This window comes from Staurois parvus, unplaced genomic scaffold (assembly GCF_062004578.1).
Source record: "Staurois parvus isolate SC_StPar_1 unplaced genomic scaffold, SC_StPar_1.0 ptg003022l, whole genome shotgun sequence".
In the NCBI taxonomy this organism is placed as follows: domain Eukaryota; kingdom Metazoa; phylum Chordata; class Amphibia; order Anura; family Ranidae; genus Staurois; species Staurois parvus.
The window spans coordinates 1-62,480 of record NW_028320818.1 but is presented as its reverse complement, the minus strand read 5'-3'; the positions used below and the strand labels follow the sequence as shown (position 1 = coordinate 62,480).

Genomic DNA, 62,480 nt, shown 5'->3' with positions numbered 1-62,480 from the left:
TCCTCATCCAACATCAGTATCTGACCTTACAAATGGGCACAAATTCCCACAGACACCCTCCACAATCTTGAGGAAAGCCTCCCCAGAAAGAGCGATGGTTGTTATGGATACAAAGGGTTCATGGTTTTTGAGGTGTGATGGTCAGGTGCAGAAAGCCAGCTCCATAAAGACATGGATGACCAGTCTGGTGTGGAGGAACTTCAGTGTCCTGCACAGAGCCCCGGCCTCAAGCCTACTGAAGACATTTGGGATGAACTGGAACTCCGATGGTGAGCCAGGTCTTCTCATCCAACATCAGCACCCGACCTCACAAATTCCCAGAGACAACCTCCAAAATCTTGAGGAAATCCTTCCCAGAAAGAGTACCTGACCCCACAAATGGGCACAAATTCCAACAGACACTCTCTTGAGGAAAGCCTTCCTAGATGAGTGGTGGATATTCTTGCCACAAAGGGGGGCGAATCTATACTCATGGCCATGGGAGGGATGACTCCCTATTTATGGCCATGGGAGGGATGACTCCCTATTCATGGCCATGGGAGGGATGACTCCCTATTCATGGCCATGGGAGGGATGACTCCGTATTCATGGCCATGGGAGGGATGACTCCGTATTCATGGCCATGGGAAGGATGACTCCCTGTTCATGGCCAAGGGGAGGGATTACTCCCTATTCATGGCCATGGGAGGGATGACTCCATATTCATGGCCATGGGAGGGATGACTCCCTATTCATGGCCATGGGAGGGATGACTCCGTATTCATGGCCATGGGAGGGATGACTCCATATTCATGGCCATGGGAGGGATGACTCCATATTCATGGCCAAGGGGAGGGATGACTCCATATTCATGGCCAAGGGGAGGGATGACTCCATATTCATGGCCAAGGGGAGGGATGACTCCATATTCATGGCCAAGGGGAGGGATGACTCCATATTCATGGCCAAGGGGAGGGATGACTCCATATTCATGGCCAAGGGGAGGGATGACTCCATATTCATGGCCAAGGGGAGGGATGACTCCATATTCATGGCCAAGGGGAGGGATGACTCCATATTCATGGCCAAGGGGAGGGATGACTCCATATTCATGGCCATGGGAGGGATGACTCCATATTCATGGCCATGGGAAGGATGACTCCATAGTAATGGGCATGATTTTGGAATGGGATCTTCAACTAAGTCATATGGGTGTGATGGTCAGGTGTCCACCAGCTTCTAACCATATCACGTGCTAGCGCCTATATACGTTTGGTTCACTGTGATGGTGGTTCTCCACTTCCCGGGACCCCTGGATGATTCCCCGGGACCCCTGGATGAAGTCTTGTGCTGATTGGGACACTCGTTTTACTGACTGCTAGATGTGTCTCCTCTCTGAGCTTTCCCCTAGTGCTCTGCATCCCTTCTGTGCCATTCTGCTGACGTATCCTGCTAGACTTGATACCCCACCAATAAGTGTGCCCCGCTTTTCAGGGGGTATTCAGTATATCAGACTCCTGTGATATCCTCAATAAGTGCGCCCCGCTTTTCGGGGGTATTCAGTATATAAGACTCCTGTTACCCCCAATAAGTGCGCCCCGCTTTTCGGTTGTATTCAGTATATCAGACTCCTGTAATACCCCCAATAAGTGCGCCCCGCTTTTCGGGAGTATTCTGTATAACAGACTCTTGTGATACCCCAATAAGTATACTGAATACCCCCAAAAAGCGGGGAGCACTTATTGGGGGTATCACAGGAGTCTGATATACTGAATACCCCAGAAAAGCGGGGCGCACTCATCGAAGTTTAGATTCCCGGGTACAATTGGGCGGCGTCCATATGTGTCTATTGAATTGGCATTAACCCTTTTTTGTTTTTTTGAGGATTGAAAATGTGCAAAAACAGTTTTTCTTTTTTTAATACTGTAATTGTTTCTGACATTATTGGTAATGAACAAATGCACACTGCCCCCTTCAGGCCGCAGAGGTATCTGAAGGCCCTTTTGATCGCTAGCTGAACAGCTGATATAGGGATCATATTATTTGGAACCACTCTGATTCCCAACCATTGGTGGTACCTGAGCTGTCAGTGACACCTGGGGTTGAGAGCAGTCAGTGACAGCCAGGATTGAGACCTCCTTCCCCCAAGATGTGCATACCTCAGCAGTCAGTGACAGCCAGGATTGAGACCTCCTTCCCCCAAGACGTGCATACCTGAGCAGTCAGTGACAGCCAGGATTGAGACCTCCCTCCCCCAGCCGTGCATACCTGAACTGTCATTGACAGCCAGGATTGAGAGCCCCCAGCCTTGTGTGATGAACGCAGCGTCAGACCCCTGACCTCACCAAACTCATGACCGCAGGACTGGCCAATCTAAAACCGCAATGTCACTTTGCGTAACAATGCTACGCCCAGCTGCACCCTGCACAACGATTTTCCAGCTAATTGGACCACAATCGATGCACCGGCAGCCTGAGCGATTGTTACTGGGTCAGGTTAATTACGCAATTAACCCTCCACACTGCCACCACCTCCTTTTTGTACAGAGAAAGAGGAAACTCGGCAATATCAGCAATAACACTATGATGGTTGAGGTAATCGCCTGTATAACACGGTCACCACAGGCCGGTTATACAGAGGGTTAAACAAACACAGTAGCGTTTTTTTTAGAGGCAGAAATTCATAAATTGCAATACAGAGCTATAGAAACAGTTCAACGCTTTCAGAAGGAAAGATTTATTACTAAAAGGTCAAACGGGTGCAATAAAAATATTTACAGAAAAAGATGTAACTAAGATATATATATAAATATACAGAGACCAACAGCACAGCAAAGAGATAACAGAAAGAAGTTAGAGGGTTAAAGTACTTGCCAAAGTCCTGGGTTAGCAGATCCAAGTTTCAGAGCGAAAGGGCACGGGTCTTCCAAGTTGGTTCTGATGTTAAACAAGAGAATTCTTCAACTTACTCTTTTAGGCCTGACATCTCATTTTGTAGTTCCCCAGCAGGGGGTGTCTCTGACGTCAAGGACCAATACCCCGTTTAGGGCGGGAAGGTCTGGGCGTAGGCCTAAACTAGAGCCAAAATCTCTTATAGTTCATATTTTGGCCCATAACTTTCCATCTGCACAAGTGACATTCCACCCGCGGGTAGATTATTATGCAGACACGTCTGAGGATTGATTAGACATGAAATATGAAATTCTACACTGAATGGTTCACAAGATCTACTTTTCTGCTTTCCTATGTCTTCCGGCCAAGGAGAGTGACCTATCAAACTGTTCGTCTCCTCTTGGCCAATCAGACGACATGCCTGGTTTTTACGTAAGTCTCTCATATTCCAAGATATGAGACATAGGGAAAAAATGGATTTTAAAAGTGTTATCGGGGCTGTGCTTAGCTGGAATCTCTTTGAACTACTGGGAAGGCTTGCGTTAGCTTTTACGAGGTGCTGTATTTCACAGCTTCCTCAGACAACCAGGCGCTCGGCTCAAAAATGTTTTATAGCTCTGGGCTCCCTGCTGTGCCCCGCCCGGCCTTTGACCCTCCTAACACACAGGCCATATATCAATGTGTATGAACAGAGAGGGAAGGGGGGAGAATGAGGGACAACATGGAGATTTCTTAACAAAATGGAGGACTGCGTCAGTCTCTGGGTGTATGCTTGCGACACCTTGTATGCCTGAACTGTCAGTGACAGCTGGGATTGAGGGCCCCCCGCCGTGGGGGGTGAGGGGTTAAATACTAACGGGTGTCTGACACCCTTCATACCGATATTAATGCGCAGATAGGATGATATCACCTCTGAACATTTGACTCTTCAAAATTCTCTTTTTTTTTGGTCACAGGGCCCGCCTTTCTCTCCGCCCCCATCACATGATCCTTGTGCGTCCAGCATGATTGGACTCTCCTGATGTCACCTCCCTCCCTGCTGTTCCTCGAACTGGTCTGAGCTGTGCGGTACGAAGACTCATCCTGCAGAAAGGCGCGGGATTCGCCAGCCTCGCTCCTGTACCTGGCGCCGGATCCTCCGCAGCTCACCCACCCCCCCCCCCCCCCTGCCATAAACCGGACACATGGCGGCCAGGCGGCTTCAGAACTGTTACAGAAATGTCTATTTTTCTACAAGTCACTTTATGTACATAGAACGGACGTGTGATTGTGACAATCTGTACAGGTGTATAGGACTTCACCGGACGGGATAACAGGGTCTACCGATACAGAGACTCCATCTGACCGTGTATAGGACGTTCTGTGTTCCCGGATTTTGTCTTTTATAGTCCCGGATAAAACGTTTCTTATATTTGACACCCAACAGATTTGGTCATATCTGGGTACTGAAGGGCCAGTAAGTGCAGATCATAGGGCAGCCTATGCGGAGGAGGTATATGTGACGTTTCTCCTGCCGGGTTCCTCTCTCGTACTCCATGGAGGAACATCACCATCGTCATTTGTCTTCTTCTAGCTGATTGGAGAAGGTGGACTGGGCGGCGGTACTCCGGAGATGTTTATTAATCTGTATTTCTCTTTCAGTTCCTTGAAGGACACAGCCAGTCTTCATGACCAAGGTGTCAGTGTCCTGGTGGCTTCACTGTCCCGTTCTCCTGTCCAGGAAGTCCTTTCTTCCATTGAATTGGTTCAACGCGGCCAATCCGGGGCAAGCCGAATCATTGAAATGCCCTCCCACTCCATTCCCTACAAGGAGCTTCATAGGAGGGAAAGTTTGGATTAGGGAGAACCTGTCCCATGGAGCCACCAGAGCATCCAACGCATTGTCCAAGGAATCCCTAGTCCTGGCCAGAAACCTGGGAGCTTCATAGGAAGAAAAATGTAGACTAGGGAGAACCTGTCCTATGGAGCCACCAGAGCATCCAACGTATTGTCCAAGGGATCCCTAGTCCTGGCCAGAAACCTGGGAGCTTCATAGGAGGGCAAGTGTAGATTAGGGAGTACCTGTCCTATGGAGCCACCAGAGCATCCAACGTATTGTCCAAGGGATCCCTAGTCCTGGCCAGAAACCTGGGAGCTTCATAGGAGGGCAAGTGTAGATTAGGGAGTACCTGTCCTATGGAGCCACCAGAGCATCCAACGCATTGTCCAAGGGATCCCTACTCCTGGCCAGAAACCTGGGAGCTTCATAGGAGAGAAAGTGTAGATTTGGGAGTACCTGTCCTATGGAGCCACCACAGCATCCAACGCATTGTCCAAGGGATCCCTAGTCCTGGCCAGAAACCTGGGAGCTTCATAGGAGAGAAAGTGTAGATTAGGGAGAGCCTGTCCTATGGAGCCACCAGAGCATCCAACGCATTGTCCAAGGGATTCCTAGTCCTGGCCAGAAACCTGGGAGCTTCATAGGAAGAAAAATGTAGACTAGGGAGAACCTGTCCTATGGAGCCACCAGAGCATCCAACGCATTGTCCAAGGGATCCCTAGTCCTGGCCAGAAACCTGGGAGCTTCATAGGAGGGCAAGTGTAGATTAGGGAGTACCTGTCCTATGGAGCCACCAGAGCATCCAACGTATTGTCCAATGGATCCCTAGTCCTGGCCAAAAACCTGGGAGCTTCATAGGAAGAAAAATGTAGACTAGGGAGAACCTGTCCCTTGGAGCCACCAGAGCATCCAACGTATTGTCCAAGGGATCCCTACTCCTGGCCAGAAACCTGGAAGCTTCATAGGAGGGAAAGTGTAGACTAGGGAGAACCTGTCCTATGGAGCCACCAGAGCATCCAATGCATTGTCCAAGAGATCCCTAGTCCTGGCCAGAAACCTGGGAGCTTCATAGGAGGGAAAGTGTAGATTAAAGGAGTACCTGTCCCATGGAGCCACCAGCGCATCCAACGCATTGTCCAAGAGATCCCTAGTCCTGGCCAGAAACCTGGGAGCTTCATAGGAGGGAAAATGTAGACTGGGGAGAGCCTGTCCTATGGAGCCACCAGAGCATCCAACACATTGTCCAAGGGATCCCTATTCCTGACCAGAAACCTGGGAACATTCCAGGTGGATGTGAGAAGATCCATGTTCAGTGTTCCCCAAGCAGACAAATTTGTTGGAATATCTCCTGATGTAGAGATCGTTCCCACCGATCCACACTGACACCTCAAATAGTCTGCATGCCAGTTGTCTACTCTTGGAATGTGGGCTACTGATATGGCTGTGACATGAAGTTCCACCCAACTGAGAACCTGAGATGCCTCCAAGGCCTCAGCCGAGCTTCTGGTGTCACCTTGGTGATTGATGTAAGACCGCCGTGGCATTGTCCAGCTGTACCCTGAAGGGACAACCCTCCAGAAACACGAGGCATCCGTAGTGACGATCCACCAATTCCACGGGACAAAGGACTTTGTAGGGGAGAGTGAAGCCATGGGGACATTGAGGCCTTCATCGTGAAGATTGGCCGTGTCCTTCAATGAACTCAGAGAAAGGGATTTTTACCATTTTTTTGGTTTACTGGTCTTTTGATCGAGGGACCGCCAATTCTACCCCTCAGGATCTGAGGGCCGGGGAGGCACTGATTGGCCCCGCAGGGGGTCGGTTCACCTTACAGGGTCATTCTAGAAGCTGATTGTATCTGGAGAAATCTTTCACAAATAAACGCTTTCTACCTCAGAGACGGCTCCGGGCGTGTGAGGGTGTCAGAGTGTGGGGGTCTCCAGAGTCAGGTGGTCATTTTACCACCTGGAGTTCATCACAGGCACTGACCACATTGTGGTTCCAGGCTTTGGGGTCGTCCTTCTCATCCGTTGCCGACCACTTGGCCAGTCACTGATCCTCAATCTGGCATGAGTGAAGCATGAGCAGCACAAGCAACGGTCACTGAAGGGGGCTCTCCGTGGCCCCAAAACGTTGAACATTGCATCTACCGGGGCCAAACAAACACAAAACTCATATATTGCACCTTACCGGTGCTTGGATGTGGTGGCTGCATTACTTTTCCTTTTTCAGCAAGTACAGAAAAAGCCTGTTGATCCTGCCACAAATGCAGCGTCCTTGTCAGCTCCTGTGAGATGAGGAACCGCAAAGAACCTTTCATTGTGTAAACTACTCACCCCATCGATCCACCGTGCAATGGAGACAAAGGCAGATGGAGGTCCAGGCTGAGTGACACCCATGACTCCTTCCATACAATGGAGAAATGAGTGCAGACAGGAAGTGTTACTGGCAGGATCAGCAGCTGAAAAAAAGGAAACGCATACAGCCACCACATCCGAGGACTGCTAAACTATACTGTAGAATGTGAAAGGGGGCCCCAAACATCCCAAAGGTCCACTTTACTGTCTTTCAGACTTTGAGGGGGCTGGACTGTGGCCAGTGGGAGTATATAATGCACCATAATGGGTGTCAGTGGAAGGAATAGTCCCCCATCATTGGTGTCAGTGGGAGGAATAGTGCCCCATCACTGGTGTCAGTGGGGGGAATAGTGCCCCATCACTGGTGTCAGTGGGAGGAATAGTGCCCCATCACTGGTGTCAGTGGGAGGAATAGTGCCCCATCATTGGTGTCAGTGGGAGGAATAGTGCCCCATCACTGGTGTCAGTGGGAGGAATAGTGCCCCATCACTGGTGTCAGTGGGAGGAATAGTGCCCCATCACTGGTGTCAGTGGGAGGAATAGTGCCCCATCACTGGTGTCAGTGGGAGGAATAGTGCCCCATCACTGGTGTCAGTGGGAGGAATAGTGCCCCATCATTGGTGTCAGTGGGAGGAATAGTGCCCCATCACTGGTGTCAGTGGGAGGAATAGTGCCCCATCACTGGTATCAGTGGGAGGAATAGTGCCCCATCACTGGTGTCAGTGGGAGGAATAGTGCCCCGTCATTGGTGTCAGTGGGAGGAATAGTGTGCCATCATTGGTGTCAGTGGGAGGGATAGCTCCCCGTCATTGGTGTCAGTGGGAGGAATAGCGCCCCGTCATTGGTTTCAGTGGGAGGAATAGCGCCCCATCATTGGTATCAGTGGGAGGAAGGGGGCTGGACTGTGGCCAGTGGGAGTAAATAATGCACCATAATGGGTGTCAGTGGGAGGAATAGAACCCCATCATTGGTGTCAGTGGGAGGAATAGTGCCCCGTCATTGGTGTCAGTGGGAGGAATAGTGCCCCGTCATTGGTGTCAGTGGGAGGAATAGTGCCCCGTCATTGGTGTCAGTGGGAGGAATAGTGCCCCGTCAATGGTGTCAGTGGGAGGAATAGCGTGCCATCATTGGTGTCAGTGGGAGGAATAGTGCCCCGTCATTGGTTTCAGTGGGAGGAATAGCGCCCCGTCATTGGTGTCAGTGGGAGGAATAGTGCCCCATCATTGGTATCAGTGGGAGGAATGGTGCCCCGTCATTGGTATCAGTGGGAGGAATGGTGCCCCATCATTGGTGTCAGTGGGAGGAATAGTGCCTCTTCATTGGTGTCAGTGGTAGGAATAGTGCCCCATCATTGGTGTCAGTGGGAGGAATAGAGCCCCATGCAGGGGCGGACTGACCATTTAGAAACTTGGGCACTGGGTCAGTAGGGGGCCCCATGAGATGCCCCTGGTACCTTTTTCATAGACTTTTTTTGAGTTTGGGCAAGGACACCGGCCCCATGATTCCGGGGGCCCCATGAGTTGTCAGTCCGCCCCTGGCCCCATCATTGGTATCAGTGGGAGGAATAGTGCCTCTTCATTGGTGTCAGTGGTAAGAATAGTGCCCCGTCAGTGGGAGGAATAGTGCCCCATCATTGGTGTCAGTGGGAGGAATAGTGCCCCATCATTGGTGTCAGTAATGGGGCACTATTCATCTCACTGTTGGAGTGTCCTACCCTACTGAACACCTTTGGAATGTCGATTGTGAGCCAGGTCTTCTCATCCATCATCAGGACCTGACCTCACAAATGGACACAAATTCCCACAGACACCCTCCCAAATCTTGCAGAAAGTCTTCCCAGAGAGTGAAGGATGTTACAGAACCAAAGGGGTGGGGTAACTCCATCATAATGACCATGGTTTTGGAATGGATGTCCAACACCTCAACCTTGTGGTAGCAGTTTGGTGAAGATCCTTTTCTGTTCCACCATGACGGTGCCCTGTGCACAAAGCCAGCTACATCAAGACATGGTTTGACCAGTTTGGGGTGGAGGAACTTGAGGGTCCTGTACAGAGCCCCAACCTCAAACCTACAGCACACCTTTGGGATGGATTGGAACGCCGATAGTGAGCCAGATTTTCTCATCCATCAGTACCTGACCTCAGATTCAGACACCCTCCAAAATCTTGCAGTCTTCCCAGAAGTGTGGAGGATGTTAGAAGCCGGGGGGTGGAGTAACTACATATTAACGTCAATGGTTTTGAAATGGGGGGGGTTCCATATTGATGACCATGGTTTTGGAATAGGATGGCCAACAGATCAACCTTGTGGTAGCAGTTTGGTGGAGACCCTTTTCTGTTCCACCATGATGGTGCCCCTGTTTACAAGGCCAGCTTCATAAAGACATGGATGACCAGTTTGGGTTGGGGGAACTCGAGTGTCCTGTACAAAGCCCTGACCTCAACCCTACTGAACACCTTTGGAATGAATTGGAATGTCGATTGTAAGCCAGGTCTTCTCATTCAATATCAGTACCTGACCTCACAAATGGACAAAAATTCCCAGACACCCTCCAAAATCTTACATAAAGTCTTCCCAGAGAGTGAAGGATGTTCTAGAACCAAAGGGGTGGGGGCAACTCCATCATAATGATCATGGTTTTGGAATGTGAGCAACTCCATGTGAATAGTTTTGGAATGGTGTGGGAAATCCATATTAACGGCCATGGTTTTGGAACAGGATGTCCAATACCTCAACCTTGTGGTAACAGTTTGGTGAAGACCCTTTTCTGTTCCATGACGATGCCCGTGTGCAAAGCCAGCTACATCAAGACATAGTTTGACTTGTTAAGTGTAGAGGAACTTGAGTGTCCTGACCAGAGTCCTGACCTCAAACCTACTGAACACCTTTGGGATGCATTGGAATGTCGATTGTGAGCCAGGTCTTATCCAACATCAGTACCTGACCTCACAAATGGACACACATTCCCACAGACACCCTCCAAAATCTTGTAGTCTTCCCAGAAGTGTGGAGGATGTTAGAAGCCAGGGGGTGGAGTAACTCCATATTAACATCAATGGTTTTGAAATGGGGGGGGTTCCATATTTATGGCCATGGTTTTGGAACAGGGTGTCCAACCGCTCAACCTTGTGGTAAGTTTGGTGAAGACCCTTTTCTGTTCCACCATGACGGTGCCCCTGTGTACAAAGCCAGCTACATCAAGACATGGTTTGACCAGTTTGGGGTGGAGGAACTTAAGGGTCCTGTACAAAGCCCTGACCTCAACCCTACTGAACATCTTTGGAATTAATTGGAATGTCGATTATGAGCCAGGTCTTCTCATTCAACATCAGTACCTGACCTCACAAATGGACACAAATTCCCAGACACCCTCCAAAATCTTGCAGAAAGTCTTCCCCGAGAGTGAAGGATGTTATAGAACCAAAGGGGTGGGGCAACTCCATCATGATGATCATGGTTTTGGAATGTGAGCAACTCCATATTAACATCAATGGCTTTGGAATGGTGCAGGAAAATCCATATTAATGGTCATGGTTTTGGAACAGGGTCTCCAACATCTCAACCGTGTGGTGACAGTTTGGTGAAGACCCTTTTCTGTTCCACCATGACAATGCCCGTGTACAAAGCCAGCTACATCAGGACATGATTTGACCTGTTAAGTGTGCAGGAACTTGAGGGTCCTGTACAGAGCCCTGACCTCAACCCTTCTGAACACCTTTGGGATGGATTGGAACTCCGATAGTGAGCCAGATTTTCTCATCCATCAGTACCTGACCTCAGATTCAGACACCCTCCAAAATCTTGCAGTCTTCCCAGAAGTGTGGAGAATGTTAGAAGCCGGGGGGTGGGGTAACTCCATATTAACGTTAATGGTTTTGAAATGGGGGGGTTCCATATTAATGACCATGGTTTTGGAATAGGATGGCCAACCGCTCAAACTTGTGGTAAGTTTGGTGAAGAACCTTTTCTGTTCCACCATGACGGTGCCCCTGTGTACAAAGCCAGCTACATCAAAACATGGTTTGACCAGTTTGGGGCGGAGGAACTTGAGTGTCCTGACCAGAGCCCTGATCTCAACCCTACTGAACACCTTTGGGATGCATTGGAATGTCAATTGTGAGCCAGGTCTTCTTATCCAACATCAGTACCTGACCTCACAAATGGACACACATTCCCACAGACACCTCCAAAATCTTGCAGTCTTCCCAGAAGTGTGGAGGATGTTAGAAGCCGGGGGGTGGGGTAACTCCATATTAACGTTAATGGTTTTGAAATGGGGGGGGTTCCATATTAATGGCCATGGTTTTGGAACAGGGTGTCCAACCGCTCAACCTTGTGGTAAGTTTGGTGAAGACCCTTTTCTGTTCCACCATGACGGTGCCCTGTGTACAAAGCCGGCTACATAAAGACATGGTTTGACCAGTTTGAGGCAGAGGAACTTGAGTGTCCTGCACAGAGCCCTGACCTCAACCCTACTGAACACCTTGGTGGTTTAGAACGTCAAATGCAATCTATGTCCTTTTTTTGGTGACCAACATGAATGGAAATCTTGATTGTGAACTAACCGTACAAACTCCCAGAGACACTCTGAAAGCCTTTCCAGACGGGTGAAGGATGGTATAGCCCCAAAGGGGGGACAAACGCTACATCAATGGCCACGGTGTTGGAATTGGATGTTCAACAAGAACATATAGATGATGGTCAGGTTGCCGTAGACTTTTGGCCTTATAGTGTGCCAACAAAAGTTCTCAAGATCTCATTGTTGGAGGTTCGTTGCCTTCATTATGATGGAAACTGAATAATACGGCCGTTTGTTCGGCCAGAAAAAGAAACTGAAGTCTTCAACTATATCATTCCCTTACGGCCTGAAGATCACCACCCAACACAATCTGGTTGCATCATCCAAGCAGGGGCGGACTGACAACTCATGGGGCCCCCGGGCAATAGGGAATCATGGGGCCCCTGTGTCCTTGCCCAAACTCAAAAAAGCCTATGAAAAAGGTACCAGGGGCATCTCATGGGGCCCCCTACTGACCCCAGGGCCTTGGACAGTGCCTGAGTTTCCAAATGGTCAGTCTGCCCCTGCATCCAAGCCTCCTCCCACCATATACGCGTACAAGAGATCGTAATAAAAAAACTACATTTTCCAGACAAATCTTTATCGAACGTTTTAATCTGGGTGTATTCGCACCAATATATCCGATCAGTAGTGGACAAACAAGTTACAAATGCCAAAGTCGCCTCTTCGGTTTTCAAGCAATCTTGAATTTGTTACTAAAGAGTTTCTAACATTTTCCTTCACAGAATTCACATTTCCACCCCCGTGGATTCTATGACATACGTGTCTCCACCCCCTCCCCTCCCCCCCTCCAGATCACGCCATTCATTTCCCCACAGTTACTCTACGAGGTCAAATAATAAAGATGAACGTCGCCCCGACGTGGTCTTCAGCAGGAACAATATTCTGCCCGTCCGAGAATCTGCTGCCTCCATGTCTCGGCTTATTGTCTCCACATTATGACTGAAGAAGGAATCGGTTTGGTGGACGACCTTCCCGGTTTAGTCTTTTGTTGACACCAGATTGGCGCCGGCCGGGACCGAGGGGGATGTTCTGAAATACGACTTTGACTTCTACTCTCTTTCTACCGATATCTCTACTCGTCTCTATTTACTTTGTTGTCACGGGTTCAATTCTGGACAATTATAAACCGAAGGATCAAAAAGCAGCAAAATCAGACGTTCGTCTTTATAAAGAGCCCTGAAACCTCGAATTCTACATGAAGGAACGCGGCAGAGGGAGGAGCGTGGCACAGGGAGGAGCAGTCACATCCAAGATGGCTTCTTCTATGAAGACGTCTCACCGCTCAGCCAAGTGTCCTCAGTTCTGGTGACTAGAAGGAACGTATCCCACTGTTTACACCGCACTATACCAGGAACGTACCCCTTTACACCCCACTATACCAGGAGCGTACCCTTTTACACCCCACTATACCAGTAACATACCCCTTTACACCCCACTATACCAGGAGTGTACCCTTTTACGCCCCACTATACCAGTAACATACCCCTTTACACCCCACTATACCAGGAGCGTACCCTTTTACACCCCACTATACCAGTAACATACCCCTTTACACCCCACTATACCAGGAGCGTACCCTTTTACGCCCCGCCGTACCGGGAACGTACCCCTTTACGTCCCACCATACCGGGAACATTTCCCTTTACACCCCCGCTATACCGGGAATGTACCCCTTTACAGCCCCGCCATACCAGGAACATTTCCCTTTATGCCCCACCATATCGGGAGCATACCCCTTTACGCCCCGCCATACGGAAACGTTTCCTTTTACACCCCGCCATCTCGGGAAACGTTTCCCTTTACACCTAACTAAACCAGGAACTTACCCAATTGTTTAATACCCCACTATGTTAGGATCACACCCTAATATTCCCCACTGTACCAGGAACACACCCCATTATTTACAACCTACTCTACCAGGAACATATCTCTTTACACCCCACTGTACGAGGCACTTCATTTTTTTTTTATACCCTATACCAGGAACGTACCCCATTTTTTAATACCCTATACCAGGAACATACCCCATTTTTTTTTTAATACCCTATACCAGGAACATGCCCCACTATTTACAACCCTACCGAAGAGAGTGGTGGGATGTGCGGATTCATGAGACCGTCCTGTCCCGACTTCTACAATCCAATCCCATGGGAGCAGGAAATCTGGTCACATGGCCAAAGATGTGAAATGCCAACAAAATGGAAACATCATCAAATGAGGAAGACAGATGGAGTTGAAGCGTACGTATCTACCCCCCCCCCCCCCCCCCCCGTTTAGGGATGGGTGTTCCAGTCTGACGTAGCAGATCACGCCGTTTACCTCTCCGTCCAAAATGGGCAAAGACATCAACAAAGGATCATCTTCTGCCCCGTCCCGAGACAAGGTCCTCCAGCACCGAGACAAAGGTCCTCCAGCACCGAGACAAAGGTCCCCCATCACCCATGGCAAAGGAGCTAAACATCCCCCCCATTATGTTGGATTTTACGGGATGCTACCACTTGAATCAGAATGAGCTCACTGGCGCCCCCCATCCATACAGTAAGCAGCCGCCCCTCCTGCCCACCCCTTGGCCCGACACTTGGATGAGCAGCGATAGGTCTTTAAAAAAAAAATCCAACTGCATATGACTCCTAAGGGAAATATAAATCATGGTGGAGCTTCCAATAAATGTCGAAGATTCAGTCCCTGAGAGGTCCCAAAAGTGGGCAAAATTCCAGAAAGAAATAATGGGGCTTTCAACAGATCACCGGGAAAGAAGACAGAAAAAAAGGGGACAAAAAATGTCTTATGGTGTACAAACGGGGCGACTCCAGGTCAGCCGGGGGTAGAGCTGTGTGGATGTATGCTGTGACGGGAGTGACTTTTGGGGGTGGGGGGACCTCTGTCTCAGCTCCCCATGTTCCCATTATGTGTAAGTCACCCTGTGCCTGTTAAGGGTACATGGTGAAATGTCACCCTGTACCCCTAACAGGCACAGGGTGACTTACACATAATGGGAACATGGGGAGCTGAGACAGAGGTCCCCCCACCCCCAAAAGTCACTCCCGTCACATACGCCATTGGATATAAATTTCATTTTTCCCCTTCTGGTGGATGAATTGGATGGACTTGCGTCTTATCAACCAGACTATGTAACAGACGTCTCTCTAAAACAACAAAAATATAACAAATGGCTAAAACCCCGTACTGATACAGGCGTATACGAACGAGGAACGTCAGAAAATCGGTACGCTCTACGCGTTTCGCCTTGTATGAAGACATGACACTTGTGCCGAAACATGAATCAAATAGCTGCAGGATGGAACCGAGATGATATAAATCATATCCAACCAATAATGCTGAAATATCAAATCGATACACGGGATGGAACCGAGATAAATTAATATCCAACCAAAGAAGCGTACAATCAGGAAACCGTCCAAGAGAGAGAATTTTTTTTTTTGGGGGGGGGGGGGGGGAATCAAATCCCTCCATACATAGTGATGTGGATGGACCTCCAATCCTTCCCTATTATCTCGGTTCCATCCCGTGTATCTATTTAATATTTCAGCACAAGTGTTACTTCTGCATTCAGTCACGGTATTGAAGCGAAACGCGTCGACTATCAATTTCTAACGTCCTCTTTTGTATACGCCTGTATACCTGATTGATATTCTTGTGCTGAAATAGGAATCAAAAAGATACATGATGGAACCAAGATAATAAAGGGGTAGGGGGTCCATAAGCTGAACCCCCGCCCAATATTTTGCTTCTCATATTTCTACTCTCTTGGACGGTTTCGTGATTGTGTGCTTCTTCGGTTGGATATTATTTATGTTATCGGTTCCATCCCGTGTATCGATCTAATATTTCAGCACACGTGTAACTTCTTCATTCAGGAAGTACAGGGTATTGAAGCGAAACGCGTCAATTGTATCAATTTCTGACATCCTTTTTTGTATAGGCCTGTATAACTATGATTGACGTTCTTGTGCTGAAAAATAAATCAAAAAGATACATGATGGAACCAATAGGAAGCGGTAGGGAGTCCAGATACTGAGCTCCCGCCCAATTTTTTGCCCCCATCTATCTGCCCTCTTGAACGGTTTCTTGATTGTGTGCTTTTTTGGTTGGATATTATTTTTGGTATCTCGGTTCCATCCCGTGTATCAATTTGTTTGATATTTCAGCACAAGTGTTACTTCTTCATTCAGTCACGGTATTGAAGCGAAACGCGTTGACTATCAATTTCTAACGTCCTCTTTTGTATACGCCTGTATACCTGATTGATATTCTTGTGCTGAAATAGGAATCAAAAAGATACATGATGGAACCAAGATAATAAAGGGGTAGGGGGTCCATATGCTGTCCACCATACTGCCCCGAACTACATCACCGACCTAATATCCAAGTACCGCCCAACACGCACAGTCCGCTCCTCACAAGACCTCCTTCTCTCTAGTTCCCTGGTCTCCTCCTCCCATGCCCGCCTCCAGGACTTCTCCAGGGTATCACCCATCCTCTGGAACTCCCTGCCCCAACCATCAGATTATCACCTACTCTCCTCTCCTTTAGGCACACCCTGAAAACCCATCTCTTCAGGGAAGCCTCCCCCACCCCCTGCTAATTGCCGACCTCCTCCACTCTTCCTACCACTCCATCCCCCACAGCTATCTCCTCCTGTGCCACCATCCCCTCCCTCCTAGATTGTAAGCTCCAAGGAGCAGGGCCCTCAATCCCCTCATGTTTTGCATTGTATTGTTCTGTCACATGTTCTGTCCCCCTTTGTAATGTACAGCGCTGAGCGAACTATCGGCGCTTTATAAATACTGTATAATAATAATAAATAATATGCGGAGCTCCCGCCCCAATTTTTTTTTTCCGTATCTCTGCTCTCTTGGACGGTTTCTTGATTGTGTGCTTCTTTGGCGGTTATTGGTTGTATATTATTTATGTTATCTCGGTTCCATCCTATGTATCGATACGTGTGATAATTCAGCACAAGTGTAATTTCTATATTCAAGGTATACAGGGTCCTGAGGAAGCCGAGTTCTCCACGAAACGCGTAGCCCGTATTGATTTCTAACACCCTTCTTTGTATATTTATGGTGTTTTAGCCATTATATATTTGTAATTTTTGGGTCAGCTGATGTCTACTTGTAGACAATACAAAGATTTTGATATTTCAGCACAAGTGTAATTTCTTCCTTCAGGGAGTACAGGGTATTGAAGAGTCGAAACGCGTAACTATTTCTAACATCCTTTTTGGTATACGCTTGTATAACTATGATTGATATTCTTGTGCTGAAATATACCGTATTTGCCGGCGTATAAGACGACTTTTTGACCCTTGAAAATCTTCTCAAAAGTCGGGGGTCGTCTTATACGCCGGTACACATGTTAGGGGGGCTGCGGCATTAAGTACAGGGGTTTGCAGGGGCTGACGTCTCTTACCTGGATCCAGTCCCACGACGATCCGGTCCAGGAAGCGCGGCGTCTCCTTCAGTTCGGCCACTGGATGTTCGTGCGGCTGCGCGGCTCCGCCTCCTCACCGGTGATTGGCCGCCAGAACTGTAGCTCAGGAAAGGCACACAGGCGGCCAATCACCGGCGAGGGGGCGGAGCCGAGCGGCCCCGCGAAAATTGAGTGCCGGAGCAGCAGGTAAGTGCTCTGTGTAGAGGTGCTGCTGCAACCACATATGCTGGCTGCAGCAGCACCATACGAGAACAGGGTCAGCAAGTCTCAGTGGGAGGAATAGTGCCCCATCATTGGTGTCACTGATACCAATGATGGGGCACTATTCCTTCCACTGATACCAACGATGGGGCACTATTCCTCCCCCCCACTGACACCAATGATGGGGCACTATTCCTCCCCCCCACTGACACCAACGATGGGGCACTATTCCCCCCCCACTGACACCAACGATGGGGCACTATTCCTCCCCCCACTGACACCAATGATGGGGCACTATTCCACCCCTCACTGACACCAATGATGGGACACCATTCCTCCCACTGACACCAATGATGGGGCACTATTCCTCCCACTGACACCAATGATGGGGCACCATTCCTGCCACTGATACCAATGATGGGGCACCATTCCTGCCACTGATACCAATGATGGGGCACCTATTCCTCCCACTGATACCAATGATGGGGCACCTATTCCCCCCACTGATACCAATGATGGGGCACTATTCCTCCCACTGATACCAATGATGGGGCACTATTCCTCCCACTGACACCAATGATGGGGCGCTATTCCTCCCACTGACACCAATGATGGGGCGCTATTCCTCCCACTGGTGTGCATTGGAAGAGGGGTAGTCTTATACGGCGAGTATAGCCCAAACACTACATTTTAGCAGGAAAAGTAGGGGGGTCGTCTTATACGCCGGCAAATACGGTAAATCAAAAAGATACATGATGGAACCAATAGGGAGGGGTAGGGGGTCCATATGCAGAGTTCCCACCCAATTTTTTCCCCCCCATCTATCTTCTCTCTTGGACGGTTTCTTGATTGTGTGCTTCTTTGGCTGTTATTGGTTGTATATTTGTTATCTCGGTTCCATCCCGTGTATCGATTTGTTTGATATTTCAGCACAAGGCATACAGGGTCCTGAGGAAGCCGAGTTCTCCACGAAACGCGTAGCCCGTATAGGTTTCTAACACCCTTCTTTGTATATTTATGGTGTTTTAGCCATTATATATTTGTAATTTTTGGGTCAGCTGATGTCTACTTGTAGACAATACAAAGATTTTGGTTTTGATATTTCAGCACAAGTGTAATTTCTTCCTTCAGGGAGTACAGGGTATTGAAGAGTCGAAACGCGTAGACTATTTCTAACATCCTTTTTGGTATACGCTTGTATAACTATGATTGATATTTTTGTGCTGAAATATAAATCAAAAAGATACATGATGGAACCAATAGGGAGGGGTAGGGGGTTCATATGCAGAGTTCCCGCCCAATTTTTTCCCCCCCATCTATCTTCTCTCTTGGACGGTTTCTTGATTGTGTGCTTCTTTGGCTGTTATTGGTTGTATATTTGTTATCTCGGTTCCATCCCGTGTATCGATTTGTTTGATATTTCAGCACAAGGCATACAGGGTCCTGAGGAAGCCGAGTTCTCCACGAAACGCGTAGCCCGTAGAGATTTCTAACACCCTTCTTGGTATATTTATGGTGTTTTAGCCATTTTTATATATTTGTCATTTTAGGGGCAGCTGATGTCCACTTGTAGACAATACAAAGACATTGGTTTTGATATTTCAGCACAAATGTAATTTCTTCATTCAAGGAGTACTGGGTATTGAAGAATCGAAACGCGTAGACTATTTCTAACATCCTTTTTTTGTATAGGTCTGTATAACTATGATTGATATTCTTGTGCTGAAATAGGAATCAAAGAGATACATGATGGAGCCAAGATAATAGGGAGGGGTTAGGGGGTCCATATGCTGAGTTCCCGCCCAATTTTGTTTCGTCTTTCCGTTCTCTTGGACGGTTTCTTGATTGTGTGCTTCTTTGGTTGGATCTTGTTATCTCGGTTCCATCCTGTGTATCTATTTGATATTTCAGCACAAGTGTAATTTGTTCATTCAAGGAGTACAGGGTATTGAAGAATCGAAACGCGTAGCCCGTATTGATTTCTAACACCCTTCTTTGTATCTCCCTGTATATATTTATGGTGTTTTAGCCGTTTTTATATATTTGTAATTTCAGGGGCAGCGGATGTCCACTTGTAGACAATACAAAGACTTTGGGTATAACCTATGGCTATGTATCCATTGTGGGGGATAGAATGAAAGTCCTCTCATCTCTTTCTGGAATTTTTTCTTCCCTACTGTGACCGGGATAAATGGAAACCATCATGAATGAAGTGGAACTACCCTACGCTTGCTCTTGCCGCAGTGCGGAACTATCTGGTGCCCTCAGGATGGTGTCAAAAGTGCTATGAAACGAGATTTTCTGCCCCGATTGTGCAATTCACAGCCTTGAAGACCATAAATATGAGTAGAAGTCCATTAGGTGGGCACAAGGCCGAAGGTTATCAAAGCTGATAATTCTCTAAATGGTACAAAGTGTCTGGAGGGGCATGGTCAGCGTAGGACACCCCAGAAGTATAGAGCAGTGGGCTGTCCTCCTTGACGGCCATATTGCACACACGTTGGTGCTTCAGAGAAGCAGAATGGGACCTAAAGGTCTTCCCGCATAACCGGCAGAAATACGGGCATTCTCCCGTGTGTGTCCTCAAGTGCTTCACCAAGTCTGACTTCTGTACAAACCCTCTCGCACACTCTTCACACTTGTACGGCCGCTCCCCGCTGTGCGTCCTCGAGTGTTTGACGACCGCCGAGCGGTCGATGAACCGTTTGTCGCAGAAGTCACATTTGTAGGGTTTTTCGCCCGTGTGGGTTCTGATGTGCTTCGCCAGGTCGGAGTTCTGGATGAACCCCTTCTGACAGATGGGGCAGCGGTAAGGCTTGTCGCCGGTGTGCGATCGCATGTGTTTGACCAGAGCTGACCGCTGACTGACCACCTTCCCGCATACGGTACAAGTATGCGGCTGCTGTGCTCTGTGAGTGGCTCTGTGGACCCGGAAAGCGGAGTTGTCGGTGAACGTTTGGTCGCAGTGCGGGCAAGCGTACACCTTCGTCTTTGCGACTGATGCCTTGCGTTCTGCCGAAGATGAGAGGATGCTCTTCAAACTGCTAAGAGGCCTGGCCACCGCAGAACCCACGTGGAGCTTTGGTACCAAACTTCTGGGGTCGTCCTCAGATTCTCCCCAATACGTGATTGGCTGGTGCAGATTTGAGGGAACAGGAAGAGAGCTTCCCTCCATTTCAGTCCCGGGAGCTGTAAGGTGCTTCTGCTGGTGTTTAGCCAAGCTGGACTTCTCAATGAAGCTTCTACCGCAGACACTGCAGCTATACGGGCGTTCGCCCGTGTGCGTGCGATAATGTTTTACGAGATCCGACTTCTGGATGAAGCCTTTTTCGCACACGTTACAGACGTAAGGGCGTTCCCCTGTATGAATACGTAAATGTTTAACGAGCACCGACCGGTGGCCAAAGGTCTTCCCACACTCGCTGCATGGAAACAACCTCTCTCTGCTAATGTCTGCTTTCTCCTTGGACGACGGTAGACCGACCTTCTCATCGTGGCCAACTGTAATGATGGAAATCTCTTCTAAAAAATCGGAGGTCTGCTGTTTTTGGACATTGTGCCCCTTCAGGTGTCTATGAAGGTTTGAGCTGCAGCTAAAGCCCTTTCCGCACTCGCTGCACGAAAAGGGCTGAACTCTGTTGTGGATCCTCCGGTGTTTGGCCAACGAGGACGCCTCGGTAAAGCTCTTGTAACATTCAGGACAATGGAAAGGCTTTTCACCGGAGTGAATCCTTTGGTGCTTCACCAGGTCCGACCTCTGGATGAAACCCTTGTTACACTCCGTACATTGGTATGGCCGAACCCCCGTGTGGGTTCGAAGATGTTTCACCAAATCGGAAGTCTGAAAGAAGCTCTTGGGGCACCTGTCACACAAGTACTGTTTCTCGGCGTTGTGAGTTCGGAGATGTTTTCGAAGGCTGGTTTTGTGGGGGAAGGTTTTGGCGCATTCTGGGCACTGGTGCGGGAGACCCTTCTGCTCAGCGTTGTTCGGGTTAACAGGGTCTACGAGGACAATCTCATGGAAGGCGGTAGCAGCAGGTGGGGTCTCTGTAGAGTGGACCTCGAGGTGCTTGACCAAATCCAAACTTTGCTTGAAGGTTCTTTTACAATGCGGACAGTGGTACGGCCTCTGCACTGCATGAGTTCTGCGATGTTTTGCCAGCGACGAGCCTTCCGTGAACCTTTTATTACATTCCGGGCAGTGATAAGGTTTCTCTCCGCTGTGAATTCTTTGGTGTTTGACCAAGTCGGAGTTTTGGATGAAGCTTTTACTGCACTGGTCACAGGAATAAGGTTTTTGCACCAAGTGAGTCCTCATGTGCTTGTTTAAGGAAGACCGATGGATGAAGGCTTTGTCGCAGATGTTGCACTGGAACGCCCTTTCCCCCGTGTGGCATCTGATGTGTTTAATTATAGCTGACCTCTCTGTGAAGGTCTTATCACAGTGCTGGCACGAGTAAGGGCTCTGTCCATCGTGAGTTCTCCAGTGTTTCTGGAGGTCGCTTTTCTGTTCGAAACTCTTTTGGCACAAGACGCAACAATGGCGTCTCGCTGAATGGTGGCTCTGGCAATGTCTCAAATATGTGGCCTTCTGAATAAAGGTAATGTTGCAGTCTTGGCACCGAAAGAGCTGGTCATTGCAGTGCAACTTTTTATGCTTCAAAAACCTCGACAACTGCATGAAGGACTGACCACACTCGACACATTCGTAAGAGAGGGAAAGCCCATCCGCTGAGCTCTGTTGTCTAAAGTGGACCCTCTGGTGTTTCAGAAGGTCCGACTTCTGTATGAAGCGCTGATTGCACTGAAGACACATAAATGGCCGCTCTCCGTTGTGGCTCCTCTGATGTAATATTAGAGTCGACCTTTGAGTGAAACCTTTCCCGCACTCCGTACACTTGTAGGGTTTATCTTTGCTATGGACCTTCTGGTGTTTGGATAAAGCCGACCTTTCGGTGAAGGTCTTCTGGCAAAGCGCGCACCGATAGGGACGTTCCCCCGTGTGCGTCCGAAGATGTTTCACCAGGTCTGACCTCTGAATGAAGCCTTTGTGGCACTCCTGGCACCGGAAAGGCCGCTCTCCAGAGTGGGTCCACATATGCTTCTTCAGGTCAGAGTTCTGGATAAAGGCCTTCTCACACTGCGGACACTGGAAGGATCTCTGCCTCGAGTGCACCTGTTGGTGCCGAACAAATGACGTCCGATGCCTGAAAGACTTTCCGCAACGAGCGCAACTGAAAGGAGAATCTTTTGGGTGAATTTCTTCTTGCTTGCACTTGGTAGGTTCTGCTCTGCTCCGCGCATTGTTGGAGACCTTTTTATGAACTTCCATATGTCTAAGGAGGACGGTTTTGGAGGTGAAGCTTTTCGGACACTCAGCGCAGCGGTAAGGGCGGTCGCCGCTGTGCGTCCTCTTGTGTTTCATCAAAGAGGAACTTTCCGCAAACCGTTTATCGCAAATGGAGCAGCTGTAAGGTTTTTCCCCTGTGTGGGTACGATGGTGTTTCACCAGGTCCGAGTTCTGAATGAAGGACTTGCCGCAGACGGTACATGGATAAGGCCTGTGCCCGGTGTGTGTCCTGAGATGCTTCGTTAAGGTGGACCTCTGAGTGTACGTTTTATGGCACAGTGGGCACTTGTAAGGCCTATTCATATTAGGAGCCCGCTGGTGGCTGAGCAGAGAGGACTGCCCCTGAGGAGGCTGGGTATTCTTGTGTTTCAGCAGGTCGGTGTTCTGTGTAGAGTTACATAGAGAGCTCCATTGGGGTCTCTTCATCTTGCAGCAACTTTGATGCCTCTCAACTGTTTGGTAGCAGCTGAAGTTTTTCCCGCAGTGACAACAGATATGAGGTTTTTCTTCGGGGGTCACATCATATGAGATGTTAAGAAGAGGGAATTCCGGCATCTCCTCTTCCACCTTTATTCCCGACGGCAGGAGGTCACCGGCCAGATCTTCACCATGAAGCATTTCCCCAAGACCCAGATGATCACATCCATCTCCGGCTTCTCTCTTAAGAGGTCCATCTGTCAGGAGAGATATGGAAAGGAGAATTGTTATCCACGAACATGAAGGCCACAAAATAAAGATCTAAAAACAAAAATTTTAGTTTTTTTCCCCATTTTGAAAACAGAAGCGAATAGTTACCCCTGTCAGATGTTTTTTTGCCATCTAAGTTCTAATGAGGGAATTTGACTTCGCTTCCCGTCCTATATGCACAACAGGAAGTGAGAGGAAACATCTCCATAGTGAAGGAGTTGTCCTCTAAGATAACTGCCACCAGCAAAGGTGTCCTCTAAGATAACTGCCACCAGCAAAGGTGTCCTCTAAGATAACTGCCACCAGCAAAGGTGTCCTCTAAGATAACTGCCACCAGCAAAGGTGTCCTCTAAGATAACTGCCACCAGAACAGGTGTCCTCTAAGATAACTACCACCAGAACAAGTGTCCTCTAAGATAACTGCCACCAGAACAAGTGTCCTCTAAGATAACTGCCACCAGCAAAGGTGTCCTCTAAGATAACTGCCACCAGAACAGGTGTCCTCTAAGATAACTGCCACCAGAACAGGTGTCCTCTAAGATAACTGCCACCAGAACAGGTGTCCCTAAGATAACTGCCACCAGAACAAGTGTCCTCTAAGATAACTGCCACCAGAACAGGTGTCTTCTAAGATAACTGCCACCAGAACAGGTGTCCTCTAAGATAACTGCCACCAGAACAGGTGTCCTCTAAGATAACTGCCACCAGAACAGGTGTCCTCTAAGATAACTGCCACCAGAACAGGTGTCCTCTAAGATAACTGCCACCAGAACAGGTGTCCTCTAAGATAACTGCCACCAGAACAGGTGTCCTCTAAGATAACTGCCACCAGAACAGGTGTCCCTAAGATAACTGCCACCAGAACAAGTGTCCTCTAAGATAACTGCCACCAGAACAGGTGTCTTCTAAGATAACTGCCACCAGAACAGGTGTCCTCTAAGATAACTGCCACCAGAACAGGTGTCCTCTAAGATAACTGCCACCAGCAAAGGTGTCCTCTAAGATAACTGCCACCAGCAAAGGTGTCCTCTAAGATAACTGCCACCAGCAAAGGTGTCCTCTAAGATAACTGCCACCAGCAAAGGTGTCCTCTAAGATAACTGCCACCAGCAAAGGTGTCCTCTAAGATAACTGCCACCAGCAAAGGTGTCCTCTAAGATAACTGCCACCAGCAAAGGTGTCCTCTAAGATAACTGCCACCAGCAAAGGTGTCCTCTAAGATAACTGCCACCAGCAAAGGTGTCCTCTAAGATAACTGCCACCAGCAAAGGTGTCCTCTAAGATAACTGCCACCAGAACAGGTGTCCTCTAAGATAACTGCCACCAGAACAGGTGTCCTCTGAGATAACTGCCACCAGAACAGGTGTCCTCTAAGATAACTGCCACCAGAACAGGTGTCCTCTAAGATAACTGCCACCAGAACAAGTGTCCTCTAAGATAACTGCCACCAGAACAGGTGTCCTCTAAGATAACTGCCACCAGAACAAGTGTCCTCTAAGATAACTGCCACCAGAACAAGTGTCCTCTACGATAACTGCCACCAGCAAAGGTGTCCTCTAAGATAACTGCCACCAGCAAAGGTGTCCTCTAAGATAACTGCCACCAGAACAGGTGTCCTCTAAGATAACTGCCACCAGAACAAGTGTCCTCTACGATAACTGCCACCAGAAAAGGTGTCCCCATAGGAAGAGTTCCACTTTTTATCCTGGTGACAAATCAAAATTTTGTATTTCCCACCACTTTCTGTTTCAGGTCACCAGGACAAAGAGGGTGAAATCTCCCCCAGCCGAGACAGACGGCAAAATAAACCCGCCAGAGGTTCTAACCCTACCAACACTACAAATGAAGGATTTTTGTACTCATCCTGAAAACCGTTTATTTGGAGTCCATTGAAGGAGACAGGAATTCAGATACTGTTGGGTTACACTGCTACCTACAGGAGCATCGGACACTAGCAAACAAAAAAAATTGTAGGCCGGCCCAGGATAATCTCTCCTCTGCTAAGCAGGCCTCGGTTTGCAGCAAGCAGCACCAAGAGTATGAATCCAACATAGAGGGGTGGGACATGTGTGGACCTCAATGGACTCCAATAAACAAATTTTAGGGTTAATACAAAAATCTCATTTTCTTCCTCATATATTGAGGGACACAGAAGTCCAGATATTGTCATGTTGTCTAAAAGCAGCTCAATGGAAGGGTAAGTCAGCAACAACCACTAACAGGTGAAGAAGAATGAAGAAGGAGGAGGAAAGGAGGAAGAGGAAGGAGGAAAGAAGGAGGAAGGAGGGAGGGAGGGAGGAAGGAGGAAAGAAGGAGGAAAGAAGGAGTGAGGGAGGGAGGAAGGAGGAAAGAAGGAGGGAGGGAGGGAGGAAGGAGGAAAGAAGGAGGGAGGGAGGGAGGAAGGAGGAAAGAAGGAGGAAGGGAGGAAGGAGAAAGGGAGGAAGGAGGAAGGGAGGAAGGAGGAAGGGAGGAAGGAGGAAGGGAGGAAGGAGGAAGGGAGGAGGAAAGAAGGAGGGAGGGAGGAAGGAGGGAGGGAGGAAGGAGGGAGGGAGGAAGGAGGAAGGGAGGAAGGAGGAAGGGAGGAAGGAGGAAGGGAGGAAGGAGGAAGGGAGGAAGGAGGAAGGAAGGAAGAGGAAGGAAGGAAGGAAGGAAGAAAGGAGAAGGAAGAAAGGAGAAGGAAGAAAGGAGAAGGAAGAAAGGAGAAGGAAGGAAGGAAGGAGAAGGAAGGAAGGAGAAGGAAGGAAGGAGAAGGAAGGAAGGAGAAGGAAGGAAGGAAGGAGAAGGAAGGAAGGAGAAGGAAGGAAGGAAAGGAGGGAAGGGAAGGAGGGAAGGGAAGGAGAAGGAAGAAACGAAGGAGAAGGAAGAAACGAAGGAGAAGGAAGAAACGAAGGAGAAGGAAGAAACGAAGGAGAAGGAAGAAACGAAGGAGAAGGAAGAAACGAAGGAGAAGGAAGAAACGAAGGAGAAGGAAAAAGGGAAAATAGGAGGAGGAAAAAAGCAGTGGCTTAATGGTTAGCACATCTGCCTTGTAGTAAGTGGGTTATGGGTTCGATTCCCGACCATGGTATCTCCTGCATGGAGTTTGCATGTTCTCCCTGTGCTTGCGTGGGTTTCCTCCAGGTACTCCGGTTTCCTTCCACACTCCAAAGACATGCTGGGAGGTGAATTGATTCCTGTCCAAATTGGCCCTAATATGTGTATGTATGAATGTACGTTAGGGACTTTAGACTGTACGCCCCTCGGGGGCGGGGACTGATGTGAATGTACAATATATATATATAATGTAAAGCGCTGTGTAAATTGACAGCGCTATATAAGTACCTGAAATAAATGAGGAAAGAAGGAAGGAAGGAAGAAGTTACCAAAGGAGGCCGAGCCCCCTTTCAGACAGGGTAACCTGCCAACATGGCCAGAGGGGGGACATAAAAACAAATTAGAAGCTCATGACTGACATGGAGAAAGCCACCTCCAGAATGGCTCCACGTGGAAGAGAACACTAAAAACCGTGAGTAAGCAAGAAGCTCATCGACCAGAACACACCAAAAACAGGTGGAACAGCTAATTGAACTAATTGCTATATAGAGAAAAAAGACCTACAACCTGATGTGGTCAACAAGGAACAGACCTAGCAAGTAAAAACAGGTTCTGCTGAGAAGACCGGCCAATCTATGGGGAAAGGCCCTTCCTTAAGCCTTTCCACCCTTGACCTACTAGGATCAAGGGAGGAGAACTCTGTCTCTAAAGAGAAAGTCTGGTCAACTTAGACCTACCAGGGAATCCCCGAAATCACAGCAACCTACAACAGTGTGGTGACTCCTAGAAGTGCCAGAGAACTTAGCAGTTTCAATCCCATGAAGTCATCATAGCTAAAAGGAGTAGAGCACATGGAAGCACCCCCAGCAGGAGTAGGCAGTGGAATAGAGGTAGACCTCAGTCTCAGACTGGCAAGATGGGAACAACCAGATGAATCTAACTTCTTCCTCTAGTTCAGCGGTTCTCAACCTGGGGGTCGCAACCCCTTTGGGGGTCGAACGACCATTTCACAGGGGTCGCCTAAGACCATCGGAAAACACATATTTCCGATGGTCTTAGGAACCCAGACACCGCTCCTGTCTCCGGTGATGTGTGGGCGGGATGATATGCTGCCCCTGTCACCGCCTCCTCGCCGCTGATTGGCCACCGGAACTGTAGCTCAGGAGAGGCACACAGGCGGCCAATCACCGGCGAGGAGGTGGAGCTTGGAGAGGAGGAGCCGAGCGGCAGCGCGCGTAGATCGAAGAAGATCGAGGGAGCTGCAGGAACGAGTGAAGAGAGAGGCCAGAGAAGGAAGACAGCTGACAGGGAAGTGCAAATTTTGCTGCTGCAGCCAGGTATGCAGGTTGTAGATGGGAGAGGGAGAGAGCGAGCCCAGGCTGGAGCAGGAGTCAGCAAGGTAAGTATCATTGGTGTCAGTGGGAGGGATAGTGCCCCATCATTTGTGTCACTAATACCAACGATGGGGCACTATTCCTCCCCCCACTGACACCAACGATGGGGCACTATTCCTCCCACTGACACCAACGATGGGGCACTATTCCTCCCACTGACACCAACGATGGGGCACTATTCCTCCCACTGACACCAATGATGGGGCACTATTCCTCCCACTGACACCAATGATGGGGCACTATTCCTCCCACTGACACCAATGATGGGGCACTATTCCTCTTACTGAAACCAATGATGGGGCACTATTCCTCCCACTGACACCAATGATGGGGCACTATTCCTCCCACTGACACCAATGATGGGGCACTATTCCTCCCACTGATACCAATGATGGGGCACTATTCCTCCCACTGATACCAATGATGGGGCACTATTCCTCCCACTGACACCAACGATGGGGCACTATTCCTCCTCCCACTGACACCAACGATGGGGCACTATTCCTCCCCCCACTGACACCAACGATGAGACACTATTCCTCCCCTCACTGACATCAACGATGGGGCACTATTCCTCCCCCCACTGACACCAACGATGGGGCACTATTCCTCCCCCCACTGACACCAACGATGGGGCACTATTCCTCCCCTCACTGACACCAACGATGGGGCACTATTCCTCCCCCCACCGACACCAACGATTGGGCACTATTCCTCCCCCCACTGACACCAACGATGGGGCACTATTCCTCCCACTGACACCAACGATGGGGCACTATTCCTCCCCCCACTGACACCAACGATGGGGCACTATTCCTCCCCCCACTGACACCCACGATGGGGCACTATTCCTCCCCCCACTGACACCCACGATGGGGCACTATTCCTCCCACTGACACCAATGATGGGGCACTATTCCTCCCACTGATGCCAATGATGGGGCACTATTCCTCCCACTGACGCCAATGATGGGGCACTATTCCTCCCACTGATACCAACGATGGGACACTATTCCTCCCACTGACACCAATGATGGGACACTATTCCTCCCACTGACACCAATGATGGGACGCTATTCCTCCCACTGACACCAATGATGGGGCGCTATTCCTCCCACTGATACCAACGATGGGACACTATTCCTCCCACTGATACCAATGATGGGGCGCTATTCCTCCCACTGACACCAATGATGGGGTGCTATTCCTCCCACTGATACCAATGATGGGACACTATTCATCCCACTGATACCAATGATGGGGCACTATTCCTCCCACTGACACCAATGATGGGACACTATTCATCCCACTGATACCAATGATGGGACACTATTCATCCCACTGACATCAGTGATGGGGCGCTAGTCCTCCCACTGACACCAATGATGGGGCACTATTCCCCCCACTGATATCAACGATGGGACACTATTCATCCCACTGACATCAGTGATGGGGCACTATTCCTCCCACTGACACCAATGATGGGGCACTATTCCTCCCACTGACACCAATGATGGGGCACTATTCCCCCCACTGATATCAACGATGGGACACTATTCCTCCCACTGACACCAATGATGGGGCACTATTCCTCCCACTGACACCAATGATGGGGCACTATTCCTCCCACTGACACCAATGATGGGGCACTATTCCTCCCACTGACACCAATGATGGGGCACTATTCCTCCCACTGACACCAATGATGGGGCACTATTCCTCCCACTGATACCAACGATGGGGCACTATTCCTCCCACTGACACCAATGATGGGGCACTATTCCTCCCACTGCAAAATTACAGTTATGAAGTAGCAACGAAAATAATTTTATGGTTGGGGGTCACCACAACATGAGGAACTGTATTAAGGGGTCGCGGCATTAGAAAGGTTGAGAACCACTGCTCTAGGTGTCTCTGGGCAACCCCAGAGAGATCCTGCTAAAGCAGAACCTAACTTTCTCTAATCTCAATCCATAGGTCTACAATATTTCTGATCCCCCCAGATCCAGCAAAGAGAGTCAATGTTCATGGGGCGAGGGAGAGGAATCAGGGAAGAACATTTGCCTTGTTGAAGGAAAACCCAGGAATAGGGTTTAAAGGATCTTCTTTTTGAGGCTGTAAATCAGCCAAGGAAGAAGAACCTAAACCCAGGTGGACTGATCCCCCAAATCATAAGGCATTCCCTGTTCCTGTCAGCAGACTAGTGTGTTCTGCCTACGGACAATCTGGGGAGGCACTGGGTCCTCCAACAGAGAACTTCACCTGCCACACAGAGTCTGAGACCCACCTAGGTGCATGAATCCCTCCCCCATAATCCGAGGCTACCTGATGAGAGGAACCAATTTCCAAAAGACTGTGCTTAAAGTGGTCAATGCGAGTGAATCTGAAACTCCTAGAAACATCCAGTGCAGAATCCAGAGTACTTTTCCAGCCACAGGAAGGACTCACATTCCTTCTTGGTGGTAAAGACACAACCAACACCTAGAAGGCATCCAAAACATGAAACCTGCCTGAGAGGTGGGATCCAATGACGCAGAAGGAACCACCAGTTCTGGAAGCTGAAAAAGAATCCACAAAGATAATTCTCCAGTGAGAGACACCCGATGGACATGGGCAGAAGAATCATTACCAGCCACGCAATAAAGAGGCTGAATGACCACACCAGTGACCATCTGGTCCATACAAGCAGACTCAGACTGCTCAGAAACGTGGTATGCAACAGCAAAGAAGGCAGTCAAAGTAGACTGAGAACAGTTGGGAGAAAAGGAGACATCTCTGAGATGAGGGTCCTCCAAAGCTTCTGCAAAGGTGGAGAGAGGGGGAACTCTGTCTGATGACAAGAGGCCTGAAGGTAAACACGCTGTGGACCTTTACAGCAAGGATCAATGTTGGGTACCCTTGCCTACAGGTGACAGTTTCCAACTCTGAAACCTGATCTGGCTGGATCTTGCAGGCATTAAGCCCTTCTGGGAGGTGTTGTCCACTAAGACTCATAACACCTAGTCACATCGCCAGAAGCCATCTGATGATCCTACAGTGGGCTGCCAGGAAAAGGCACTTGGCTGAACACAAGGGTCAAAGTTCTTAGAAGCATTAGGTGTGCCTGCCTGACAAGGAGGACTCAGATTCGTATTCGGGTGAGGAAACGTCAAAGCTATGCCCTAGTGACCTAGTAAGTCAGAGGGTCCCTTTGGAGAAGGTGAACACTGAGGGGTACTAGGTACCACAGAGAGCCTTTCGTGCCCAAAGGCCAGGGGGTCTGGAAGAGAGTAGTAACCCAGATGAGAGAACTTCTACAAAGATGGAGCTGATACAAGAACAGGGTCCGGGGGTAAAATAAACCCAAGGTGACCAGAAAAGGTGCATCAATCTAGACAAGCTAGGAGAGAGCAGCCGAAGAGAGTGCCAGAAGAGGCAAAGGATTACCTGTGAATCCTCTCTACCTGAGTGCATGAAGAGCAAAATTACTCAAGAACCCACCAAGATTCAAAAATCAGTCCCCTTGTAGACCTAGGGGTCCATCATGCAGAAGGTTCTCCATGGGGTTCAGTAGGTTTTTGACTTGTAGCCTTGTGAGCCGAGAGCCAGGTCCTAGGAGTCCACAAGCACCTACTGCAGGAGTAGATGAAGGATAAGGGTGGGACTGAGCCAACCTCTCCTTGGACCTCTTACTTCAAAGCAGGTGCATGCTCTGGCCTCCCGTGAAATCCTTGATCATGGTATCAGCTGTAAGTCTGAAGACACAATGGGGGAGATTTACTAAAACTGGAGCACTCAGAATCTGGTGCAGCCATGAATGGGAGCCAATCAGCTTCGAACGTCAGCTTGTTCAATTAGGTTTTGGCAATAAAACCTGGAAGCTGATTGGTTTCTATTGCCCCTCCCCTGCCCCTCTCTACCAGAACTGGGGGGGGGTCACATGAGTTGAGTGAGGGAGAGAAACGATGGAATACAGTGAGTGTGCTTGCTTTGGAAGAACAAACCACCGACATTTCAGAATGGCACGCCTCCCTAAACCACCATTTACTATATTCCCTCCCAAAACCGAACAGTTCCAACTCGCTCTTAGGTGGGGCCCGGGGCCCCTTCTGGGTGCTGCCATTCCACATTAGAAAAGAGGTGTAGTGGAAAGGTCTTTGGAGCTCTGAAAGACCCAAATGCTGAAGACAACAGACTGCTCCTCCAAATGCAAAGTAGCGCTTACTGCATCAAGGAGAGCCGCCATCACCTCTCTGAGGGGACAGCAGGAGAAGGTGGTGCCTCCGGAGTCAGGGAGGGTCCCTGGTTTAAGGTCCCGGAAAGATCCAAGATTGGGAGCGCCCTTAGAGCCTCTGCGATTGGTATCCACCAGGAATTGGGGGATTTTGGCCACGTCTTGTGTGAATGGAGTAAGGGACTCTGCCTCTCCTGATGGAGCCAAGAGACTCTCCGACGGGGCAGACCCGACAGCCAGAGGGTCGCCGGACCCTCCGACGGGGAAGACCCCGACAACCAGAGGGTCGCCGGACCCTCCGACGGGGAAACCCCGACAACCAGAGGGTCGCCGGACCCTCCGACGGGGAAACCCCGTCAACCAGAGGGTCGCCGGACCCTCCGACGGGGAAACCCCGACAACCAGAGGGTCGCCGGACCCTCCGACGGGGAAACCCCGACAACCAGAGGGTCGCCGGACCCTCCGACGGGGAAACCCCGTCAACCAGAGGGTCGCCGGACCCTCCGACGGGGAAACCCCGACAACCAGAGGGTCGCCGGACCCTCCGACGGGGAAACCCCGACAACCAGAGGGTCGCCGGACCCTCCGACGGGGAAACCCCGACAACCAGAGGGTCGCCGGACCCTCCGGCGGGGAAACCCCGACAACCAGAGGGTCGCCGGACCCTCCGGCGGGGAAACCCCGACAACCACAGGGTCGCCGGACCCTCCGACGGGGAAACCTCGACAACCAGAGGGTCGCCGGACCCTCCAACGGGGAAACCCCGACAACCAGAGGGTCGCCGGACCCTCCGACGGGGAAACCCCGACAACCAGAGGGTCGCCGGACTCTCCGATGGGGAAACCCCGACAACCAGAGGGTCGCCGAACTCTCCGATGGGGAAGACCCAACAACCAGAGGGTCGCTGGACTGTCTGATGGAGAAACCCAACAACCAGAGGGTCGCTGGACCCTCCGACGGGGAAGACCCGACAACCAGAGGGTCGCCGGACCCTCCGACGGGGAAGACCCGACAACCAGAGGGTCGCCGGACCCTCCGACGGGGAAGACCCGACAACCAGAGGGTCGCCGGACCTTCCGATGGGGAAGACCCAACAACCAGAGGGTCGCCGGACCTTCCGATGGAGAAACCCCGACAACCAGAGGGTCGCTGGACTCTCCGATGGAGAAACCCCGACAACCAGAGGGTCGCCGGACTCTCCGATGGGGAAACCCCGACAACCAGAGGGTCGCCGAACTCTCCGACGGGGAAGACCCGACAACCAGAGGGTCGCCGGACTCTCCGACGGGGAAGACCCGACAACCAGAGGGTCGCCGGACTCTCCGACGGGGAAGACCCGACAACCAGAGGGTCGCTGGACCCTCTGATGGGGAAGACCCGACAACCAGAGGGTCGCCGGACCCCCTAATGGGGAAGACCCAACAACCAGAGGGTCGCCGGGCTCTCCGATGGGGCAGACCCAACAACCAGAGGGTCACTGGATTCCAGATGTGTGTTCCCGAAGGCTGGATTCACACTGGAGCGTAGCACTTTTCGCACGTTTTGACGCATAATTTTTGCGCGTTTTCATACAGCGTCAATTAGCCAATAGACAAATATTTTATATGTCGCATCATTTGTTGTTAGGTGGTTTTTTTTTTGTAAAGCTTCCATCAAGATTTTATTTCTTTTTCTATTTATTTCAGGTCCTTCTATAGCGCCATTAATTTACTCAGCACTTTACATATATATTGTTCATTCGCATCAGTCCCCGCCCCCGAGGAGCGCACAATCTAAGGTCCCTAACTCACATTCATACATACACATATTAGGGACAATTTAGACAGGAGCCACCTACCAGCATGTCTTTGGAGTGTGGGAGGAAACCGGAGTACCCGGAGGAAACCCACACAGGCCCAAGGAGAACATGCAAACTCCAGGCAGGTGTTGCTGTGGTTGGGATTCGAACCAACGACCCGAGTACTTCCAGGCGGCACTGCTAACCATTTAGCCACTTTTTTTTTTTGTTAGGGTATTAATAATAATAATACTAATAAATGAAAAAATAAAAATGTAAAATAAACACACAAACAAGAAAAATAAAATTCTTAAATAAATATGTAATAATAAATAACCCCCAACCTTAACTCCCGAACCCTGAAAATAAAAAAAAAAAATACAAATTTATTTATAGATAAATGACCCGAGTACTGCTAACCATTTAGCCACTTTTTTTTTGTTAGGGTATTAATAATAATAATACTAATAAATGAAAAAAAAATGTACAATAAATACATAAATAAGTAAAAAAAACAAATAGATATGTAATAATAAATAATTAACCCTTAACCTTAATATATATATATATATATATATATATATATTTTTTTTTTTTTTTTTTAAATTATTAACAATGATAATAAAATAATAAACACCCAAACATTTTTATAATTATTATAATAGAATAATTATAAAATGTATTATAAATAAATGACCCAAGTACTGCCAGGTGGCAGCGCTAACCATTTAGCCACTTTTTTTTGTTAGGGTATTATTAATAATAATATTAATTATAATAATAATACTAATAAATGAAAAACAAAATGTAATAATAAATAATTAACCCCTAACCTTAACTCCCTAACCCTGAAAAAAATATTTTTTTTAATATATATATATATATATATATATATATATATATATATATATTTATTTATTTTTATTTTTTTTTTTAATTATTAACAATAATAAAATAATAAACACCCAAACATTTTATAACTATTATAATAGAATAAATGTAAAATAAACAAATAAAAATAACCATTAATAAAATTAATATATATTAATTAAACCTAACTTAAAAAAAAAAATATTATTACAGTATTATTAATAATAAAGTATTTTTTAAGGGTTAGGGAGTTCATTATTATATATTTATGATTATTTATAATTATTTGTGTATTTTATTTTACACTTATTAATAATTTTATTGGGGTTTTAATAATTTTATATTTGTTTTTAGAGTGTGAGAGTTCGGGGTTATTACATATTAATTTTATTTATTATAAATCATTTTTATTTGGGTGTTTATTTTTATTTGGGTGTTAAAAAATGTACAATACATAAATAAGTAAAAAAAACAAATAGACATGTAATAATAAATAATTAACCCTTAACCTTAATATATATATATATATATATATTTTTTTTTTTTTTTTTTTTTTTAATTATTAACAATGATAATAAAATAATAAACACCCAAACATTTTTATAATTATTATAATAGAATAATTATAAAATGTATTATAAATAAATGACCCAAGTACTGCCAGGTGGCAGCGCTAACCATTTAGCCACTTTTTTTTGTTAGGGTATTATTAATAATAATATTAATAATAATAATACTAATAAATGAAAAACAAAATGTAATAATAAATAATTAACCCCTAACCTTAACTCCCTAACCCTGAAAAAATTTTTTTTTTTAATATATTGATATATATATATATATATATATATATATATATATATATATATATATATATATTTATTTATTTATTTATTTTTATTATTTTTTTTAATTATTAACAATAATAAAATAATAAACACCCAAACATTTTATAACTATTATAATAGAATAAATGTAAAATAAACAAATAAAAAGAACCATTAATAAAATTAATATATATTAATTAAACCTAACTTAAAAAAAAAAATATTATTACAGTATTATTATTAATAATAAAGTATTTTTTAAGGGTTAGGGAGTTCATTATTATATATTTATGATTATTTATAATTATTTGTGTATTTTATTTTACACTTATTAATAATTTTATTGGGGTTTTAATAATTTTATATTTGTTTTTAGAGTGTGAGAGTTCGGGGTTATTACATATTAATTTTATTTATTATAAATCATTTTTATTTGGGTGTTAAAAAATGTACAATAAATACATAAATAAGTAAAAAAAACAAATAGATATGTAATAATAAATAATTAACCCTTAACCTTAATATATATATATATATATATATATTTTTTTTTTTTTTTTTTTAATTATTAACAATGATAATAAAATAATAAACACCCAAACATTTTTATAATTATTATAATAGAATAATTATAAAATGTATTATAAATAAATGACCCAAGTACTGCCAGGTGGCAGCGCTAACCATTTAGCCACTTTTTTTTGTTAGGGTATTATTAATAATAATATTAATAATAATAATACTAATAAATGAAAAACAAAATGTAATAATAAATAATTAACCCCTAACCTTAACTCCCTAACCCTGAAAAAAATTTTTTTTTTAATATATTGATATATATATATATATATATATATATATATATATTTATTTATTTATTTTTATTATTTTTTTTAATTATTAACAATAATAAAATAATAAACACCCAAACATTTTATAACTATTATAATAGAATAAATGTAAAATAAACAAATAAAAATAACCATTAATAAAATTAATATATATTAATTAAACCTAACTTAAAAAAAATATTATTACAGTATTATTAATAATAAAGTATTTTTTAAGGGTTAGGGAGTTCATTATTATATATTTATGATTATTTATAATTATTTGTGTATTTTATTTTACACTTATTATTAATTTTATTGGGGTTTTAATAATTTTATATTTGTTTTTAGAGTGTGAGAGTTCGGGGTTATTACATATTAATTTTATTTATTATAAATCATTTTTATTTGGGTGTTTATTTTTATTTGGGTGTTAAAAAATGTACAATAAATACATAAATAAGTAAAAAAAACAAATAGATATGTAATAATAAATAATTAACCCTTAACCTTAATATATATATATATTTTTTTTTTTTTAATTATTAACAATGATAATAAAATAATAAACACCCAAACATTTTTATAATTATTATAATAGAATAATTATAAAATGTATTATAAATAAATGACCCAAGTACTGCCAGGTGGCAGCGCTAACCATTTAGCCACTTTTTTTTGTTAGGGTATTATTAATAATAATATTAATAATAATAATACTAATAAATGAAAAACAAAATGTAATAATAAATAATTAACCCCTAACCTTAACTCCCTAACCCTGAAAAAAATTTTTTTTTTAATATATTGATATATATATATATATATATATATATATATATATTTATTTATTTATTTTTATTATTTTTTTTAATTATTAACAATAATAAAATAATAAACACCCAAACATTTTATAACTATTATAATAGAATAAATGTAAAATAAACAAATAAAAATAACCATTAATAAAATTAATATATATTAATTAAACCTAACTTAAAAAAAATATTATTACAGTATTATTAATAATAAAGTATTTTTTAAGGGTTAGGGAGTTCATTATTATATATTTATGATTATTTATAATTATTTGTGTATTTTATTTTACACTTATTATTAATTTTATTGGGGTTTTAATAATTTTATATTTGTTTTTAGAGTGTGAGAGTTCGGGGTTATTACATATTAATTTTATTTATTATAAATCATTTTTATTTGGGTGTTTATTTTTATTTGGGTGTTAAAAAATGTACAATAAATACATAAATAAGTAAAAAAAACAAATAGATATGTAATAATAAATAATTAACCCTTAACCTTAATATATATATATATTTTTTTTTTTTTAATTATTAACAATGATAATAAAATAATAAACACCCAAACATTTTTATAATTATTATAATAGAATAATTATAAAATGTATTATAAATAAATGACCCAAGTACTGCCAGGTGGCAGCGCTAACCATTTAGCCACTTTTTTTTGTTAGGGTATTATTAATAATAATAATAATACTAATAAATGAAAAACAAAATGTAATAATAAATAATTAACCCCTAACCTTAACTCCCTAACCCTGAAAAAAATATTTTTTTAATATATTGATATATATATATATATATATATATATATTTATTTATTTTTATTTTTTTTTTAATTATTAACAATAATAAAATAATAAACACCCAAACATTTTATAACTATTATAATAGAATAAATGTAAAATAAACAAATAAAAAGAACCATTAATAAAATTAATATATATTAATTAAACCTTAACCACCTAACTTAAAAAAAATATATTATTACAGTATTATTATTAATAATAAAGTATTTTTTAAGGGTTAGGGAGTTCATTATTATATATTTATGATTTTTTATAATTATTTGTGTATTTTATTTTACACTTATTAATAATTTTATTGGGGTTTTAATAATTTTATGTTTGTTTTTAGAGTGTGAGAGTTCGGGGTTATTACATATTAATTTTATTTATTATAAATCATTTTTATTTGGGTGTTTATTATTTTATCATCAATCGCGGGGAGGACGGCGGGCCAGCGCCAGGTGACAACCGAGGCCGCGAATGGCAGCGCGGGTAGGGAACGCGTACGCCCTCTACCCAGAACTGCAAAATCATGTGTGTGTATATATATAGAGGTGATTTTGCGCAGCCCTGTCGCAGTATTTCTGCTATGTCGCGGCGTGGAAGCGGTTAATTTTATTATATTTAATTTTAATTTTTTTTTTTTTTTACTTATTTGCTATCAGAAGGGGTAGCGCTGGACAGGTGACAGGTACTCTTCAGACCCCAATGTCTCCCCCCTGCCCTTCGCACCGTCTAACCCGGCACAGGTCGGCTTGGCTGGAGGTGTCCCCTGGATGTACTGGGCAGGAAAGGGTGCACCTGGAACAGGAAGTGACATCACTTCCAGGTTGACTGCATGCCAGATCGTGGTATGGGTTTGCCTCCCCTAGCTGGTGGTTGCGTTCCCGGGCTCCGGTTAAGAGTGGGGAATCCCGGGAACCACGGGAGGAGGAGCCGCCGGCAGGACGGGGGGACTGTGCTGCCGGCTCTGTGAAAGCGATCAGCTTGTGATTAAAGGTTCACTCCTCGGACGATCGTATTACGTCCAAAGAGCAGAACTGGTTAGTAACATTCAGTACAAATATAGAAAGAACAAGAAGACCCCCCACCCCACCCCCGTTGGGAAGAGACCCTTCTGCTTCTTCCATCCCTCAGAAATGGGGGAATACACCAGGAAAAGATTGTTTTAAAAACTGCCCCACGCAGAGTTAGAAAAAAAAAAAAATGCCGAATCATCGATCTCCCTCATACGTTTCTCTACTGCAATGGTGGGCAGAAGAACCGCGAGGAGCATTGCAGGTTGTCCACGCAGTGCCGGTCAGTGGGGTCTACTGTGACCGCGTCAGTCAGTGGGGTCTACAGAGACCGCGCCGGTGGTGTCTCAGCACCAACCCACTCTGCTCCTAGTGGAGAAGAGCGGAGTTCCTCCACCCGCCAGAGTAGGATTGCTCCTAGTGGAGAAGAGCGGAGTTCCTCCACCCACCAGAGTAGGATTGCTCCTAGTGGAGAAGAGCGGAGTTCCTCCACCCACCAGAGTAGGCTTGCTCCTAGTGGAGAAGAGCGGAGTTCCTCCACCCACCAGAGTAGGATTGCTCCTAGTGGAGAAGAGCGGAGTTCCTCCACCCCCCAGAGTAGGATTGCTCCTAGTGGAGAAGAGCGGAGTTCCTCCACCCCCCAGAGTAGGACATTCGAGTGAAGACTCACCTAGACCAGCGTCTTCATCTCCGTCCTCCAGACCTTCCATGGACCACGGCTCTCCGCCACCTTCTAGTCGAGAGAGAATTTCCGGCTTCTGTATGTAGCACCCTGCGAGAGAAGGGCAGGAGAGGCTCAGGACAGGTCTGCCATTCGGCGAAAAAAACACGGGTTCACAGCAGCCGAACGTGGTGAGGAACATGTCCATCAAATGATCCCAAGATGGCCACCAAGTCCTCAGAGAAGAAACTACACAAATCTGAAATCCAGCAGAAGAAAACAAGAGGGCGCCTCTAAAGTGCAGAGACCTCGTTCCCCACTCAGCAGCGCCCTCTAGTATCCCTCCCAGGACTGGAGGTTAGATTTCAGTTTATGGAACCCATTCCTGCACCTTCACACCTCAGATCACCCCCCCCCCCCCGATTCCTGCACCTTCACACCTCAGATCCCCGATTCCTGCACCTTCACACCTCAGATCCCCGATTCCTGCACCTTCACACCTCAGATCCCCCCCCCCCCGATTCCTGCACCTTCACACCTCAGATCCCCCCCCGATTCCTGCACCTTCACACCTCAGATCCCCCCACAGATTCCTGCACCTTCACACCTCAGATCCCCCCCCCCCCCCCCGATTCCTGCACCTTCACACCTCAGATCCCCCCCCCCCCCCCGATTCCTGCACCTTCACACCTCAGATCCCCCCCCCCCGATTCCTGCACTTTCACACCTCAGATCTCCCCCCCCCCCCCGCCCCCCCCGATTCCTGCACCTTCACACCTCAGATCCCACCCCCCCAATTCCTGCACCTTCACACCTCAGATCCCACCCCCCCCCCCCCCCGATTCCTGACCCCTACACACCTCAGACGACCCCCCCCCCCCAATTCCTGCACCTTCACACCTCAGATTCCCCCCCCCCCATTCCTGCACCTTCACACCTCAGATCCCCCCCGCCCCCACCCCGATTCCTGCACCTTCACACCTCAGATTCCCCCCCCCATTCCTGCACCTTCACACCTCAGATCTCCCCCCCCGATTCCTGCACCTTCACACCTCAGATCCCACCCCCCCCCCCCCCGATTCCTGCACCTACACACCTCAGACCCCCCCCCCCCAATTCCTGCACCTTCACACCTCAGATTCCCCCCCCCCCCCCCCGATTCCTGCACCTTCACACCTCAGATCCCCCCCCGCCCCCCCCCCCCGATTCCTGCACCTTCACACCTCAGATTCCCCCCCCCATTCCTGCACCTTCACACCTCGGATCCCACCCCCCCCCCCCCCCCGATTCCTGCACCTTCACACCTCAGATTCCCCCCCCCATTCCTGCACCTTCACACCTCAGATCCCACCCCCCCGATTCCTGCACCTTCACACCTCAGATCCCACCCCCCCCGATTCCTGCACCTACACACCTCAGATCCCACCCCCCCGATTCCTGCACCTACACACCTCAGACCCCCCCCCCCCAAATTCCTGCACCTTCACACCTCAGATTCCCCCCCCCCCCCCCCCGATTCCTGCACCTTCACACCTCAGATCCCCCCCCCCCCCCCGATTCCTGCACCTTCACACCTCAGATTCCCCCCCCCCCCCATTCCTGCACCTTCACACCTCAGATCCCACCCCCCTGATTCCTGCACCTTCACACCTCAGATCCCACCCCCCCGATTCCTGCACCTTCACACCTCAGATCCCACCCCCCCCCCACCCCCCCGATTCCTGCACCTTCACACCTCAGATTCCCCCCCCCAATTCCTGCACCTTCACACCTCAGATCCCACCCCCCCGATTCCTGCACCTACACACCTCAGACCCCCCCCCCCCCCCCAATTCCTGCACCTTCACACCTCAGATTCCCCCCCCCCCCCCCGATTCCTGCACCTTCACACCTCAGATCCCCCCCCCCCCCCCCCCCGATTCCTGCACCTTCACACCTCAGATTCCCCCCCCCCCCCCATTCCTGCACCTTCACACCTCAGATCCCACCCCCCTGATTCCTGCACCTTCACACCTCAGATCCCACCCCCCCGATTCCTGCACCTTCACACCTCAGATCCCACCCCCCCAATTCCTGCACCTTCACACCTCAGATCCCACCCCCCCCCCCCCCCGATTCCTGACCCCTACACACCTCAGACGACCCCCCCCCCCCCAATTCCTGCACCTTCACACCTCAGATTCCCCCCCCCCCCATTCCTGCACCTTCACACCTCAGATCCCCCCCGCCCCCACCCCGATTCCTGCACCTTCACACCTCAGATTCCCCCCCCCCATTCCTGCACCTTCACACCTCAGATCTCCCCCCCCGATTCCTGCACCTTCACACCTCAGATCCCACCCCCCCAATTCCTGCACCTTCACACCTCAGATCCCACCCCCCCCCCCGATTCCTGCACCTACACACCTCAGACCCCCCCCCCCCCCCCCAATTCCTGCACCTTCACACCTCAGATTCCCCCCCCCCCCCCGATTCCTGCACCTTCACACCTCAGATCCCCCCCCGCCCCCCCCCCCGATTCCTGCACCTTCACACCTCAGATTTCCCCCCCCCATTCCTGCACCTTCACACCTCGGATCCCACCCCCCCCCCCCCCCCCCCCGATTCCTGCACCTTCACACCTCAGATTCCCCCCCCATTCCTGCACCTTCACACCTCAGATCCCACCCCCCCGATTCCTGCACCTTCACACCTCGGATCCCACCCCCCCGATTACTGCACCTACACACCTCAGATCCCACCCCCCCGATTCCTGCACCTTCACACCTCAGATCCCACCCCCCCGATTCCTGCACCTACACACCTCAGATCCCACCCCCCCGATTCCTGCACCTACACACCTCAGACCCCCCCCCCCCAAATTCCTGCACCTTCACACCTCAGATTCCCCCCCCCCCCCCCCCGATTCCTGCACCTTCACACCTCAGATCCCCCCCCCCCCCCCCCGATTCCTGCACCTTCACACCTCAGATTCCCCCCCCCCCCCCATTCCTGCACCTTCACACCTCAGATCCCACCCCCCTGATTCCTGCACCTTCACACCTCAGATCCCACCCCCCCGATTCCTGCACCTTCACACCTCAGATCCCACCCCCCCCCCACCCCCCCGATTCCTGCACCTTCACACCTCAGATTCCCCCCCCCCCCCCCAATTCCTGCACCTTCACACCTCAGATCCCACCCCCCCGATTCCTGCACCTACACACCTCAGACCCCCCCCCCCCCCAATTCCTGCACCTTCACACCTCAGATTCCCCCCCCCCCCCCCGATTCCTGCACCTTCACACCTCAGATCCCCCCCCCCCCCCCCGATTCCTGCACCTTCACACCTCAGATTCCCCCCCCCCCCCCATTCCTGCACCTTCACACCTCAGATCCCACCCCCCTGATTCCTGCACCTTCACACCTCAGATCCCACCCCCCCGATTCCTGCACCTTCACACCTCGGATCCCACCTCCCCCCCCCCCGATTCCTGCACCTTCACACCTCGGATCCCACCCCCCCCCCCCCCCCCCGATTCCTGCACCTTCACACCTCAGATTCCCCCCCCAATTCCTGCACCTTCACACCTCAGATTCCACCCCCCCCCCGATTCCTGCACCTACACACCTCAGACCCCCCCCCAATTCCTGCACCTTCACACCTCAGATCCCACCCCCCCCCCCAATTCCTGCACCTTCACACCTCGGATTCCCCCCCCCCCCCGATTCCTGCACCTTCACACCTCAGATCCCACCCCCCCCGATTCCTGCACCTACACACCTCAGACCCCCCCCCCCCCCCCAATTCCTGCACCTTCACACCTCAGATTCCCCCCCCCCCCCCCCCAATTCCTGCACCTTCACACCTCAGATCCCCCCCCCCCCCCGATTCCTGCACCTTCACACCTCAGATCCCACCCCCCCCCCGATTCCTGCACCTTCACACCTCGGATTCCCACCCCACCCCCCCACCCCCCCGATTCCTGCACCTTCACACCTCAGATCCCCCCCCCCCCCCGATTCCTGCACCTTCACACCTCAGATCCCACCCCCCTGATTCCTGCACCTTCACACATCAGATCCCACCCCCCCCGATTCCTGCACCTTCACACCTCGGATCCCCCCCCCCCGATTCCTGCACCTTCACACCTCAGATCCCACCCCCTCGATTCCTGCACCTTCACACCTCAGACCCCCCCCCCCCCCCCCAATTCCTGCACCTTCACGCCTCAGATCCCACCCCCCCGATTCCTGCACCTTCACGCCTCAGATCCCCCCCCCCCCCCCCCAATTCCTGCACCTTCACACCTCAGATCCCCCCCCCCCACAGATTCCTGCACCTTCACACCTCAGATCTCCCCCCCCCCCCCCCCCGATTCCTGCACTTTCACACCTCAGATCTCCCCCCCCCGCTCCCCCCCCGATTCCTGCACTTTCACACCTCAGATCTCCCCCCCCCCCGCCCCCCCGATTCCTGCACCTTCACACCTCAGATCCCACCCCCCCAATTCCTGCACCTTCACACCTCAGATCCCACCCCCCCCCCCCCCCCCCGATTCCTGCACCTACACACCTCAGACCCCCCCCCCCAATTCCTGCACCTTCACACCTCAGATTCCCCCCCCCCCCCCCCCCGATTCCTGCACCTTCACACCTCAGATCCCCCCCCGCCCCCCCCCCCCGATTCCTGCACCTTCACACCTCAGATTCCCCCCCCATTCCTGCACCTTCACACCTCAGATCCCACCCCCCCGATTCCTGCACCTTCACACCTCGGATCCCAACGACCCCCCCCCCCCCCCGATTCCTGCACCTTCACACCTCAGATCCCCCCCCCCCCCCCCCCGATTCCTGCACCTTCACACCTCAGATTCCCCCCCCCCCCCATTCCTGCACCTTCACACCTCAGATCCCACCCCCCTGATTCCTGCACCTTCACACCTCAGATCCCACCCCCCCGATTCCTGCACCTTCACACCTCGGATCCCACCCCCCCCCCCGATTCCTGCACCTTCACACCTCGGATCCCACCCCCCCCCCCCCCCCCCGATTCCTGCACCTTCACACCTCAGATTCCCCCCCCAATTCCTGCACCTTCACACCTCAGATTCCCACCCCCCCCCGATTCCTGCACCTACACACCTCAGACCCCCCCCCAATTCCTGCACCTTCACACCTCAGATCCCACCCCCCCCCCCCAATTCCTGCACCTTCACACCTCGGATTCCCCCCCCCCCCCCGATTCCTGCACCTTCACACCTCAGATCCCACCCCCCCCCGATTCCTGCACCTACACACCTCAGACCCCCCCCCCCCCCCAATTCCTGCACCTTCACACCTCAGATTCCCCCCCCCCCCCCCCCGATTCCTGCACCTTCACACCTCAGATCCCCCCCCCCCCCCCCGATTCCTGCACCTTCACACCTCAGATCCCACCCCCCCCCGATTCCTGCACCTTCACACCTCGGATTCCCACCCCACCCCCCCACCCCCCCGATTCCTGCACCTTCACACCTCAGATCCCCCCCCCCCCCCCCGATTCCTGCACCTTCACACCTCAGATCCCACCCCCCTGATTCCTGCACCTTCACACATCAGATCCCACCCCCCCCGATTCCTGCACCTTCACACCTCGGATCCCCCCCCCCGATTCCTGCACCTTCACACCTCAGACCCCCCCCCCCCCCCCCAATTCCTGCACCTTCACGCCTCAGATCCCACCCCCCCGATTCCTGCACCTTCACGCCTCAGATCCCCCCCCCCCCCCCCCAATTCCTGCACCTTCACACCTCAGATCCCCCCCCCCCACAGATTCCTGCACCTTCACACCTCAGATCTCCCCCCCCCCCCCCCCGATTCCTGCATTTTCACACCTCAGATCTCCCCCCCCCGCTCCCCCCCCGATTCCTGCACTTTCACACCTCAGATCTCCCCCCCGCCCCCCCGATTCCTGCACCTTCACACCTCAGATCCCACCCCCCCCCCCCCCCCCGATTCCTGCACCTACACACCTCAGACCCCCCCCCCCCCCCAATTCCTGCACCTTCACACCTCAGATTCCCCCCCCCCCCCCCCGATTCCTGCACCTTCACACCTCAGATCCCCCCCCGCCCCCCCCCCCGATTCCTGCACCTTCACACCTCAGATTCCCCCCCCATTCCTGCACCTTCACACCTCAGATCCCACCCCCCCGATTCCTGCACCTTCACACCTCGGATCCCACCGACCCCCCCCCCCCCCCGATTCCTGCACCTTCACACCTCAGATCCCCCCCCGCCCCCCCCCCCCCCCGATTCCTGCACCTTCACACCTCAGATTCCCCCCCCATTCCTGCACCTTCACACCTCAGATCCCACCCCCCTGATTCCTGCACCTTCTCACCTCAGATCCCACCCCCCCGATTCCTGCACCTTCACACCTCGGATCCCACCCCCCCCCCCCCGATTCCTGCACCTTCACACCTCAGATTACCCCCCCATTCCTGCACCTTCACACCTCAGATCCCACCCCCCCGATTCCTGCACCTACACACCTCAGACCCCCCCCCCCCCCAATTCCTGCACCTTCACACCTCAGATTCCCCCCCCCCCCGATTCCTGCACCTTCACACCTCAGATCCCCCCCCCCCCGATTCCTGCACCTTCACACCTCAGATTCCCCCCCCCCCCCATTCCTGCACCTTCACACCTCAGATCCCCCCCCCCCCCGATTCCTGCACCTTCACACCTCAGATCCCACCCCCCCGATTCCTGCACCTTCACACCTCAGATCCCACCCCCCCAATTCCTGCACCTTCACACCTCAGATCTCCCCCCCCCCGCCCCCCCCCCCCCCGATTCCTGCACCTTCACACCTCAGATTCCTCCCCCCCCCCCAATTCCTGCACCTTCACACCTCAGATCCCACCCCCCCCCGATTCCTGCACCTACACACCTCAGACCCCCCCCCCCCCAATTCCTGCACCTTCACACCTCAGATCCCACCCCCCCGATTCCTGCACCTTCACACCTCAGATCCCACCCCCCCCCCCCGATTCCTGCACCTTCACACCTCAGATCCCCCCCCCCCCCCCCGATTCCTGCACTTTCACACCTCAGATCCCACCCCCCCCCGATTCCTGCACCTTCACACCTCAGATTCCCCCCCCCCCCCCAATTCCTGCACCTTCACACCTCAGATTCCCCCCCCCCCCCAATTCCTGCACCTTCACACCTCAGATTTCCCCCCCCCCCCCCAATTCCTGCACCTTCACACCTCAGATTCCCCCCCCCCCCCCCCCGATTCCTGCACCTTCACACCTCAGATCCCACCCCCCCGATTCCTGCACCTACACACCTCAGACCCCCCCCCCCCCAATTCCTGCACCTTCACACCTCATATTCCCCCCCCCCCCCCCCCCCGATTCCTGCACCTTCACACCTCAGATCCCCCCCCCCCCCCCCCGATTCCTGCACCTTCACACCTCAGATCCCACCCCCCGATTCCTGCACCTTCACACCTCAGATCCCACCCCCCCCCCCCCATTCCTGCACCTACACACCTCAGACCCCCCCCCCCCCCCCGATTCCTGCACCTTCACACCTCAGATTCCCCCCCCCCGATTCCTGCACCTTCACACCTCAGATCCCACCCCCCCCCCCCCGATTCCTGCACCTTCACACCTCAGATCCCCCCCCCCCCCCCCCGATTCCTGCACCTTCACACCTCAGATCCCCCCCCCCCCATTCCTGCACCTTCACACCTCAGATCCCACCCCCCCAATTCCTGCACCTTCACACCTCAGATCTCCCCCCCCCCGCCCCCCCCCCGATTCCTGCACCTTCACACCTCAGATTCCCCCCCCCCCCCCGATTCCTGCACCTTCACACCTCAGATTCCCCCCCCCCCGATTCCTGCACCTTCACACCTCAGATCCCACCCCCCCGATTCCTGCACCTTCACACCTCAGACCCCCCCCCCCCCCCCGATTCCTGCACCTTCACACCTCAGATCCCCCCCCCCCCCCCCCCGATTCCTGCACCTTCACACCTCAGATCCCCCCCCCCCCATTCCTGCACCTTCACACCTCAGATCCCACCCCCCGATTCCTGCACCTTCACACCTCAGATCCCACCCCCCCAATTCCTGCACCTTCACACCTCAGATCTCCCCCCCCCCCGCCCCCCCCCGATTCCTGCACCTTCACACCTCAGATTCCCCCCCCCCCCCGATTCCTGCACCTTCACACCTCAGATCCCACCCCCCGATTCCTGCACCTTCACACCTCAGATCCCACCCCCCCGATTCCTGCACCTTCACACCTCAGATTCCCCCCCCCCCCCCCCCCAATTCCTGCACCTTCACACCTCAGATTCCCCCCCCCCCCCAATTCCTGCACCTTCACACCTCAGATTTCCCCCCCCCCCCCCCAATTCCTGCACCTTCACACCTCAGATTCCCCCCCCCCCCCCCCGATTCCTGCACCTTCACACCTCAGATCCCACCCCCCCGATTCCTGCACCTACACCTCAGACCCCCCCCAATTCCTGCACCTTCACACCTCGGATTCCCACCCCCCCCCCCCGATTCCTGCACCTTCACACCTCAGATCCCACCCCCCCCGATTCCTGCACCTACACACCTCAGACCCCCCCCCCCCCCCCAATTCCTGCACCTTCACACCTCTTATTCCCCCCCCCCCCCCCCCGATTCCTGCACCTTCACACCTCAGATCCCCCCCCCCCCGATTCCTGCACCTTCACACCTCAGATCCCACCCCCCCGATTCCTGCACCTTCACACCTCAGATCCCACCCCCCCCCCCCCCATTCCTGCACCTACACACCTCAGACCCCCCCGATTCCTGCACCTTCACACCTCAGATTCCCCCTCCCCGATTCCTGCAACTTCACACCTCAGATCCCACCCCCCCGATTCCTGCACCTTCACACCTCAGACCCCCCCCCCCCCCCCGATTCCTGCACCTTCACACCTCAGATCCCCCCCCCCCCCCCCCCGATTCCTGCACCTTCACACCTCAGATCCCCCCCCCCCCCATTCCTGCACCTTCACACCTCAGATCCCACCCCCCGATTCCTGCACCTTCACACCTCAGATCCCACCCCCCCAATTCCTGCACCTTCACACCTCAGATCTCCCCCCCCCCCCGCCCCCCCCCCCCGATTCCTGCACCTTCACACCTCAGATCCCACCCCCCCAATTCCTGCACCTTCACACCTCAGATCCCACCCCCCCGATTCCTGCACCTTCACACCTCAGATCTCCCCCCCCCCCCCCCCGAGTCCTGCACCTTCACACCTCAGTTCCAACCCCCCCGATTCCTGCACCTACACACCTCAGACCCCCCCCCCCCCCCAATTCCTGCACCTTCACACCTCAGATTCCCCCCCCCCCGATTCCTGCACCTTCACACCTCAGACCCCCCCCCCCCCCAATTCCTGCACCTTCACACCTCAGATTCCCCCGCCCCGATTCCTGCACCTTCACACCTCAGATCCCCCCCCCCCCCATTCCTGCACCTTCACACCTCAGATCCCAACCCCCCCGATTCCTGCACCTTCACACCTCAGATCTCCCCCCCCCGCCCCCCCCCCCGATTCCTGCACCTTCACACCTCAGATCCCACCCCCCCGATTCCTGCACCTACACACCTCAGACCCCCCCCAATTCCTGCACCTTCACACCTCAGATTCCCCCCCCCCCGATTCCTGCATCTTCACACCTCAGACCCCCCCCCCCCCCCAATTCCTGCACCTTCACACCTCAGATTCCCCCCCCCCCCCCCCGATTCCTGCACCTTCACACCTCAGATCCCCCCCCCCTCCCGATTCCTGCACCTTCACACCTCAGATCCCCCCCCCCCCCATTCCTGCACCTTCACACCTCAGATCCCACCCCCCGATTCCTGCACCTTCACACCTCAGATCCCACCCCCCCGATTCCTGCACCTTCACACCTCAGATCTCCCCCCCCCCCCCCCCCCCCCCCCGCCCCCCCCCCCGATTCCTGCACCTTCACACCTCAGATCTCCCCCCCCGCCCGATTCCTGCACCTTCACACCTCAGATCCCACCCCCCCGATTCCTGCACCTTCACACCTCAGATCTCCCCCCCCCCCCCGATTCCTGCACCTTCACACCTCAGATCCCACCCCCCCGATTCCTGCACCTTCACACCTCAGATCCCACCCCCCCGATTCCTGCACCTTCACACCTCAGATCTCCCCCCCCCGCCCCCCCCCCCGATTCCTGCACCTTCACACCTCAGATCCCACCCCCCCGATTCCTGCACCTTCACACCTCAGATCCCACCCCCCCGATTCCTGCACCTTCACACCTCAGATCTCCCCCCCCCCTCCCCGATTCCTGCACCTTCACACCTCAGATCTCCCCCCCCCCCCCCCGATTCCTGCACCTACACACCTCACACCCCCCCCCCCCAATTCCTGCACCTTCACACCTCAGATCCCCCCCCCCCCCCATTCCTGCACCTTCACACCTCAGATCCCACCCCCCCGATTCCTGCACCTTCACACCTCGGATCCCACCCCCCCGAATCCTGCACCTACACACCTCAGACCCCCCCCCCCAATTCCTGCACCTTCACACCTCAGATTCCCCCCCCCCCCCCCCCGATTCCTGCACCTTCACACCTCAGATCCCACCCCCCCGATTCCTGCACCTTCACACCTCAGATCCCACCCCCCCCCCCCCGATTCCTGCACCTTCACACCTCAGATTCCCCCCCCCCCCCCCCCCCCCGATTCCTGCACCTTCACACCTCAGATCCCACCCACCCCCCCCCCCCCCGATTCCTGCACCTTCACACCTCAGATCCCCCCCCCCCCCATTCCTGCACCTTCACACCTCAGATCCCCCCCCCCCCCGATTCCTGCACCTTCACACTTCAGATCCCCCCCATTCCTGAACCATCACACCCCCGATTCTGGCACCTTCACACCTCAGATCCCCCCCCCCCCCCCGATTCCTGCACCTTCACACCTCAGATTCCCCCCCCCCCCCCCCCCCCGATTCCTGCACCTTCACACCTCAGATCCCACCCCCCCGATTCCTGCACCTTCACACCCCAGATCCCTCCCCCGATTCCTGCACCTTCACACCCCAGATCCCCCCCCCCATTCCTGCACCTTCACACCTCAGATCCCACCCCCCCGAATCCTGCACCTTCACATAGCAGCTGCCAATTGGAAAAATACGTCTCGGGACTCCTCCCCGCCAACTGCCACTTCCTGGCCTGTTGTTCTCATTGGACAAGGGAAGGACAGCCGGCAGTTCTAAAGTCAACCAGCTTCATAGGAAGTACACTGGGGGAGGGGGGCCTTCCTAGAGGCAGACCACTCCCACAGCGCTGTGGGCGGAGCTCCTTACCTGTGGACAGTATACATTGGTAGTTGTCCCTCATGACGCTGCAATACAGATCCCGCTGGGAGGAGCTAAGAGTCATCCATTCACTGCGCGAGAAATACACCGCCACCTCATCAAATGTCGGGGTACCCTGCAGGGGGGAGAAAGAGGACCCGTCACCACAGAGCCGCAAAGGGGACCCCTCCCCCCACCAGGGACGCAAAGGGGACCCCTCCCCCCACCAGGGACGCAAAGGGGACCCCTCACAGAGCCGCAAAGGGGACCCCTCCCCCCACCAGGGACGCAAAGGGAACCCCTCCCCCCACCAGGGCCGCAAAGGGGACCCCTCACAGAGCCGCAAAGGGGACCCCTCACCCACCAGGGCCGCAAAGGGGACCCCTCCCCCCACCAGGGACGCAAAGGGGGACCCCTCACAGAGCCGCAAAGGGGACCCCTCCCCCCACCAGGGACGCAAAGGGAACCCCTCCCCCCACCAGGGACGCAAAGGGGACCCCTCACAGAGCCGCAAAGGGGACCCCTCACCCACCAGGGCCGCAAAGGGGACCCCTCACAGAGCCGCAAAGGGGACCCCTCACCCACCAGGGACGCAAAGGGAACCCCTCCCCCCACCAGGGCCGCAAAGGGGACCCCTCACAGAGCCGCAAAGGGGACCCCTCCCCCCACCAGGGCCGCAAAGGGGACCCCTCCCCCCACCAGGGCCGCAAAAGGGACCCCTCCCCCACAAGGGATGCAAAGGGGACCCCTCACAGATTATTGTAGGATGTCTCACCTCCGACACCCCGATAGTCTCCCCTCCCCCCGGGTCTCTCACCCCCCCGTTCCTCTCCTCTCCGCCGGCCATTCTGCAGTCTGAGAAACCCCGCCCCCTCCCGGCATGCACCTCACCGCCATCCAATCAACGTCTTCCGACATGGGCGGAGCGCTGACGAGATCCGCCCCCTACGCTGGAATAGTCACGTGTCACAAGAGTCCGACAGAAGCTGCGGAGGAGGCGGCCGGGGAGAGACAACGGAAACCCCGCCCATACCGGGCCCGACCGAGGAGACGGGTCACCATGGAGACGGGGGGCGGACCCACTACTGACTGACCACTCCCACCATGTCATCTCCATCCTCACCCTGACCCATCCTCCATGTCATCTCCATCCTCACCCCAACCCATCCTCCGTGTCATCTCCATCCTCACCCCGACACATCCTCCGTGTCATCTTCATCCTCACCCCGACACATCCTCCGTGTCATCTCCATCCTCACCCCGACACATCCTCCGGCCACCAATGGCAGCTTTTGGCAGATAGGTCTGTGCTCCTCAGGGGCGGTGTTTCAACATCTCTATCACCCAATAGCAGCATGACGTGTGAGTTCAAACTCTGGGGGCGGGGCTACTGCACCTGTGCCGGAGGAGTGATCTGATTGGTGGAGAATCTTCCATGAACGTAGGGATCTGTACACGGGAAGGACGCACAGCGCGGGGGACAACCAATGAGCCGCCATGTTGGAAACCTCCCCCCCCCCCCCCCCCCGACACACTGGAATGGGGTGCACAGACCTCCCCCCCCCCGACACACTGGAATGGGGTGCACAGACCTCCCACCCCCCGACACACTGGAATGGGGTGCACAGACCTCCCCCCCCCGACACACTGGAATGGGGTGCACAGACCCCCCCCCCCCCCCCCCAACACACTGGAATGGGGTGCACAGACCTCCAAACCCCCCCCCCCACACACTGGAATGGGGTGCACAGACCTCCCCCCCCCCCGACACACTGGAATGGGGTGCACAGACCTCCCCCCCCGACACACTGGAATGGGGTGCACAGACCTCCCCCCCCCCCGACACACTGGAATGGGGTGCACAGACCTCCCCCCCCCCCCCGACACACTGGAATGGGGTGCACAGACCTCCCCGACACACTGGAATGGGGTGCACAGACCTCCCCCGACACACTGGAATGGGGTGCACAGACCTCCCCGACACACTGGAATGGGGTGCACAGACCTCCCCCCCCCCCCCCGACACACTGGAATGGGGTGCACAGACCTCCCCCCCCCGACACACTGGAATGGGGTGCACAGACCTCCCCGACACACTGGAATGGGGTGCACAGACCTCCCCCCGACACACTGGAATGGGGTGCACAGACCTCCCCCCCCCCGACACACTGGAATGGGGTGCACAGACCTCCCCCCCCCGACACACTGGAATGGGGTGCACAGACCTCCCCCCCCCCCGACACACTGGAATGGGGTGCACAGACCTCCCCCCCAATGGGCACAGCTCCGACCTCGGTGTTGAGGCCTCAGACCCTCCAGCTGGGCCACACCCCGGTCCTGGAGGCTACAACGAGCCACAAGTTGGCCACCCAAGAACAATGCTCAGGATTGGCTGCGGTGGGGAACCCGAACGGTCCACACTGACCACACCCCAGATATAGGACCAGGCATTACCCAGAAGCCCTTTCTCTACAGATTCCTCCCCATTGGGGTCTGATGGGTTCTCAGAGTCTTCCTTTCATGACTGGAGCCGTCTAATCACTTCAGACTGTCTACTTCCCAAAATGGGGTCATTTGGGGGGATTCGTACCGTCCTGACATTTGGGGGGATTCGTACCGTTCCGACATTTGGGGGGGATTCGTACCGTCCTGACATTTGGGGGGATTTGTACCCTCCTGACATTTGGGGGGGATTTGTACCGTCCTGACATTTGGGGGGGATTCGTACCGTCCTGACATTTGGGGGGATTCGTACTGTCCTGTCATTTGGGGGATATCTGTCCTGTCCTGTCATTTGGGGGGGATATCTGTACTGTCCTGACATTTGGGGGGGATTCGTACCGTCCTGACATTTGGGGGATATCTGTACTGTCCTGACATTTGGGGGGGATATCTGTACTGTCCTGACATTTGGGGGGATTTGTACCGTCCTGACATTTGGGGGGATTCGTACCGTCCTGACATTTGGGGGATATCTGTACTGTCCTGACATTTGGGGGGGATATCTGTACTGTCCTGACATTTGGGGGGATTTGTACCGTCCTGACATTTGGGGGGATTTGTACCGTCCTGACATTTGGGGGGATTTGTACCGTCCTGACATTTGGGGGGATTTGTACCGTCCTGACATTTGGGGGGGTTCGCACCTTCCTGACCGGGGGTCGGCTGTCAGTACATCTCTCTCCATGGACATGGAACAGAATACATTTTGGCCTAAATTTTTGATGGAATTTGATTTTATTGGATGTTTCATAAAAAAAGTAGAATTTTTTTTTTTTAACTTTTCTTTTTTTCTCACTTAGATAATAATTAAACCCGGAGGAGATCACAGACCACCGAAAGAAAGCTCTATTTTCACAGAACGAAAATGATAAAAATGTTGCATGACCGAGCAATTGCCAGTAAAGTAGAGCAGTGCTGAATATGGGAAAAAAAAAAAAAGTGTGTGGGGGGGGGGGGGGTAAAACCTTTCAGAGGTCACATGGTTAACAACCACTGGAAATGGCATTAAAGTGGAAGTATATCCCCCCCCCCCCCCCCCCCCGGCAATGCTGCTCCCCTGCCGGCCATTCACATCTCCAGGTAGACAGGATCCAAATATCAATTGCCGGATACTGTCATTGGCCGAACGGGGAGGATGTCACTCCTACGCATGCGCGGGAGTTCACTCAGATCCGGCATTGCCAGATTCATACAGTGCGCTGCACGCATGCGCGGGAGTTCACTCAGAAACGGCATTGACAGATTTGTACGCTGAGTTGCACGCATGCGCAGCAGTTCAATCAGATCCACAATTGCCAGATTCATACAGTAAGCTGCACACATGCGCAGGAGTCCGGTCAGATCCGGCATTGCCAGATTCATACACTAAGCTGCACGCATGCGCAGGAGTTCTATAAGATCCAGCATTGCCAGATTCGTACACTGAGCTGCACGCATGCGCGGGAGTTCACTCAGATCCAGCATTGCCAGATTCATACAGTGAGCTGCACGCATGCGCAGGAGTTCAATAAGATCCGGCATTGCCAGATTCGTACACTGAGCTGCACGCATGTGCAGGAATTCACTCAGATCCAACATTGCCAGATTTGTAGTGAGCTGCACGCATGCGCAGGGGTTCACTCAGATTCGGCATTGCCAGATTCATACGCTGAGCAGCATGCATGCAGAGGACTTCACTCAGATTCGGCATTGCCAGATTTGTACGCTGAGTTGCACGCATGCGCGGGAGTTACATCAGATCTGGCATTGCCAGATTCATACACTGAGCTGCACGCATGCGCGGGAGTTCAATCAGATCCGGCATTGCCAGATTCGTACACTGAGCTGCACGCATGCGCGGGAGTCCGGTCAGATCCGGCATTGCCAGATTCGTACAGTGAGCTGCACGCATGCGCAGGAGTTCACTCAGATACGGCACTGCCAGATTCGTACGCTGACCTGCATGCATGCGCAGCAGTTCACTGAGATCCGGCATTGCCAGATTCGTACGCTGAGTTGTACGCATGCGCAGGAGTTCACTCAGATCCAGCATTGCCAGATTCGTACAGTGAGCTGCACACATGCGTGGGAGTCCGGTCAGATCCAGCATTGCCAGATTTGTACGCTGAGTTGTACGCATGCGCGGGAGATACATCAGATCTGGCATTGCCAGATTCGTACACTGAGCTGCACGCATGCGCGGGAGATCAATCAGATCCGGCATTGCCAGATTCTTACAGTGAGCTGCACGCATGCGCGGGAGTTCAATCAGAACCGACATTGCCAGATTCGTACACTGAGCTGCACGCATGTGCAGCAGTTCACTCAGATCTAGTATTGCCAGATTCGTATATATGGAGCTGCACACATGCATGGGAGTTCACTCAGATACGGCATTGCCAGATTCGTACGCTGACCTGCACACATGCGTGGGAGTCCGGTCTGATCCAGCATTGCCAGATTTGTACACTGAGTTGCACGCATGCGAGGGAGTTCAATCAGATTCAGCAATGCCAGATTCGTACACTGAGCTGCACACATGCGCGGGAGTTCACTCAGATACGGCACTGCCAGATTCGTACGCTGACCTGCATGCATGCGCAGCAGTTCACTGAGATCCGGCATTGCCAGATTCGTACACTGAGCTGCACACATGCGTGGGAGTCCGGTCAGATCCAGCATTGCCAGATTTGTACGCTGAGTTGCACGCATGCGCGGGAGTTACATCAGATCTGGCATTGCCAGATTTGTACACTGAGCTGCACGCATGCGCGGGAGTTCAATCAGATCCGGCATTGCCAGATTCGTACACTGAGCTTCATGCATGCGCAGGAGTTCAATAAGATCCGGCATTTCCAGATTCGTACACTGAGCTGCACGCATGCGAGGGAGTTCAATCAGATTCAGCAATGCCAGATTCGTACACTGAGCTGCACGCATGCGAGGGAGTTCAATCAGATTCAGCAATGCCAGATTCGTACACTGAGCTGCACGCATGCGAGGGAGTTCAATCAGATTCAGCAATGCCAGATTCGTACACTGAGCTGCACACATGCGCGGGGAGTTCACTCAGATACGGCACTGCCAGATTCGTACGCTGACCTGCATGCATGCGCAGCAGTTCACTGAGATCCGGCATTGCCAGATTCGTACACTGAGCTGCACACATGCGTGGGAGTCCGGTCAGATCCAGCATTGCCAGATTTGTACGCTGAGTTGCACGCATGCGCGGGAGTTCAATCAGATCCGGCATTGCCAGATTCGTACACTGAGCTTCACGCATGCGCAGGAGTTCAATAAGATCCGGCATTTCCAGATTCGTACACTGAGCTGCACGCATGCGTGGGAATTCACTCAGAACCGGCATTGCCAGATTCGTACAGTGAGCTGCACGCATGCGCGGGAGTTCAATCAGAACCGACATTGCCAGATTCGTACACTGAGCTGCACGCATGTGCAGCAGTTCACTCAGATCTAGTATTGCCAGATTCGTATATATGGAGCTGCACGCATGCATGGGAGTTCACTCAGATACGGCACTGCCAGATTTGTACGCTGATCTGCATGCATGCGCAGCAGTTCACTGAGATCCGGCATTGCCAGATTCGTACACTGAGCTTCCCGCATGCGCAGGAGTTCAAAAAGATCCGGCATTTCCAGATTCGTACACTGAGCTGCACGCATGCGCGGAAGTTCACTCAGATTCGGCAATGCCAGATTCGTACGCTGAGCTACACACATGCGCGGGAATACGGTCAGATCCAGCATTGCCAGATTTGTACGCTGAGTTGCACGCATGCGTGGGAGTTCAATCAGATCTGGCATTGCCAGATTCGTAAACTGAGCTGCACGCATGCGCGGGAGTTCAATCAGATCCGGCATTGATAGATTTGTACGCTGAGTTGCACGCATGCGCAGCAGTTCAATAAGATCCGGTATTGCCAGATTCGTACACTGAGCTGCACACATGGGCGGGAGTTCAATCAGAACTGACATTGCCAGATTCATACACTGAGCTGCACGCATGCGTGGGAGTTAACTCAGATCCGGCATTGCCAGATTCTTACAGTGAGCTACACGCATGCGTAGGAGTTCAATAAGATCCGGCATTTCCAGATTCGTACACTGAGCTGCACGCATGCGCGGAAGTTCACTGCGTGGGAATTCACTCAGATTCGGCATTGCCAGATTCGTACATTGAGCTGCACACATGTGCAGGAGTCCGGTTAGATCCGGCATTGCCAGATTTGTACACTGAGTTGCACGCATGCGCGGGAGTTCAATCAGATCCGGCATTGACAGATTTGTACGCTGAGTTGCACGCATGCGCAGCAGTTCAATAAGATCCGGTTATTGCCAGATTCGTACACTGAGCTGCATGCATGCGCAGCAGTTCACTCAGATCCAGCATTGCCAGATTCGTATATATGGAGCTGCACGCATGCACGGGAGTTCACTCAGATTCGGCATTGCCAGATTCGAAAACTGAGCTGCACGCATGCGCGGGAATTCACTCAGATCCGGCATGGTCAGATTCATACACTGATCTGCACGCATGCGCAGGAGTTCACTCAGATTCGTACACTGAGCTGCACGCATGCGAGGGAGTTCAATCAGATTCAGCAATGCCAGATTCGTACACTGAGCTGCACACATGCGCGGGAGTTCACTCAGATACGGCACTGCCAGATTCGTACGCTGACCTGCATGCATGCGCAGCAGTTCACTGAGATCCGGCATTGCCAGATTCGTACACTGAGCTGCACACATGCGTGGGAGTCCGGTCAGATCCAGCATTGCCAGATTTGTACGCTGAGTTGCACGCATGCGCGGGAGTTACATCAGATCTGGCATTGCCAGATTTGTACACTGAGCTGCACGCATGCGCGGGAGTTCAATCAGATCCGGCATTGCCAGATTCGTACACTGAGCTTCACGCATGCGCAGGAGTTCAATAAGATCCGGCATTTCCAGATTCGTACACTGAGCTGCACGCATGCGTGGGAATTCACTCAGAACCGGCATTGCCAGATTCGTACAGTGAGCTGCACGCATGCGCGGGAGTTCAATCAGAACCGACATTGCCAGATTCGTACACTGAGCTGCACGCATGTGCAGCAGTTCACTCAGATCTAGTATTGCCAGATTCGTATATATGGAGCTGCACGCATGCGCGGGAGTTCAATCAGAACCGACATTGCCAGATTCGTACGCTGATCTGCATGCATGCGCAGCAGTTCACTGAGATCCGGCACTGCCAGATTCGTACACTGAGCTTCCCGCATGCGCAGGAGTTCAAAAAGATCCGGCATTTCCAGATTCGTACACTGAGCTGCACGCATGCGCGGAAGTTCACTCAGATTCGGCAATGCCAGATTCGTACGCTGAGCTACACACATGCGCGGGAATACGGTCAGATCCAGCATTGCCAGATTTGTACGCTGAGTTGCACGCATGCGTGGGAGTTCAATCAGATCTGGCATTGCCAGATTCGTAAACTGAGCTGCACGCATGCGCGGGAGTTCAATCAGATCCGGCATTGATAGATTTGTACGCTGAGTTGCACGCATGCGCAGCAGTTCAATAAGATCCGGTATTGCCAGATTCGTACACTGAGCTGCACACATGGGCGGGAGTTCAATCAGAACTGACATTGCCAGATTCATACACTGAGCTGCACGCATGCGTGGGAGTTAACTCAGATCCGGCATTGCCAGATTCTTACAGTGAGCTACACGCATGCGCAGGAGTTCAATAAGATCCGGCATTTCCAGATTCGTACACTGAGCTGCGCGCATGCGCGGAAGTTCACTGCGTGGGAATTCACTCAGATTCGGCATTGCCAGATTCGTACATTGAGCTGCACACATGTGCAGGAGTCCGGTTAGATCCGGCATTGCCAGATTCGTACACTGAGCTGCACACATGTGCAGGAGTCCGGTTAGATCCAGCATTGCCAGATTTGTACACTGAGTTGCACGCATGCGCGGGAGTTCAATCAGATCCGGCATTGACAGATTTGTACGCTGAGTTGCACGCATGCGCAGCAGTTCAATAAGATCCGGTATTGCCAGATTCGTACACTGAGCTGCATGCATGCGCAGGAGTTCACTCAGATCCAGCATTGCCAGATTCGTATATATGGAGCTGCACGCATGCACGGGAGTTCACTCAGATTCGGCATTGCCAGATTCGAAAACTGAGCTGCACGCATGCGCGGGAATTCACTCAGATCCGGCATGGTCAGATTCATACACTGATCTGAAGCGCATGCGCAGGAGTTCACTCAGATTCGTACACTGAGCTGCACGCATGCGCAGGAGTTCAATAAGATCCAGCATTGCCAGATTTGTACACTGAGTTGCACGCATGCGCGAGAGTTCACTCAGATTCGGCATTTTCAGATTCGTACACTGAGCTGCACGCATGCGCAGGAGTTCAATAAGATCCAGCATTGCCAGATTTGTACACTGAGTTGCACGCATGCGCGAGAGTTCACTCAGATTCGGCATTTTCAGATTCGTACACTGAGCTGCACGCATGCGCAGGAGTTCAATAAGATCCAGCATTGCCAGATTTGTACACTGAGTTGCACGCATGCGCGAGAGTTCACTCAGATTCGGCATTTTCAGATTCGTACACTGAGTTGCACGCATGCGCGAGAGTTCACTCAGATCCGCAATTGCCAGATTCGTACACTGAGTTGCACGCATGCGCGGGAGTTTACTCAGATCCGGCATTGCCAGATTCGTACACTGAGCTGCACGCATGCGGAGGACTTCTCAGATCCAGCATTGCCAGATTTGTAGTGAGCTGCACGCATGCGCGGGAGTTCACAGAGATCCGACATATTCGTACAGTGAGCTGCACGCATGCGTTCACTCAGATTTGGCATTGCCAGATTCGTACTGAGTTGCACGCATACGCGGGAGTTCAATTACATCCGTCATTGCCAAATTCATACACTGAGCTGCACGCATGCGCAGGAGTTCACTCAGATCCGGCATTGCCAGATTCGTACAGTGAGCTGCAGGCATGCACGGGGGTACACTCAGATCCAGCATTACCAGATTCATACACTGATCTGCACGCATGCGCGGCTCGCTGCACAGGGGCGAGTAACTTTCATACAGGAGACAACGCAGGTCTCTTCGGCCTCAGAATTCCTGCTTGTTCACCAGCACCGAGCTCCTCCTGCATCTCCTGGAAAGTGAAATCACCGAATATTCACCAAGACATGCGTTTGCGTCACAAGAAGCAGGAACATCGAATCATAAAACATCTCATTTATTGCATGAAAAGCGTAAAAGGTCGAGTCACCGGAAACAGCCGAGCCCCTCCCCCGGCCTGTCCCCTTCCATTCTCATGCCTTGTGGTCCCAAGAGCGCAGCCGGCATTTACAAAACATTTGATGTTCGGGGCCCCGGCGGGACGTACTTTGGAACGGGAATTCGATCTGCGAGATCCGAAATCCATCATGGAACTAAAAACGTTTCATAAAATTAATGAGGCGAGGAAAAAAAAAAACAAAAAAAAAAAACATTTAGTCGCTCTTCAGCATTCGTTCTCCGTACAAAAAAAAAAAAAAAAAAAACAGTGACTTCTACAGAACGCGCGCTTCGTTCACGCTACGGGGGATAAGAATTCATCGCCCTCCCGCGGCGTCTCTGGCCAATCGGATTCCAGGAAAGACCAAAAAAAAAAAAAAAAATCGTTCACCGGTTTAAGGCTCGTAACTAAAGGAGATCAGAAAAATAGAACTATATTTTATATTTCCCCGTCGCCCCTCCCCCACCCCCTCAAATCTCTCTTTACAAAAACGCGCCCTTTAAATTTTCCCAGAGTAGCGCACAGCCTGAGGTCATGTGACTAAAGGGGGGGGCCGCCTCCCTCGCGGTCGGAAATTCTCGGATGTCTGTGCGGTCTGTGAACCTAGCAGGGACAGTTCGTTCGGACGACGCGCCCTCCATTTTTTTTTTTTTTTTTTCCAGTGTGGTCGCCGGCAGGTAGGCGGGATTATAATGTCTGCAGCCAATGAGCTAGCACAGTCTAAAAAAAAAAAAAGAGGGCGGGGAAGGGCCGAGCTCAGCTTTTGGAGGAAGTTCCTGGAGCGGCTCGGATGGGGCGCGCGGGGCTCGGGGGTCGGTCTGACGAGCCGCGGGCGCCCCCTGCGTCTTCCTGTGGTGGTCGGGGGGGTTCGCTGATCGGCGGCGGCCACCGCCGCCGCCTTGGGAGTTTCGGGAGCAGCTTGGGGCTTTCGGGTTCCTCCACCTTGGTGGGCGGTATCGAGCCGTTGGCGGCGGATTGGTTGAGACGGGCGGCGGCTCGCTCCTGCCTGAGCTGACGCAGTTCGTCGCGAATGTCCGTCAGCACGCCCAGCAGTTGCTGCTGCAGCTCTCGGTCCTGCGCGTGTTGCTGCTGCTGGCGGGCCCTCTCCTCCTCCCAGATGCCCAGCTCCTGGTCGTACATGCGGTCCCAGCGCTCCTCCAGCTCCAACAGCCGCTGCATCTTGGCCTTCACCTCGTCCTTGCTGTCGCCGGTCTCGCAGGAGCAGTCCCCATTGGTGGGAAGGTCGGTGCCGGAAGGCGGGTCTCCGTCCTGGGAAGTGGTGGAAGGCAGAGAGTCCTCCACCGCGTTGTCACTGGGCTGCGGGGACGCCGATTGCCCCTCCCACTCGTCCGGGCTGTCCGGCAGGGGGGAGTTCTTTCCCGCGTCTTGGCTGTCCCCCTCTTCCTCCTCCTCGTCCTCATCCTCCTCCTCCACTTTTAGCTTCACCATCTCGGTGGTGCCGTGGGCCGCCGCCGCCGCCGAGTCGTCTCCGTTCCACTTGGCGGTCGCATTGGAGACGGAACCCTCGGGGGAGGAGACTACGGAGCTCTGAGACTCGCAGCGGGCCGGGATCGCGACGGCCTGCGTCGTTAATACTTCCTGCTTCACGGTGAGGATCTGCGGCGCGGCCGCCACGATCGTCTGCTGGAGCGGAAGGAGGTTCGGTGTGGTCACCAAGGCGCCCAAATCCTTCACCGCCGACCAAGTCTCTGAGAAAGGTTTAATGGCGAGCGACGGAGCGACTGTCGGAAGGAGCGTCTGAG

At 51.2% G+C, this 62,480-nt stretch overlaps 2 protein-coding genes across 2 annotated transcripts; both read right to left on the bottom strand.

The window, feature by feature from the left end:
- Positions 1-17,461: 17,461 nt before the first annotated feature.
- On the bottom strand, positions 17,462-51,067 carry LOC149428704 (uncharacterized). The gene is made up of 3 exons (XM_089667098.1): positions 50,917-51,067; positions 39,559-39,660; positions 17,462-23,307 (listed from the first exon to the last, which is right to left on the bottom strand). The coding sequence occupies exons 1-3, from the start codon at positions 50,990-50,992 to the stop codon at positions 19,667-19,669; spliced, it is 3,819 nt and encodes a 1,272-aa protein (XP_089523224.1). The 5' UTR covers positions 50,993-51,067; the 3' UTR covers positions 17,462-19,666.
- A 10,406-nt stretch (positions 51,068-61,473) lies between these two features.
- Positions 61,474-62,475, bottom strand: LOC149428703 (uncharacterized; the record flags this gene model as incomplete). The annotated part of the gene is made up of 1 exon (XM_089667096.1): positions 61,474-62,475. A coding segment is annotated over one exon (1,002 nt), but the record flags the coding sequence as incomplete, so codon positions are not given.
- Between the last annotated feature and the right edge of the window lie 5 nt (positions 62,476-62,480).

Bases quoted from the DNA above. Each gene is read 5' to 3' on its own strand.
- LOC149428704 (XM_089667098.1), bottom strand. From the start codon at position 50,992: ATGACTCTTAGCTCCTCCCAGCGGGATCTGTATTGCAGCGTCATGAGG. The intron at 39,661-50,916 runs GTAAGGAGCTCC...CTTCTCTCGCAG, and splicing joins CCAATGTATACTGTCCACAG to GGTGCTACATACAGAAGCCG. The intron at 23,308-39,558 runs GTGAGTCTTCAC...CTCTCCTGACAG, and splicing joins AGATGAAGACGCTGGTCTAG to ATGGACCTCTTAAGAGAGAA.